A 72,089-nucleotide genomic window follows, 5' to 3' on the forward strand; every position below is an offset into this window, starting at 1 on the left:
GAGCGGGTCCATCTTGAAGCAGGCGACGCGGATCCATCCTCTTCTTCCGTTGTCTCCTGACTAATGACGGTTCCTTTAAGGGACGTCATCCAAGATGGCGTCCCTCGAATTCCGATTGGCTGATAGGATTCTATCAGCCAATCGGAATTAAGGTAGGAATTTTCTGATTGGCTGATGGAATCAGCCAATCAGAATCAAGTTCAATCCGATTGGCTGATCCAATCAGCCAATCAGATTGAGCTCGCATTCTATTGGCTGATCGGAACAGCCAATAGAATGCGAGCTCAATCTGATTGGCTGATTGGATCAGCCAATCGGATTGAACTTGATTCTGATTGGCTGATTCCATCAGCCAATCAGAAAATTCCTACCTTAATTCCGATTGGCTGATAGAATCCTATCAGCCAATCGGAATTCGAGGGACGCCATCTTGGATGACGTCCCTTAAAGGAACCGTCATTAGTCGGGAGACAACGGAAGAAGAGGATGGATCTGCGTCGCCTGCTTCAAGATGGACCCGCTCCGCACCTGATGGAAGAAGATCGAAGATGCCGCTTGGAGAAGATGTTTGCCGGTCCGGATGTCCTCTTCTTGCCGGATAGGAGGAAGACTTTGGAGCCTCTTCTGGACCTCTTCAGCACCGGATGATGGATCGCCAACCCCCGCTTGGGTTGGATGAAGATGTTGGAGCCAGGACGGATCGGTGAACCTGGTATGGTGAAGACAAGGTAGGAAGATCTTCAGGGGCTTAGTGTTAGGTTTATTTAAGGGGGGTTTGGGTTAGATTAGGGGTATGTGGGTGGTGGGTTGTAATGTTGGGGGGGGGTATTGTATTTATTCTTTTACAGGCAAAAGAGCTGAAATTCTTGGGGCATGCCCCGCAAAGGGCCCTGTTCAGGGCTGGTAAGGTAAAAGAGCTTGTAACTTTTTTAATTTAGAATAGGGTAGGGAATTTTTTATTTTGGGGGGCTTTGTTATTTTATTAGGGGGCTTAGAGTAGGTGTAATTAGTTTAAAATTGTTGTAATATTTTTCTTATGTTTGTAAATATTTTTTTATTTTTTGTAACTTAGTTCTTTTTTATTTTTTGTACTTTAGCTAGTTTCTTTAATTGTATTTATTTGTAGCAATTGTGTTTAATTAATTTATTGATAGTGTAGTGTTAGGTTAATTGTAGGTAATTGTAGGTAGTTTATTTAATTATTTTATTGATAGGGTAGTGTTAGGTTTAATTATATCTTAGGTTAGGATTTATTTTACAGGTAAATTTGTTATTATTTTAACTAGGTAACTATTAAATAGTTCTTAACTATTTAATAGCTATTGTACCTGGTTAAAATAATTACAAAGTTGCCTGTAAAATAAATATTAATCCTAAAATAGCTACAATGTAATTATAATTTATATTGTAGCTATATTAGGATTTATTTTACAGGTAAGTATTTAGCTTTAAATAGGAATCATTTATTTAATAAGAGTTAATTAATTTCGTTAGATGTAAATTATATTTAAGTTAGGGGGGTGTTAGTGTTAGGGTTAGACTTAGCGTTAGGGGTTAATACATTTATTAGAATAGCGGTGAGCTCCGCTCGGCAGATTAGGGGTTAATAATTGAAGGTAGGTGTCGGCGATGTTAGGGAGGGCAGATTAGGGGTTAATACTATTTATGATAGGGTTAGTGAGGCGGATTAGGGGTTAATAACTTTATTATAGTAGCGGTGCGGTCCGCTCGGCAGATTAGGGGTTAATAAGTGTAGGCAGGTGTCGGCGACGTTGAGGGGGGCAGATTAGGGGTTAATAAATATAATATAGGGGTCGGCGATGTTAGGGCAGCAGATTAGGGGTACATAGGGATAACGTAGGTTGCGGCGGTTTACGGAGCAGCAGATTAGGGGTTAAAAAAAATATGCAGGGGTCAGCGATAGCGGGGGCGGCAGATTAGGGGTTAATAAGTGTAAGGTTAGGGGTGTTTAGACTCGGGGTACATGTTAGAGTGTTAGGTGCAGACTTAGGAAGTGTTTCCCCATAGGAAACAATGGGGCTGCGTTAGGAGCTGAACGCTGCTTTTTTGCAGGTGTTAGGTTTTTTTCCAGCTCAAACAGTCCCATTGTTTCCTATGGGAGAATCGTGCACGAGCACGTTTTTGAGGCTGGCCGCGTCCGTAAGCAACTCTGGTATCGAGAGTTGCATTTGCGGTAAAAATGCTCTACGCTCCTTTTTTGGAGCCTAACGCAGCATTTGTTTGAACTCTCGATACCAGAGTTAATTTTATGGTGCGGCCAGAAAAAAGCCCGCGGAGCGTTAACAGCCCTTTTACCGCCAAACTCCAAATCTAGGCCAGTGTCTCTAGACCTCATGACATTGAATGTTTATTTATATGTACACATAGATATGCATTTCACAGTGCCGGTATGGGAATATATTTATAGGCACTGTTTATCAGCTAGTAAGGGTATTATATTATGCAATTTTTGTGCACTATGATTCTTTATGATTCTGAACAGGTAAATTAGTAGATATTTTTAGGGTATGTAACACTGTGGATATATGTGTAGATTATTAGGTGTATTTTCCTTTTTAGAGGTATATGTATCCTATTAATTAGTTTAGAATATATTCTATTCTAATGTGAAAGCTTTTCCGGCAATGATTACACATATTTTAGTACTGTCTCACTTGTTTATATTGGTTACAAAGGAGGGGGCGGGGAGGAGGCAGGGATTGGGATGGCCCTATACTGGCACTACACTGCAGAAAAAAAATAAAGGGAGAGGAAGGGAAGGGGTGCTACGCTACAGAAAAAAGGTGGAATGGGGGTCCCTAACTGACAATCACGGAAGGAGGGAGGTGGGGGACCACTATACTACAGAATTTTTTTTTTAAAATTAAACAAAAAAGTGTTTCAGACAACTGCCAGTACCTAATATTGCGGACACAGTTAGAGGGGGGAGGGTTAGAGAGCTGTTTTGGGAGGGATCAGGGAGGTTAGAGGATAAGGGGTTATCCTACCTTGCAGACAAAAAATTAAATATTGGCAGAGGAGGGGTGAGGGAGAGAAAAGAGCAGTTTGGGAAATATCAGGTAGGGATCAGGGGTTGAGAAGTGTCAGATGGGAGAGTAATCTCTACACTAAAGCTAAAATTAACCTTACAAGCTACCTAATTAACACCTTCACTGCCGGGAATAATAGAAGTGTGGTGCGCAGCTGCTATTAGCGGCCTTCTAATTACCAAAAAGCAATGGCAAAGCTATATATGTCTGCTATTTCTAAACAAAGGGGTGCCATGATGGCACAAGAAGCATGTAAATAATTTAATTGAGAAACCCAAAGTTTGTGAAAAGATTAAAAAACATTTTTATTTGATTGTATTTGGCAGTAAAATGGTTGCATGAAATATACCAAAATGGACCTATACCAATACCTTGGGTTGTTTTGACGGATAAATAAAAAATAAACAAGGCTCTATGTCTGTTTAAATGGAGTGATAGCAAAAATGCAAAATATTCTCTGGTATTTTGGGTAAGTTTTTCTCTGAAAGTACCGATAGTGAATGGGGATAAATGTTCAATTTTATCAGCTAAGCTATGCTTTATGAATTTTTATCTTGCAGCACAGTATAACTTTGAAGCACATTGTATCTGAGAATACTGGAGGCAGTTGGTGTGAGACTTCCGAAAGTGGACACATTACACCAATGGAAACTCAGGAGACGAATACGCCTAAATGTGGGCTGCATCTAAAAACTCCAAAACAGCCCAGCACAGGGTGGAAATGGCTCAGCAGAAATAAAATGCAAAAACACTTACTCAGAATTGCAAATGAGCAGTAGATTTTGTTATGGCAAATTCTAAAATCTCCTTCCATTTCTCTGCCTCATATATCACACAAAAGCTATTAGCCAATCACATATTTAAATATACTTATATACTGTTAATTCTTGCACATGCTTAGTAGGACAAAAACAACCTGCAGACTTTTTTTAAGATTTACACCTGCCCCTTGTCACATCCTCAGGTTGCTATTCACTCCCCATTATAATCAATTAAGCTGTGTCTATCACAATATTGCTCATTTCTCAGTGTTGTGAATGATATTAACATCACAAAAACAACTTCAAAACCTTACAGAACAAACAAATTAAAATAAAAACACTCTATAAATCAGTCTACTTTAACATATGCAAACAAAGAAAACTTGGGGGGCGGAGTTACCGCCAAAGCTGCAGGTCGCATTGTTCAAGAGCTCCTGACTTCAACCCCATAAAATGTGATTTATCCCTTATAAAACCACTCTATTCAGCTTGTAACTAAAAGATATCAGCATAGGAAGAAGCCGGAGATGTGGGGGTAAAGAATTGAGAGCTGTGTGCCTCATCCAGAGCTGAGTAACTGTGGCGGGGCTCCCTATCATATGCTGAAGCGCCATTTTGGGTGTGGATGTCCTGCTACCGTAATGGAGACCCAAGTGCTGTACTCCGACATCAGAGATTTATTTGAAGAATATGGGAGGAGGATGTGGGAAAGACTGTATGCCCTAACTGTCAAAATTCGAGCAGCGCGACTAAGAAGCGATATCGCTGCTGAGGAACAAGAAACAGCACCGGAGTCCCAGTGTGACACAGCACCTCTGGAACCCCAGCCATGCTCCCCATCGCTGGTGTGTGTGAGTGCGGGCCCTAAGCCGGAGCTCTGTTTTCCCTCTGTCACCGCAAATAGATTGCTAACACGTGTGGATACACAGTATGCCCACTTGTACATGGGGGACGGCTCTGTGATGCGCTGCGATGCCCACGCAGTGTCGCGCTCCTTTTTCTCTGGCATCAGCTCGGCGGACTTTCTACAGCAGGTCTGCTGGGAACATTACCAAGGCTTTCAGATGCACCGGACGGGCATTGGATAGACAGGGTAAGCAACCTCCACAAGCAGGAGCGTTAGAACAGTATTATTGGATCTGAGAGAGACGACACTGCTGCATTTCTTCTACCTGAGGCCCCCTCTTTGCTGTGGGTTCCTACCCACAGTATTCATGACGGCATATTGTCGGATCTTCTGAGGAGGACTGCCCCGTGCTTCCATATACCATCGAGCACATTTCCCTGCTACATATATAGCTTGCGCTTCTGCACACCGCATACTTTTATATTTGTGACTGCCGCCTTATGTAAACCAGTTTACTAGTACTGTACTGAGCAGGATTATTGTCTGGAACTCTGCATGCTTCTTTACATTAAGTTCCCTTAGCCTAATGCTCTGTGCTGGACATTTATCACCTATATAAGCCTTATGTTTAGCTTTGAAACATGGAATTGCTATTTGACTGCTCAGCCCTGGATCTGATTAGTTGTCACTAATGGAGGGTCAATCTATCAACCAGTGATTCATGTTTAGTTCTTGGAGTGACATGCCCTTTCTTTAGTCTAGACCCCACTTATCTACTCTAGTTATTTATATAGCATAAATAGGCATACGCTAGATTTTACATCCCTGACGTCCTCCTTACCAGAAGCTTTGTAGCCCCTGGCCATCTTTAAATCTTACTGAGAAAGATCCCTTAACACTACTGTAGCCCTCATTGGGCAGGGGATATTATTATTTTCTGGGGATGAGAAGACATAACCAGAATACATTAATGTATACATTTGGTTCAATGAAGGGATTTCCATCAATAGCTCCGGTTCCGCTCACTCCCCCCCCCCCCCACGTATGTGGAGCAAGGGATAAATACTTTACCCTTTATATACCTATTTGGCAGAGTTTGGTAGCCTCTGCCCTGTCCGTTGAGCCTTACCAAAGCATGTACTTAGACTGGTGTAATAATGGCTCTCCGGATCCTAACTATGATAGTTTTATTGTGTTTAACCTTTCGTGTTTTACTGTCCGCAACTCTTTATTTTTACACTCGGGCAATATATGTGGATCTACATGCACATCTATTGAGGTTTTAGAACTGACGCTGGGGAGTTGGAGGTCTGAAGAGACTTAGTTGTGGCAATTATATAAGCCTCCTATACATTCCAGAAAGTAGCCCCTGAGTAAGGCATGACTGGATTAATTGTTAAGGCGCTTTCTGCAGGAAAATAAATTAGGAATGCCGGTCAATTTGACCTAGTTATAAATTTGTAGTAGAGGGTAACCTGTAAGAGGGGTGATAACTCTCTCGCCAACAAGCCCTAACTAAACTTTCCACGATTTTATCTACGAATTATGACTAACAGTAGAATTAAGGATTATCCTTTGGGCTGACATGTTCATTTAGCCACCCCCAGGCGGCTCCTGACGCCTGCAAGCCACAGTAATGTGTTCAGTTCTACTCTTCTTTATGTTGATACCTAGATTATTCTATGAAGCGATTTCTACAGCCTTGTTTTAATGGAGTGTCCTTTGGGTTATGATTAGGATTTTCTTTAATATTAACTTAAGAATCTATGTCTTCTATCATGTTCTAATTTTCAGATCCCCTAGAGGGATCTCTATAATACGGAAGACACTAGCGAGTTTTAATATTAAATATGAGGTATTGATGAGGGGTAATGTTCTGACATAGAGAATTCTCTACTAAATGTTATGCCGCTATATGTGACTGCAAAATTGTATTACTGCTTGTGACACATTGCCCTTCATATTGCATATGTTGTATTTGTTTTCTTTACCTCAATAAAAATATATTAAAAAAAAACAAAAAAAAAAGAAAACTTGAAAATAATTAATGATAAAACAATACAGATGACACAACCTTGTCAGCTTTGCAATACTGAGACAAACCAAAAGATTTGCTTCACAGAGTCCTATGAATTCCACCTACTGTGCTGAGGTGTAGGTGAAAATCCAGACTATGTGCTAGATTACAAGTAGAGCTCAAAAATATTAGAGCTATTGAGCGCTAATACTGCTTAAATTCAATCAATAGTGCTCTTATTCTTGCGATCATATGACAAGTTATAAGTAAAAGGTTTTCACTCCAGCAAATGTTTCAGGCACACTAATATCTGGAAGTCATATAGCGTGGCTGCACTAATTCCCTCTTGAGTATACGTTTTCTTGTGTGAAGCAAAACCCTGTACTGGCTTTTGCTTGCGTGCTAACATAAAGGTGTGCAAAGGAAAGTGCGTTAAAAAATATTTGAAGGGGGGCGGAGTGAAGAGCTGAACTGGCAGGATGCACTTTAGGGAAGCTCCTGACCCACATTTGGAATATAAGTGCTTTTTGGGTGCTTTTAACAGTTATCTGTGACTCTACAGTGGATATAACTATAAAAGACCTCAAAGGAGAGTGAAGGCTGCTTTTCATGGTGTATTCCAGCCTATGCTGTTCAGCCAAACCAAATGTTCCGTGGAGTTTTAAGCTGCCGCATGTCCCCCCCCCCCGGACACCGGGTTACGGAGTAATCCTACTTGACTACACATATTACATGAAGATGGATACCGACTCAATCTGTGTTATGCTAGAAGACCATTATGCTGGTCTGAGAACCTTGATGGCGCAATCTTTTACAAGCTGTTTTGCTGCATGTGGCTATCAAGATGGAGTCTGGGAGACTCTTAATGATCGCTTGGGACTTAATAGGTGTATGAGCCTGGACGACAAGGCGGACTCAATGGCATTAGATCCAGACATAGCTTCCCTCCCTGTCACTGTTAGTGATGCAGTGTATGCCGCTGTGAGCCTAGATGTAAAGGTACAGGGAGCCGTTCCCTTGTGCGGCGGGGGGGGGGGGGGGGAGACAGCACAGATCCCCTTGCCTCGGGATGCAACTGACAGGGAGCATGCCTGCATAGAATTTGTGACTTTCAACAGAATCCCTACACAAGAAATTACCCTATGCCATGTGGGAGTGATTCATTGGGCTCTGCATCTACAGTGCTTTGTGCTTGGGGGCTCTATTTTCGCCGAATGTGGTGATCAGAAGACTACTACGGTAGAGAAGGAGATTGATCCTAATGGACCGTTAGTGCTCGGAAGAAAAGGTAGCGTCCTCCCAGCTCCCATGAGAGGGACACTTGACACAACTAAACTCCTGCTGCATCAGAGAGCCTTAAGTGAGCAGGTATTTTCCTCCTGCGGAGACATGCTGGCGCAGAGATCAGAGATGCTTGCGGTTGAAGGTGAGGGGCAATGTATGGCAGACTCCTGCACAATCACTAAAACTGGAGTGGGTTAATCACCTTGCTTCTAATGTGTTGTAAACTTAGCACTACAGCCCCTCTCTTACCAACAAATTATTGACTCGTGAGCTCCCTTCTAAGAGGACTGTAATTTGTCACCCACTCATGTCGGACTTTCGGGTCATTATTTTAGTTATTGGGACTAGCCCCGATGTCTAAGAATGTTTGTGATATGAGCCCTCTAGGTTATTGCATCTCATATGACCTGCATGCAGATTGTTATACTATTTTTCTTGCTGAAAATTAGCAGACAGTTTAAACTCCTATCTTGCATTTAGCACAGTAGATTGTTTCACTTCTTATGGATCATCTTATACTGTTACATAGGTTATTGTTAAAAGTACAAATGTGTTCCTGTTTGGACCTTTGGGGACTTATTTATTGATTTACTTCATTGACTGTTTTTATTTCTTGCTTCAAGAGTCCTTCATGCTTTATACATAGTACTTTTTTCAGTTTGTGTATTATTTCGGACCTGCGTGTCCGAATCTCTTGTTTGTATCTTTTGGAACAGGGGTCCTGCGTGCCCCCAATTGTCACTTTTCTTTTCAAACCAAATAAAAAAAAATAAAAAAAAAATATATATATATTTGAAATAGCATTATTCTTGACTTAAAAGATAGTTTATTATTATTATTATTATTATACTTTATTTATGAAGTGCCAACATATTCCACAGCGCTGTCCATGGGTACAATTGATTTAAATAAAACAATGATATAAAACTTGTAAGAGACAAGACAAAATTTTACAAACACATACAGGAGGAATTGAGGGCCCTATTCCCGTGGGAAGGAGGAGGTAGAGAAACAGGAGATGGGGACTGCAAGAGTGAGAAAGATGTTAATGCAGAGTTAGATGAGGGAAATGTTAGATAACTTAAATTAATTTATTACTGAGTTGGGTGGTAGGTTTCTCTGAACAAAAAAGTCTTCAGGGAGCATTTGAAGGAAGAAAGATTATGGCAAAATCTGAGAGCACGAGGAAGAGTGTTCCAGAGGGTAGGTGCTGCACGACAGAAGTCCTGCAGTCTAGCATGGTAGAGGTGATAGTCGAAGATGCAAGGAGCAGGTCATTGTTGGCTCTTAGTGGGCGGGCTGGAGTATACTTGTTGATTATTATTATTATTATCAGTTATTTGTAGAGCACCAACAGATTCCGCAGCGCTATAATTAGAGAGAATAGTTAGTGATTAGAAGTTGATAGGTAGTTGATTAGAGAGGATAGGTAGTGGGGAGCAACGTTGGTGAGAGCTATGTAAGGGTGAGAATTTAATTCTGCTGTGAATGGGGAGCCAATGAACGGACTCACAGAGAGGTGCAGTAGATACAGAGCGATGGAAAAGATAGATTAGACTTTTTGGATGAATTGAAGGGGGGGGAGGTGGGAAAGAGGAAGGCCAGTAAGAAGGTTATTGCAGTAGTCAAGTCGGGAAATAACAAGGGAGTGGATCATTTGCTTTGTGGTGTTAACGCTCATAAAAGGGCAAATCTTGTAAATATTGCATAGGTGGTTGCGGCAGGATGAAGAAAGCAATTGGATGTGGGCTAGATTTGAGTCAAGTGTAACTCCGAGGCAGCGGACTTGGGGCAATGGGGAGATTGTGATGCCTTTAACAGGGATAGAAAAGTCAGCATAGAGCTTGAGGGGGGATTAGAAGGAGCTCAGTCTTGGACATATTAATCTTTAGGTGGTGAGAGGCCATCCAGGAAGAAATACCAGATAAGCAGTCGCTGACATGAGAAAGGACAGAGGGAGAAAGAATAGGGGTGGAGAGGTAGATCTGGGTGTCATTAGCATAGTGGTGATATTTGAAGCCATAGCTGTTGAAAAGTTTACCCAGTGAAGAAGTATGAATGGAGAAGAGGACCCAGAACAGATCCTTGAGGTACTCCAACAGACAGAAGAATTGGAGAGGAGGAGTCACCAGCAAATAACACAGAAAAAGACCTGTGAGAAATATAAGAGTGAATCCATGAAAGAGCAGTGTCACAGAGGCCAAAATAACTATGGGTCTGTAGGAGGAAGGGGTGGTCAACTGTGTCGAAGGCAGCTGAGAGGTTAAGTAAGATAAGTATAGCGTTGTGGCCATTACTTTTAGTAGAAAGAAGATTGTTAGTAACCATGGTAAGGGCAGTCTCAGTTGAGTGTTTGGGGCGGAATCCAGATTGCAGGGGGTCAAGCAAGGAGTTGGTGTATAGGAAGTGGGTTAGGCGATTGTAAACTAGTTTTTCAAAGAGATTTGATGTTAGTGGAAGCAGTGATATGGGGCGGCAGCATTTGAGGAGAATTTGGGTCAAGGGAGGGTTTTTCGAGTATGGGAGTGACCTTCGCATGTTTGAAAGAAGATGGGAATGAACCGGAGAGAGAGAGAGAGAGAGAGAGAGAGAGAGAGAGAGGTTGAAGATGTGTGTAAGAGCAGGAGTGAGGGTGGAAGACAGGGAGGGTATTAGATGGGAAGGGATAGGATCAAATGGGCAGGTAGTGAGGTGTGAAGAAAATAGTAATGAAGAAACTTTATTCTCAGTGGCTGAATGGAAGATGCAGATGGGTGGCAGAGGGAGTAACTGTGCCTGTTGTTGGAAGATTGCAGGTTGGTGTTGGGATGTTGCTTTGTATAGTACGTGTTTCGTTTAAAAAGTAATCTGCCAGGTCTTGAGCACTAAAGACAAAAGTGGAGGTGGAGCTGGTGGGTAGATGAGAGAGTTAAAGGTGGAGAAGAGTCATTTAGAGTTTGAGGGAAAAGAAGATATGAGAAAAGAGAAGTTGGTTTGCTTGGCTAAGTGAAGGGCAGAAGTGTATGAATGAAGAATAAACTTAGAGTGGATGAAATCAGGTTCAGAGTGAGTTTTCCTCCAGAGTCCAGACACGCTCAGCAGTATGGGAGCATTTTTGCAAATATCGTGTTTGCTGAGAGTGTCAGGGCTGTAACTGACGGCATGATGTGTTGCGCAGTTGGGGAGGGGCAAGTGTGTCTAATGCAGAGGAGAAAGTTTTGTTATAGTGAGCTGTAGCGAGATCAGGGCAGGTTATAATGGTAGTGTGAGGGAGGAGATCTTGAATGATTTTTGAAAATCGGCGTGTAGCTTTGTACAGGTGTGGGGTCGGGATGGAAAAGTGGGTTAGCTGTTGCATTAATATTATAGGTGACCAGGTGATGGTCTAAGATACAATATAAAATAACATTGTGAAGGGGTGTTGGCCATGATCAGTCAAAAATTTTCAGGCTGATAGAATCTGCCAATTATCCTCAAATTTTGGCACCATCCTATATTTTAAACATTAGATACTGTGCTTAATCTCCCTGCACCCTTAAAGGGACAGTATACTGTAAAATATTTTTTCCCTTAATGTGTTTACAATTGCTTCTTTTACCAACTGCAGAGTAAAAAATGTATGAAAATTAGCTTTTAAGGCTTATTTGTGTATATTAAAGCTCTGATTTTGTGTTTTGAAGCCTCAACCTAATAAAATGGGTTGAGCTTGTAGGTATAATCAGATCTCATTACTGTATCACATTGTGCACATATACCTGCTTCTTTATCTTATATCTGTCCTTAAAACAATCACCAGTACTTTGAGAGAACAATGGAAAATCAGCATTTTATTACCTTATCTCTGCTATATCCCACTGGAAGTGTAATTTCTTCTGCTGGCTGCGTTTACAAAGCTTATCTATAGCTGGTACGCGCGGCCACAAACTTTCAGAATAGGTGGGGATACCAGATGCTAAATCAACAATTTCAAATGCCAATATAAGGGTAAAGGAGCTACTTGTAAACAATTTAATACACTCTAGCAGGTAAAGTGGATCATTGGGAATAAATTAAAGGGGAGAAAATTTTTGAGTAAACTGTCCCTTTAACACTCCCCCCCAGATTTCAGTACTGCACTGTTATTTAACTCACACTTAACAAAACATAACTCACTACTTGTAATATGAGCGATGTTTAGACCGGCTGCACTATTCATTGCAACTACAAGGTGCACTAAAGTGATATCAGCTTCGCTAAACATTCCCTGGTAATTTTGTTTTGCCATGGGCTTGTAATATACAATTGCATGCTGATTTTATCACCTTTTTTTTAATAGCGCAAAACTTTTAATCAGTGGCTATGCCTCTAGAATGCCCCAGAATGTCCATATTATATTCTATATAGATACTAATATATCTAATATAGATACTAATTTAAAATAAGAAAACAGGCATGCAAATATTTTACAATTACAAGCAATTACATAACACATTTTGCAAGTGTTGTAGTTGAAATTTACTTTTACACATTGATAGCAGTTCTCATTTGTTGTGTAAGATATCATGTATTGGTCAACTTATACAACTATAGATGTTAATGGTCATAAGGTTCATAAAGGAAACATTGTAAAAGTTAGGTGAAGCATTCCTTAAAGAATTTCAAACACAATTGCACCTCTATATCAAAGCCCCTCGGCAACCTCAAGTGTTTATTAATCTAGGCAAATGGCTGTATATTGCAATTTTGGTTTATGTCCCTTAGTTAAATATTTTATGGCAGAGAGTACAATGCTAGCTTTAAAACCCTTTAATAGATTCCGTTAAAAATTAACTTTGAAATGTTGGCTATTAGTGTTAGGTGCCAATATATTTGATTTATTTTAAATTCACATACATTCCTCTGCATGTTTCTGACAGTACCTATGTGATAAAGCTTGGAGAATCTGTAAGCTAGCAGCTATAAGAAATTGTAACAGTCATTTCCATATCTTTTTTAGAACAGGCTTAGTCTTGTTTTCCTTGCTTCCCCAAGAGTGCAATGGAGCCCTAATGAATGCAGCTTTCCACAGGGGAATAGGAATTGTAGAATAGCATTACCTGGCACTGTTTCCATCTGAAGAAAATTCAAATGAAATTGTTTAACTTATATTGCTTCTAATTTCATATACATTACTGTTTTACCGTACATTTAGATGTTCTGCCATGTACTTTAAGATAACCTCAGAAGCGTAACAATATCAATTTCAGTTTACGAGACATGCATAAATAAAGGGGTTTATGAACACACCAGGAGCTACGTCAACATTTCAAATATTATCAAGGAATATCATTGACCAGTCCTTTCAGTAATACACTTACAATACTAAATAAATATAAATGTTTAACAAATATATTTCCTATATATACTGTTTTTCATTATAGTATATGTGCCTCTCCTTGATAAATAATATAAAAATACCAATAGCAAAAAATGGTTCTTTCAAAATTATATTTGTCATTAAAGGGAAAGTCAAAATTAAACTTGCATGTGTCAGGCAGAGATTGTAATTATAAGGCACTTTAAAATTCACTGTTTTCGATTGTACTTTGTTCTCTTGGTTGGTGATTGGTGCCTGCACACATTTGTCTCTTGTGATTGGCTGACTAGATGTGTTCAGCTTGCTCCCAGTAGTGCAATGCTGTTCCTTCAGCAAAGGATTTCAAGAGAATGAAGCAAATTTGATAATAGAAGAAAATTGGAAAGTTTTTTAACATTGTGTGTGCTATCGGAAATCCTGAAAAAAAAAAACGGGTTTAATGTTCCTTTAATTAATTATTTGTGGACCATGTAGTCTTGTTCCAGGCTCTCCAATTGAGTTTTAATGAAACATGGATTCAAAATTAAAACTTTTATTGATTCAGATTCAAATATACTTCCATTTTCAAATTTGCCTCTATCTTTTGGTTGAATTTGTTGAAACTTAAAGGGATTCTAAACCCAATGCTTTTTCTTGTGTGATTCAGATAGAACATGCAATTTTAAGCAACTTTCTAATTTGGTCCTATTATCAATTTGTCTTTGTTCTCTTTCTTTATTTGAAAAGTAGGAATGTAAAGCTTAGGCGCCAGCCCATTTTTCGTTCAGCATCTGGGTAGTGCTTGATGATAGGTGGCTAAATGTATTTACAGACATATATAGACATATATATATATATATATACATATATATATATATATATATATAAGTGCATTGGAGCACTCTGCAGTTAAGTAGATGAAAACTTGTAAAAGCATATTTATGCAATATTCATATTTAATAAAGTGTTGTAGTGTGTATTTACTGTAAATATTTCACATTCCAATGTTCTTCACATAAGGGAATATGTTCTATGTATTTGTAAATACATATTCAATATTTATCTGTATATATCTATACCTATATAAAAACATCTATATGTATATATGTATTTATATAATATGTATTTATGAATAAACAAAACATATTCTTCTAGGCAAAGAACATTGAAATGTGAAATATTCAAATTGTCATGTCGGTTTATCGCACTTGAGTAGAGTGTTAGGTTTTTCCCCCACTTTTTTTGCTCCATTGACTTGTATGAGGAAATAGGTTATCGCGCGCACAATATCCTAAGTTCGGCTTTTTACGGGTGTCGGGTTAGCACACAAGTAATAACTGCTTACTTTCAACTTGAAATAAGAGCTCAACCCCACACGCAAAACAAACTTACTTCTAACACAGTTATCACTTGAGGGGGAGCATTAAATAATACTCCCTTGTAATCTAGTCCATTATGCTTATATATCCAAAGTGCCTATTTAGTATCCGATTATTCTATTCTTTCCAGCAAGCACTAATAACTTTTTTATGCAATAAAATGTGCTGCAAAGGTCTTAAAAAATTAATACCTTTAATAAAACATTGTATAGTATCTCACAATACATTTCTCAGTGTAATACAACTATTTCATCAAGTGAGTTAATTAAAACAGAGCAGCAAAATTGCATACTCATAACCATCCATTGCACATGTGAGAGCACTGACATCATTAATGATGTCTAATGAAATTTTCAGATTTGTAAGCATTCACTAGTATGGATACAAACAAGCTTGCATAACCATAGTTAACATAGCATAACCATAGTTACCCCTCTATATTGCTACAAATAATATTCTTCTTGGTATACAATTTAGTGCTGAATTTCAGAACCCAAATACTATAATATTATATGTATAACTATACACCAAATGTTGCTTCCTGCATGAATTAGTAATATCCCAAATATGAATTGCAAAATGACGGAGATGTGTTTCCATGTGCACATTAAGATAAAACATAACCATATTACCCTAGCACAAGCTTATACAAATAAACATGCAGATCTATCACAAGAGAACTTTGTTGACAGTAGGACCTCCAAAAACACAACCTGACTTGTTATTCAGCAAATCTTTCCATTTGCACACATGCTGATTAACCAAAAATATTGTCATTGCCAGCAATTGAAAACACATTCATTATTAAAGAAACAATTAAAAAGGCTTCCCTTCTGAACTGAAATGTCATATGATTGCCTCCTATGGTTGTATCCTAAATAGTTCTATGATCAATCATCACTTTTTGTCATGATCAGTGAGAAAATGTCTAAATGATCTATGCATGGGTTATCATGTTCAGTGTTATTAATGTATTCCCTAATTCACATTCTAGTTTCCCTGGAAGTTCAAAGTCACAACCATTAAGGTCCCTTCTTAACCTATCTTCTCCACTTAAAATATGTAAATGTTTAGAGATAATCTGAGAGAAAATAGCTCATTATGTAGCCCATTAACAAATCTGAACAAGTCAGAAAACTTGTTTTTCCCACAGAAACCTCTGGATATTTGTTTCCAAAGCAACAAAGGATTCTGGGTAAGATGTGCAAATGAGTTTCACTATGTCCCAACGTTTTGCTTCAGTCTGCTTTAAGGCGATAAGCAAGCGTGAGCACAGTAATTCAGATCATTTTTATTATATGTTTAGATAAAAAGGCAACTGGAAGACAATTTGCAATAATAAGAACCCCACTCAATCAGATACATTTTCAAAGATAGAAACTGTACCTTTGACACTAGGGGGGCGAATTATCAAGCTCTGTTGCTCCATAACTTGTCCATCTGCTCTGAGGCGGCGGACAGAAATCAACCCGATCGAATACGATCGGGTTGATTGACACCCCGTGCTAGCGGCAGGGTGCAGTATTGCACAAGCAGTTCTGGTAAACTGCTTGTGCAATGATAAATGCCGACAGCGTATGCTGTCTGCATTTATCGATGTGCAGCAGACATAATATGCTACATCGTATCATGTCCGCTTGCACTTTGATAAATATGCCCCTTTGTCTATATGCACATTTTAGTAAGATAACAGCGTTCTGAGCACGGGAGCGTGCAGTTAGAGTTTAACATGGGGCGCATGGTGAGGCTCTGATTGGCTAGAACAGATGCCACTCAAAGAAGGAACTTTGAAAATGTTAGAGAGAGACTGAATTAAAACTGATAATGTAGCAGGATTTAAAGTGAAATTATTCAGTGTGCTGATGTATTTATTAATAAAAAAGCATATCAATATGCTAGTTAGGATAAGACCATTACAAATATGTGGAGCAGTTTGGCTGAATTTACCATCACTTTAATGACAATATTCTCAAAGGCACTTTCTAGTCTATGATGCTCATTATTAGTCAGATTTGAATGCCCATCATTTCCAGTCTCTTGTGAAAGCAAAATAAGATTTTCCTCCATCTTGAGGAATCCCTAAAGAAAAGGACTCCCGGATTGTATGGGGTAAAAAACTGATTTAGGATGATAACCTCTATAGATATCCTTGGGTTATTGCTACCACCTGCCACTAAGCCTGCTTAGCTAAATATATCACACATATCAGATATAAAAAACAAGTTATGAACACGGCACTCAGAGGCCTCATGTTTGATTGCTATTTCATTTTCCACCTCACAAGGTACTTTGGTGCAAAATGTATTAATAGTAAAGTCACAAATAAATCTGTTTATATCAACTATTGTATAAAATATATAAACATTTTCTGAAAGGACAGAACCCAAAAGTAACTGTAATACATCTATTTCACCATATGTCAATGTTTCATAACATTAAGTAATAAAAAAATGTCTTCAAAAATTACTAAACAAACACATATAAAAAATTAAATCTAAAAAAAGCCTCCATATAAAACAGTCCACTGTACCATATGCATAAAAGAAAACTCGCAAACAGAGACATTCAAAAGCAAGATCAGATACTTCACAGGGGCAATACAGCCTTTATGAATGATGTATGCTTGAATGAGGTTAAAGTGAAGAAACACAAATACGCCTATAGAATCCTTTGCAGGCCCCATACCAGCACCACCATCCCCTCTGCAAGGTACCCAAAATGCATCTTGCTTTATCCACAAAGCTACCTAAACCTAAGAAAACCGACATGATTTCAAGTGTTTACAAACATTTACAATCGTGTTTCTAAAGTGTTGATGTTGCAATTATTTTTTTTTTCCATATTGCTAGCAGCTCACCTTTGATTCACAAGATATTATGTATTGGGCACAACCACTAGTGTTTATGGCAGGAACACCCACTATTGAAACCCTGGAAAAGACTTCAAAAAATATCAAACAAGGTCTCTTAAAAACAAGGTATTTAAGCAGTAAAATAAGCATCTATAAATTTAGCTCAATGTTTGTACATTTTTTTTTGACTATTTTATCAATTTTGACATCCATGTACCTTTAATGAATCTAAGCCAGTATTATCTAACGGAAAATCATATATGCCATTAAAGCAAAATTGTTGTGTTTTCTAAATAATAATCACAATATTGCCAGCAAAAAACATTTGTATCAGGTTTGAAAGGATTTGCAAAATATCTAGTGCATTACAAGAAAATAAAAATAATATATTAACCATATTTAAACATATATGGCAAATTGCTGCAGAAAAGGATACGTAGATATTAGATAGATGGAAAATCTGCATGTATTTTATGCAAATGATATTTGAATTTTTATATAAAATGCAGTAAGAACTCATCTGTGCATTCCTAAACACCATATTTAATAAAATTTGCAAGCGCTTGGGACCTCTTTGGCTCTTTGGTATATCTCCATACTCATTCTTTTTTTTTTAAGGCATATATTTTTATAATACATATGATAATATTAAAGTTGCAAACGGTGTTCTCATTTAACTCTATTCTTTGCATGAAGTATAAACTAATTAATAAGACAGAAACAGAGTGAAACATACTTTAGTTCAACAGGTGTAAATGTGAACACTAATTAAGGCTTAATTGATAATGAAATTTGCTGTGTGTTCTTTCTTGTTATCTTGGGATCTATATTCAATATAAACAAAAAGGTCAAAGAATATTTCTTAAATCAGACTCATGTGTAAGATTAAGAGATGTTTTATATCAATAAATTTACAGCATGATTTTATCTGTCAACTTTACTTGTACATTCTTAGACTGAGTTTAATATTGCTTCATAACCTCTGTAAAAAATCAATCTTTATAGACTTTTTAATAATTATCATAAATGTGCTGTCAACACAATCCAACATGATTATATATATATATATATAATATCCAATCTGGATCCCGCACTCACTTGTAAGAATCAATCACCGTGGTGCACTTAAAGGGCCATGATACCCAAATGTTGAAATACTTGTAAGTGATGCAGCATAGCTGTAAAAAGCTGACTAGAAAATATCACCTGAACATCTCTATGTAAAAAAGAAAGATATTTTATCTCAAAAGTTCCTCAGTAGCCACATACAAAAAAGGACTTCTAAGCAGCAAATTAGTCTGTCTGTCCCGGGACAGCAAAAGGAGCGAGCATTCGTGCACACTCATATTATTTCCCTATTCAGTTTTAAGAAGTTTATTATGAAATCTCATGAGAGTTAAGTCAAATCTCATGAGATCACAGTAAAAGATTTCATGACCTCAGCACTGCTGATTGGCTGCAGTTCATTTCATCATTTTTGTTTTACCTGCAGCTGGGAGCAGCTGAAGTATAACTTTATACACAGAACTTACTCTGCTGAGCTGTGGAAATTGTGAGTTAAAATATCTTCCTTTTTTACATAGAGATGTTCAGGTGATATTTTCCCGTCAGCTTTTTACAGCTATACTGCATCAGTTTCAAGTGATTTAGCATATGAGTATTATGTCCCTTTAAAGCCAGTCATATATAGTTTTCAAACGAGAGTGCCTTTTTCTTTGAAAACTATATATATATATATATATATATATATATATATATACTGTATATATATATATATATTTACAGTATATATATATATATATATATAGCACATGAACAACTATTGAAAACAAGTATTTCCAATGATTTTGTGCAGCATGTATAGTTGTATAGTTTAATAAATCATATGAAGAGTGTTTTCTTATAGATCTGAATGGCCTCAGATTAAAAAAAAAATGCCTAGAAAATGCATTGCAAGCACTTTGCCTTAAATGTATCTGTCAAAATTGTGATTAAAAACCAAAGGCCAAAAAAGTTGCAGCATAATTTTAGTGGAGTATTAAAAAGTACATTTGTCAAAGGGACAGTAAATATGTTAAAATATTTATTTATTTTGCAGGAAAATGTTTAAATTGAAAGTAAAGTAAAAATTAAACTAACATGCGGCTAGATTACAAGTTTTATGTTATGAGTGAAAAAGCCGCGTTAAGGCTCTTTTTCACTACCGCTGGTATTACGAGTCTTGCAGGTATTTCTGTACCGCAAACTTTTTTGTCTGTAACCCAACGTAACTACCACTGCTTTCCAAAAGTCCTTTTTCAATGCAACTTCCATAGCGCCGGTATTGCGAGTTTGCCTGGGAGGCCAAAAAGTGAGCGGTACAGCCAATACCGCCAAGATCCATAATGTAAACTGAAAGTCAGTAGTTATGAGTTTTATGCTACAACGCTGTAACATAAAACTCATAACTAAAGTGCTAAAAAGTACACTTACACCCATAAACTACCTATTAACCCCTAAACTGAGGCCCTCCCGCATCGCAAACACTATAATAAAATTATTAACCCCTAATCTGCCGCTCTGGACATCGCCACCACTATAATAAACATATTAACCCCTAAACCGCCGTAGTCCCGCATCGCAAACACTAATTAAATATTATTAACCCCTAATTTGCTGTCCCTAACATCGCCGCAACCTACATTACTGTTATTAACCCCTAATCTGCTGCCCCCAAAATCAAAATACAATGAACTAAATTACAAAAACAAACACTAAATTATACAAAATAAAAACAAATTATCAAATATTTAAACTAATTACACCTAATCTAATAGCCCTATTAAAATAAAAAGCCCATCCCAAAATAAAAATAAAAAAACCCTAGCCTAAACTAAACTACCAATAGCCCTTAAAAGGGCCTTTTGCGGGGCATTGCCCCAAAGAAATCAGGTCTTTAACCTGTAAAAAAAAACACAAACAACTCCCCAAGAGTAAAAACCACCACCCACACAACCAACCCCCCCAAATAAAAACCTATCTAAAAAACCTAAGCTCCCCATTGCCCTGAAAAGGGCATTTGGATGGGCATTGCACTTAAAAGGGCATTTAGCTCTTTTTCCGCCGAAACCCTAATCTAAAAATAAAACCCACCCAATGAACCCTTAAAAAAAACTAACACTAACCCCAGAAGTTCCACTTACAGTTTTTGAAGACCGGACATCCATCCTCAACGAAGTGGCAGAAGTCTTCATCCAAGCGGGCCGAAGTCTTCATCCAAGCCGGTAGAAGTCTTTATCCAGATGGCAATGCCCCACAAAAGACCCTTTTAAGAGCTATTGGCAGGGGCTATTGGCAGTTTAGTTTAGGCTAGGGTTTTTTTATTTTGGGGGGCTTTTTATTTTGATAGGGCTATTAGATCATTTGTTTTTTATTTTGTGTAATTTAGTGTTTTGTTTTTTTTGTAATTTAGTTAAACGTATTTAATTAATGTCATTTATTTAATTGTAGTGTAAGGTTAGTTGTTAGTGTAAGACAGGTTAGGTTTTATTTTACAGGTAAATTTGAATTTATTTTAGCTAGGTAGCTAGTAAATAGTTAATAACTATTTACTAAGCTATTCTACCTAGTTAAAATACATACAAACTTACCTGTGAAATAAAAATAAAACATAAGATAGCTACAATGTAATTATTAGTTGTATTTTAGCTAGCTTAGGGTTTATTTTATAGGTTTTTAGTTTTAAATATGAATTATTTAGTTATTAATAGTAGGTTTTATTTAGATTTATTTTAATTACATTAAAGTTAGTGGGTGTTAGGGTTAGGGTTAGGTTTAGGGGTTAATAACTTTAGTTTAGTGATGGCGACAATGGGGGCGGCAGATTAGGGGTCAATAAGTGTAGGTAGATGGCGGCGACATTTGGGGTGGCAGATTAGGGGTTAATAAGTGTAGGTAGGTGGCGGTGGTGTCGGGGGCGGCAGATTAGCGGTTAATAACTGTAATGTAGGTGGCGGCGACATTGGGGGCAGCAGATTAGAGGTTAATAAGTGTAATGTAGGTGTCGGCGATGTCGGGGGCGGCAGATTAGGGGTGTTTAGACTTGGGTTTATGTTAGGGTGTTAGGTGTAAACATAACTTTTCTTTCCCCATAAGAATCAATGGGGCTGCGTTACGGAGCTTTACGCTCCTTTATTGCAGGTGTTAGGCTTTTTTTCAGCCGGTTCTCCCCATTGATGTCTATGGGGAAATCGTGCACAAGCATGTAAAACCAGCTCAGCACGTAAAACTGCAGCGCTGGTATTGGAGTGCGTTATGGTGCTCAATTTTTCTCTACGCTCACTTATTTCCTGCTAACGCCGGGTTTATGTAAACCTGTAATAGAAGCGCTATAGGGAGGTGAGCGGTGACAATAGCTCGCAAGTTAGTACCGAGCAGCTCTTACCGCAAAACTTGTAATCTAGCCGATGGTCTAGATAGGCTATGCAATTTTAATAGAGTTTTCAATGTACTTTTATCAAATGTACTTCCTTCTGCAATTCTTTGTTTAGAAGCATACCTAAGTGTGCTCAGCAATGCCCTGCTGTCATCTAACTGGTGACCAGACACATTTGCCTCTTTGCATTGACTCACCAGATGTGTTCTGCTAGTCACCAGGGTTGATCACAATCTTGCTTTTGTTTTCGTCAGATCATTTTCTATCTTTGGACTTTATTACCAGTGTGTTTTTCAAGTAGTCATAACTACAAAAGGCCTTTGCAATTAATACTGCTGAAACCAAGATTATTACCTTCAGAAAACAACACCAGATCATTACCTGCCTCGTTAATCTAGCAGTTTCATAATTGATAAATGGAACGTGCACAATTTTAGGTATTATATCACAGGTGGAAGAGCCTGTGTGTTAATTGATCCCTTGTTAATAGTGTGTGGTGACGCTAATACATGACAAGTGTGTAATTAACCTATTATGCTCTTAATGCCTCTTTAAGGGGTTTGAACAGGGCCAGTGTCTGTTTAGTGGGCATATATGTTTGTTGCTGAGTTATTGATTTTGCTAATGTTTATTATTATTTTTTTTACTTAACTTTATCAAGCAGGACAATGTCATCCAGTATGGCAGAGGTAATTCCAGAGTGTTCTCTCCATGCCTAAAACAAATGCTACAGTACATTTAGCTGTATATGCTTTGATAAATATTTAGAATTTTGCTTGTGGTAAGAAAACCTGAACTGCCCCAGTATTGTGACATTTTTAACTGTTACAATAATGTAAAAACTGAAACCAATAAACAATCAAAATAGCTGATTGTGCAATGATAAAGCTAGAGCAGTGATTCTCAAACTTTTTCCAGCCACTGCCTCTTTGGTTCCTTAAAGGGACAGTCAAGTCCAAAAAAACCTTTCATGTTTCAAATAGGGCATTTAAACAACTTTCCAATTTACTTTTATCACCAATTTTGCCATGGAGACAGCTCTGATTGGCTTAAATGCAAATCTGTCAAAAGAACTGAAATAAGGGGGCAGTCTGCTGAGGCTTAGATACAAGGAAATTACAGAGGTAAAAGATGTATAATTATAACTGTGTTGGTTATGCAAAACTGGGGAATTGGTAATTAAGGGATTATCTATCTTTTAAAACAACAAAAATTCTGGTGTTGACTGTCCCTTTAAAGGGACAGTAAAGTCCAAATTAAATTTTCATGATTCAGATAAGCCATATAATTGTAAGAAACTTTCCAATTTACTTTTATCATTCTCTTGTTATTATTTGTTGAAAGCTAAACCTAAGTAGGCTCATATGCTAATTTCTAAGCCCTTGAAGGTCACCTATTATCTCAATGTATTATGAGAGTTTTACAAAGCTGCACCATAAAACTCATAACTAAACTGTCACAAAGTACACTAAAACCCATAAACTACCTATTAACCCCTAAACCAAGGCCCTCCCGCATCGCAAATAATAAAATAAAATTATTAACCCCTAATCTGCCGCTCCCGACATCGCCGCCACGTAAACATTTTTTAACCTCTATTCTGCCACTCCACAACATCATCGCCACTGTAATAAAATTATTAACCCCTAAATGCCCTCTCACATCAAAAACACTATTTAAATATAATTACCCCCTAATCTGCTGTCAGCCCACTCCGCCGCTATAATAAACCCCTAAACCTAACCCTAATGTAACCCTAACCCTAACACCCCCTAACTTAAATATAATTAAAATAAATCTAAATAAAACCTACTATTATTAACTAATTCCTATTTAAAACTAAATACTTACCTGTAAAATAAACCCTAAGCTAGCTACAATATAACTAATAGTTACGTTGTAGCTAGCTTAGGTTTTATTTTTATTTCACAGGTAAGTTTGTATTTATTTTAACTAGGTAGACAAGTTAGTAAATAGCCAATAGAATGCGAGCTCAATCTTATTGGCTGATTGCAACAGCCAATAGGATTTTTCCTGCTTAATTTCTATTGGCTGATAGAATTCTATCAGCCAATCGGAATGTAAGGGACGCCATCTTGGATGACGTCATTTAAAGGGAAACTTCATTCTTCAACAGCCATTGGAAGAAGAGGATGCTCCATGCCGGATGTCTTGAAGATGGACCCGCTCCCCGCCGGATGGATGAAGATAGAAGATGCCGTCGGGATGAAAACTTCTTCCCGCTTGGATGAAGACTTCTGCCGGCTTCGATGAGGACTTTTGCCCACTTGGATGAAGACTTCTGTCGCCTGGATGAGGATGGATGTCCGGTCTTTAAAAACTGTAAGTGGATCATCGTGGGTTAGTGTTAGGTTTTTTTAAGGGTTTATTGGGTGGGTTTTATTTTTAACTTAGGGTTTTGGGCAGTAAAAGCTAAATGCCTTTTTAAGGGCAATGCCCATCCAAATGCCCTTTTCAGGGCAATGGTTAGCTTAGGTTTATTTAGATAGGATTTTATTTGGAGGGTTTGGTTGTGTGGGTGGTGAGTTTTACTGTTGGGGGGTTGTTTGTATTTTTTTTACTGGTAAAAGAGCTGATTTTTTGGGGCAATGCCACGCAAAAGCCCCTTTTAAGGGCCATTGGCAGTTTAGTGTAGGCTAGGATTTTTTTTTTATTTTGGGGGGGGCTTTTTTATTTTGATAGGGCTATTAGATTAGGAGTAATTTGTTTTTATTTTTGATAATTTCTTTTTTTTATTTTGTGTAATTTAGTGTTTATTTTTTGTGTGATTTAGATAAATGTATTTTGTTAATTTAATTTATTTAATTTTATTGTAATGTTAGGTGTTAGTGTAACTCAAGTTAGGTTTTATTTTACAGGTAAATTTGTATTTATTTTAACTAGGTAGCTAGTAAATAGTTAATAACTATTTACTAACTAGTCTACCTAGTTAAAATAAATACAAACTTAGCTGTGAAATAAAAATAAAACCTAATGGCCAGATTACGCGTGTTGCGTTATGGAGGGGTTCGGTGCTAACTTGCACGTTATTATCACCGCTCACTTACCTACAGCGCTGCTATTACAGGTTTTTATAAACACGGCCATAAAAGACAAGAAGTGAGTGTAGAGCACAACTGGGCTCCATACCGCACTCCAATACCAGCGCTGCTTAAGTCAGCAGTGAGCTGGTTGTACATGCTCGTGCACAATTTCCCCATAGACATCAATGGGGAGAGCCGGCTGAAAAAAAGGCTAACACCTGCAAAAAAGCAGCTTAAAGCTCCGTAACGAAGCTCCATTGATTCTTATGGGGAAACACATTTTATGTTTACACCTAACACCATAACATAAACCCTGAGTCTAAACACCCCTAATCTTACATTTATTAACCCCTAATCTGCCACCCCGCCTACATTATATTTATTAACCCCTAATCTGCCGCTCCGGACATCGCCACCACTATAATAAACATATTAACCCCTAAACTGCCGCCCTCTCGCCTCGCAAACACTAGTTAAATATTATTAACCCCTAATCTGCTGTTCCTAACATCACCGCCACCTACCTACATTTATTAACCGCTAATCTGCTGCCCCCAACGTCGCCGCCACTATACTAAAGTTATTAACCCCTAAACCTAAGTCTAACCCTAACCCTAACTTAAATATAATTAAAATAAATCTAAATAAAACCTACTATTATTAACTAAATAATTCCTATTTAAAACTAAATACTTACCTGTAAAATAAACCCTAAGCTAGCTACAATAACTAATAGTTACATTGTATCTAGCTTAGGGTTTATTTTTATTTTACAGGCAAGTTTGTATTTATTTTAACTAGGTAGAATATTTACTAAATAGTTATTAACTATTTACTAACTACCTAGCTAAAATAAATAAAAATTTACCTGTAAAATAAAACCTAACCTTAGTTACACTAGCACATAACCTTACAGTACAATTAAATAAATTACCTAAATTAAATACAATTAACTAAATTAAATAAAATTACCTAAATTACAAAAAAACAAACACTAAATTACACAAAATAAAAAACAAATTACAAGATATTTAAACTAATTACACAAAATCGAATTGCCCTATCAAAATAAAAAAGCCCTCTAAAATAAAAAAAAACCCTAGTCTAAACTAAACTACCAATAGCCCTTAAAAGGGCCTTTTGTGGGGCATTGCCCCAAAGAAATCAGCTCTTTTACCTGAAAAAAAAAATACAAACACCCCCCCAACAGTAAAACCCACCACCCACACAACCAACCCCCCAAATAAAACCCTAACTAAAATACCTAAGCTCCCCAATGCCCTGAAAAGGGCATTTGTATGGGCATTGCCCTTAAAAGGGCATTTAGCTCTATTGCAGCCCAAAGCCCTAACCTAAAAATAAAACCCACCCAATAAACCCTTAAAAAAACCTAACACTAACCCCTGAAGATCCACTTACAGTTTTGAAGAGCCGACATCCATCCTCAACAAAGCCGGGAGAAGTCCTCATTGAAGCAGCAAGAAGTCCTCAATGAAGCCGAGAGAAGTCGTCATAGAAGCCGGGAGAAGTGGTCCTCCAGACAGGCAGAAGTCTCCATTCAGACGGCATCTTCTATCTTCATCCATCCGGCGCAGAGCGGCCCCATCTTCAAAAAATCTGATGCGGAGCATCCTCTTCTTCCGACGACTACCCGACGAATGAAGGTTCCTTTTATGTGATGTCATCCAAGATGGCTTCCCTTAGATTCCGATTGGCTGATAGAATTCTATCAGCCAATCAGAATTAAGGTTGAAAAAACCCTATTGGCTGATGCAATCAGTCAATAGGATTGACCTTCAATCCTATTGGCTGATCCAATCAACCAATAGGATTGAGCTCACATTCTATTGGTTGATTGGAACAGGGCTGCTTTGGGCTGCAATAGAGCTAAATGCCATTTTAAGGGCAATGCCCATTACAAATGCCCTTTTCAGGGCAATGGGGAGCTTAGGTAGGTTTTTTTTTAGTTAGGGTTTTATTTGGGGGGTTGGTTGTGTGGGTGGTGGGCTGTTGGGGGGTGGTTACTGTTGGGGGGATGTTTGTATTTTTTTTACAGGTAAAATAGCTGATTTCTTTGGGGCAATGCCCCGCAAAAGGCCCTTTTAAGGGCTATTGGTAGTTTAGTTTAGGCTAGGGTTTTTTTATTTTGAGGGGCTTTTTTTTTTTTTTGATAGGGCTAATAGATAAGGTGTAATTAGTTTAAATATCTTGTAATTTGTTTTTTATTTTGTGTAATTTAGTGGGATTTTTTTTGTAATTTAGGTAATTGTATTTAATTTATTTAATTGTATTTAATTTAGGTAAATTATTTAATTGTACTGTAAGGTTAGGTGTTAGTGTAAGACCGGTTAGGTTTTATTTTACAGGTAAATTTGTATTTATTTTAGCTAGGTAGTTAGTAAATAGTTAATAACTATTTAGTAAATATTCTACCTAGTTAAAATAAATACAAACTTGTAAAATAAAAATAAACCCTAAGCTAGCTACAATGTAACTATTAGTTATATTGTAGCAAGCTTAGGGTTTATTTTATAGGTAAGTATTTAGTTTTAAATAGGAATTATTTAGTTATTAAAAGTAGGTTTTATTTAGATTTATTTTAATTATATTTAATTTATTGGGTGTTAGGGTTAGACTTAGGTTTAGGGGTTAATAACTTTAGCATAGTGGCAGCGACGATGGGGGCGGCAGATTAGGGATTAATAAATGTAGGTAGGTGGCAGCGATGCTAGGGGCGTCAGATTAAGGGTTAATAATATTTGCTAGTGTTTGCGAGGCAGGAGTGCAACGGTTTAGGGGTTAATATGTTTATTATAGTGGCGGCAATGTCAGGAGCGGCAGATTAGGGGTTAATAATTGTATTTTAGTGTTTGCGATGCAGGAGGGCCTCGGTTTAGGGGTTAATAGGTAGTTTATGGGTGTTAGTGTACTTTTTAGCACTTTAGTTATGAGTTTTATGCTATAGCTTTGTAGTGTAAAATTCATAACTACTGACTTTAGAATGCGTTACGAATCTTGCGGGATAGGCTGTACCGCTCACTTTTTGGCCTAAAAAAAAAAAGCTTGTAATACCAGCGCTATGGAAGTCCCATTGAAAAAAGACTTTACGAAAATTGCATAAGTTAATTTGCGGTACGGACAAAAAAGTGTGCGGGACAGCTGTACATACAAGACTCGTAATAGCAGCGGTAGTAAAAAAGCAGCGTTATGAGCCTTAACGCTGCTTTTTTACTCAAACCGCAAAACTCGTAATCTAGCCGTAAGATAGCTACAATGTAACTATTAGTTATATTGTAGCTAGCTTAGGGTTTATTTTACAGGTAAGTAAGTATTTAGTTTTAAATAAGAATTATTTAGTTATTAATAGTAGGTTTTATTTAGATTTATTTTAATTATATTAAAGTTAGGGGGTGTTAGGGTTACATTAGGGGTTAATATATTTATTTAGTGTTAGTGATGTGGGAGGTCAGAGGTTTAGGGGTTAATAACTTTAGTATAGTGGCGGCGGCGACATTGGGGGCGGCAGATTAGGGGTTAATAAATTTATGTAGGTGGCAGCAACATTGGGGACGGCAGATTAGTGGTTAATAAATTTATGTAGGTGGCGGCAACATTGGGAGTGGCAGATTAGGGGTTAATAAGTGTAATGTAGGTGTCGGCAATGTTGAGGGCAGCAGATTAGGGGTGTTTAGACTCAGGGTTTATGTTAGGGTGTTAGGTTTAAACATACATTTTTTCTCCCATAGATATCAATGGGGATGCGTTACGGAGCTTTACACTCCGCGATTGCAGGTGTTAGGCTTTTTTTTAGCCGGCTTTCCCCATTGATGTCTATGGGGAAATTGTGCACAAGCACGTCAAAACACTGCTTGTATTTGAGTGAGGTATGGAGCTCAACGCAACCATATCACCCGCACAAGCCGCTTTTTTTGTAAACCTATAATAGCAGCGCTATGAAAGGTGAGCGGTGAAAATAACTTGCAAGTTATTAGCGAACAAGACATAACGCAAAACTCGTAATCTGGCTGAGTGTTAGTTATGCAAAACTGGAGAATGGGTAATAAAGGGATTATCTATCTTATTAAACAATAACATTTTTGGTGTTGACTGTCTCTTTAAACTCACCATGATCAAATTAATCACATTTAGAAAGGCCCACTATGGTATTCCCAGCGCCCCTCTTACACTTCTCATGACCCCTCTGTAATCCCTCCGACTGATGCTGCAGTTTTGTTGACAGTCGTAATATTTAAATTTTGTTTATGTTATTACCTAGTAGTCCTCTTTTGAAAGAACTACACTTGACATTATACTTTTTTTTTGGTTTTTACATTACTACAGTAATGCAATACTAATATTTAGAAATATTACAGGGCAAACTTTGATATTTAATAACATAATATTTTAGCCCATTTGATGGCTAAATGTAACCACCAATCAGCAAGTGCTACCTAGGTGCTGAACCAAAAATATGCCGGCTTCTAGGCTTACATTCATGCTTTTTAAATAAAGATACCAAGAGAATGAAAAAAAATGATAATAGGAGTAAATTAGAAAGTTGCTTAAAATTGCATGCTCTATCTGTATCATGAAAGACAAAAATTGGGTTTCATATCCCTTACAATACTAGTACAATTTAGCCATACTGATTGCTTAAAGGGGTAGGAAAGTCAAAATTAAACTTTCATGATTCAGATACAGCAAACCATTTTTAAATTAATTTCTATTATCAAATGTAATTAGTTTTCTTGTGTATCTGTTGAAAATATTATGTACATATCTTCAGCAGCAGCTATGCACAATTGGGAGCTAGCTGTTGATTGGTGCCTTGAGATATTTGTCTTTTGTCACTGTCTCACTGATGTTTTAAGAACATTGCTGCTCTGGAACAAACTTTAATTATGCTTTTAATTCATTTGCAGAGGTTAAACACATGGTTATATGCAAGCAATAGTGCAATAATAAAATTGCTGTAAACATATTAGCTCATTTTCAGTTATAGCCCTTTACTGCAGGTTAAATCATCAAGCTTATCAACTCCCTTGTTCTCAAGCACATAATTGGCATAGGAAGAATACTGTTACAGCAAGTACCAAAATTAGAAAGCAATGGTTAAATTATTAACCTTTCAGTATCTGTATAAGCAATATGTTTAACCTGCTAACTGCTGTCTTGGAGCTGCTAGAATGAAGAACAATATATGCAGATATGATCAAACTTTTTTTTTTTAATGTCTTCCTCTTGGTAAAACACTATTGAGGCAATAATTCATTTTTGTTGCAGTGATTGCTGCCAGTAGGTTAATTGACCCAGAAGTGCCCCAGTAAATCTGGATATTTTTTGTATGTTCTCTTAATTCCAGTCCCAGCACATGAAGAATCCGATTTCTTAAGTCCCTGCAAAGCAAAGTCTCAGTATATACATGGGGACAATTACACATGTTTTAAATTTTGAAACACTATTCAAGTGCCATGCTTCAAAACCCCTTCTCTCCTATCCTCCCTGGCATTATATATTTCATCTTGTGACTTCCCCTTACCTGACACACACCTGTCTAAATACTGCTAACCTTCAGTGTAAAAGAAGACTACACAAAAGACATACTGTAGGCAAAGAGACTGGTAATGACAATGTAATAAACTCAGAATCACAGCGACCTCTGTGGTAGGAGTACACTAGATAAACAAACATAATTTTCTGCAAGAGGGACATACAGATATGAACTCTAAGCCTAGAGACCCTAAAAAGGTAAATGATGTGGGGTACAATGAAAATTATGAATTTTCAATGATCTTTCCAGAAACGTTAAAGGAACAAGACAGTACAAAATAAACTTTAATGGTTCAGATGTGGCATGCAATTTTCAAATTACTTCTGTTATCAAATGTATTTCATTCTCTTAGTATCCTTTTGCTGAAATGCAAACCTAGATATGTTCAGGAACAGAAATGCATTGCTGGGATCTAGCTGGTAACTGGTGGCTTTACACAAATGCTTCTTGTCATTGGCTCACCAGATGTGTTCATCTAGTTTTCAGTAGTGTATTGCTGCTCTGAAGGCTGATTTATCTATGTGTTTAATAATAAAACAGAGGATATGAAAATAATAATAAATAGTGTAGTGTATCTCCACTAAACAACCATACTATACCAATAAAACCCAGAAAAAATGGCAGATATAGAACCTAAATAAAAACACAGTTAGTGTGGTTGCACCTATGTTGTTGAAACCAAAGTCTGAAAGTGGATAACACTAGCATCAATGCTTAAATACTTTAGTTTAACTGAACTTAAAAAATGATATACAGTAGTAAAATAATATGAATAAAAAAAATCAGGATAATGAAAAATAAAATTTTTACTAGTTAAAAAATATGTTATGCATCTAAATTAATGAATAATCATAATATGTTACACATACAATTACACTCATATGTTACTGGCCAGTCATAAACATAAAATACTGATGAGCTTTAATGGTCTAATAGGAGACCAAGTGTATATCTAATCGGTATCTATTGATGGTTAAAAGTAATGATGCTTTAGGAAATATATTTGATGCTTAAAAAAAAAAAAAAAAAAAAATTAATTCATTGGTTAAAAAGATGGAATTTTTTTTTGAAAGGGATACCTTAAAGTATCAATAAAAGTATCACAGTTTGAGACTTTGAATAAAAGATATAAAATATAGTAAAAAAATAGTCCGTTAGTTAATTTGTAGATATATCCGTTGTTTCAGATATGGTATTATGTGTTTGAATGTTGTATAACGAATTATGAGAATGTCCTTAAATTGAATATCCTATATTTAAAGATTTGCTAGCCAATACCGGTAAATGCCTTTTAAGTTGTGAGCATTTGTTAAGAGATCTTATGGCTAAACCGGGGAGAGGAGATCTTACTATGATCAGTTTTCACTTTTCAAACGTCCTCCTTGCGGCTCCTCCGATCCTGACTTAGCCCAGTGTCCCTTAGAACGCTACCGGACAGTCTCCTTGTAGCTCCTCCGATCTTAACTTAGCCCAGCATCCCTTAGAACGCTACCGAACAAAGTAATCAGCTGGCAGTGGGCAATAGAGATACGGCTATTGAAATCAACAGACCGGTAAGGAATGGAAATTGATTCCCCGAGGTCAGAGTGGACTTCCGGTAGCGTTCTAAGTAAATTTTAAATTTTATTCTGAATCATGAAAGAAAAAATTTGGGTTTTATGTCCCTTTTTAAGCTGAATGTAGTTATAGTTTATTATTATTAATCATAACAAAAAAACCTGTTTAATAAAGATACCTAAATGGAAACCTATCTTATATCTAGATATAGATTCCCACATGAGGAACAAATTAAATTTCTTTGTTATCTTAGAGAGATGTTTATTAAGGAGTGACACAACTCTTCACAACTTTGTAAATTGTATGTATATGTCAGCATGGGAACTGGAGAATTAGTTGAATGATTCAAGGCAACTGAGTCAATAACACCAAATCAATTTGTAGGATTTCTTTTTAATCTGTTTTGGTATTAAATTGCTGAAAAACTTGTGTATTTTTCTCTTTTTCCAGTTAATAATGTGCATCTTACAAAAGACAGTACAATGCTGAATGCTAAGTAATAAAATACAGCTATAAGAATGATCTTGTTTATGTCTTTTAACAAGCGATGCATGAATAAGATGTCCTAACTTTCAAGCAGATTACTATGACACAAGTAAAATAGTGAAGCCAGCACAGTAGAGTGAGTATATTACATATTTTGCCAGCTGATGAAAAGTGAGTGTAGCATACTAAATAAATGTCATTGTATAATTTGTATAATTTACTAGCATAGACACAAATCATCTAATATAAATATAAGAACACAGAGCTTAGATTGCCTGCAAATGGCACATATGTACAAATTAAAAGCATCTGCATCAGATATGTTTGCCATAGATTCTCCATTTGTCTGAATGCAATAAAACTGCCTTTCAGAAATACAAATTGTGTAATTGTGCAGAGTCCTTACACTGACATTGAGACTTTTTACTGCTCTACAACATAAATCTTGCTTGGTGCTAATTTACTCTTTATGCACCAAATAATACAAAAGAGAGACACACTCAGCTTCTAGTATTATTCATATAAATAAATCTTAGTTTCCCTGTCTTAGCACACTACAACTAATACACCACTGTTTTGTTACACTAGAATTTGGGATGTTGTTGTATGTTTCAGAACCTTGATTAACATAACCTTAAATTGACACTAAACCCATTTTTTTTCTTTCATGATTCAGATAGAGCATGCAATTTTAAGAAACTTTCTAATGTACTCCTATTATCAATTTTTCTCTTGCCATCTTTATTTAAAATTTAGGAATGTGATGCATAGTAGCCGGCCCACTTTTGGTTGAGAACCTGAGTTATGCTTGCTTATTGGAGGGTATATGTAAGCATCCAATAATCAAGCACTATCCATGGTGCTGAACCTAAAATGGGCTGGCTGCTAAGATTTACATTCCTGCTTTTAAAATAAAGATAGCAAGAGAACGAAGAAAAATTGATAATAGGAGTAAATTAGAAAGTTTCTTAAAATCTCATGCTCTATCTGATTCATGAAAGAAAAAAAAAATTGGGTTCAGTGTTCCTTTAAGGAATTACCATTACTCACTTTTCTCATTTGTAACTGATTTAAAATTCCTGCATTTTCAAATAAGATGACAAGAGAATGAAGAAAAATTGATAATAGGAGTAAATTAGAATGTTGCTTAAAATTGCATGCTCTGTCTGAATCATGAAAGAAAAGTGGTTTCAGTATACATGATAATACAATTCAATAGCACTTAGTTTGAACATCAAATGAGTAGTAGATTTTTTTTCTGAAAAATTTCAGTTATGTCTTTTTCACTCCTCCTGTATCATGTGACAGCCATTACAAGCGGAATGCCGTTGGATATTCTGGCTAAATACTCTAACACCTCAGGGTCTTAATGAACAAGATGGCTACAATTCATTTTTATGATATCTCCTTACTCATACATAGTAAACTTTTGGGAAGAATAAATCTATTTCTCACTCTGATATCATTTAACATGCTCTTATCCACACTGGTAATTTATCCTATGTCATAAGAACTTCTTACCAGCACTAAGTAATAAATAACAACTTATAGTGAATACCTGTGGATTTTCTAATTTAATAAGCACTAATATATATATATATATATATATGGCTGTTAACCTCCTGAAATATATATAATTCCAAACAGTGTAATAACAACATACACCTAAACAGACGTAATCTATAGAGCCTATTAATATATATTCTTTTAGACAACTTATCTGACGTATTGACAAGGCATGTTCTCTTAATTATATCTGTGTCCAAATAGAAACCATATTATTCCTGTCTTCATACATAGAATAATAAATGTGATATATTAGTTATATGCCATAAATATGTCTAGTGATATTAAGAACACACAACATAATAGACCTGTCAGGTGGATATTTAAATATCGTATCTATTATGTGAATAAACCAATCATCACTATCAATAAAACTGCAGGTTCAGTGATAATCAGACTTTTTAGTTTTTGCCATACAATAGTAATATGAAAACAAAGCTTCCTAATTGTATATAACCTTATAAGTATTGATGTCCTAACAAGCTAAACTGTTTCTTAAAAATATAAAAAATATTAATTATTTGCATCTACTAATTTAAGATATCTGGTCACATACAGTGTGTCCTTACTCTGGCTTATCTGACTAATATTAGAGGTCTCTATTTAAATGATACAAGAAACACCCGATATAAGTATAGATTTTATTACTATATGAAGGCGTATTAGGGACCAATAATGAACAAGATACTACCGATGCATGCCCATTAATAGATTCGACAGTATCGTTGATATCCTGGTCTTGTAAAAAAATAAGTATTTGTTTACTATTTTTCAGCGGATCGCCGTTGCGGCCCCGCCCCCTGCGTTCGTCATCAAAATATGTCACGTAACAGACGCTAATCCAATCGGATAAGGCTATACGGCATTGGCTATTCATAGGGGTGTGCACAAATCCTCACCCCTGATTGATGTAATTCGATAATTAAGCAGTAAGGCTTGCTTGAGTCGGGTAAGCCTTTGAGAAAGCCATTAGTTTGGCGAAATGCGCATCAGGCGCTCGTTCTGAAAGCTTAAGACTTGCCTTGTGTGTTTGTTACATTTATAATTTGGAATTATATTAGAATGGTTGTGTATTACAATATATTTGATATACGAACTCTCACTCGTTATTATTGATCTCCAGCTGGGACTCTGCACTAGCAATAGATAATTTTGTTTTGAGGTCAATCCTCTTTGTAGATTAGTTTCCTTGTGCAATCCGCGAGCATTTTTGGGTGCTTCCCTGCCAGATAAACCCATACTTATATGTAACACACACTATATGGTAATTACCTGGGCATGTTTGCTTTTTGTGGTTTAATAACAATTTTAATTGCTTTTATATACACATTGGTAGTGTTATCATTTTTTATTCCATTCATTATTAAAAGTTAAGTTTTACCTTTATCCGACTCCAATCGAGCCACACTGTTGGTCCATACAGTTTATATATATTATCCAGTACTATCTGAGTGCTCTGTTATATCCATGTTTCTCTTCTTTTTTTGATCATGTGACAGCCATCAGCCATTCACAAATGCATATACATATATTCTGTGAATTCTTGCACATGCTCAGTAGGAGCCGTGACTCAAAAAGTGTAAATATAAAAAGACTGTCCACATTTTGTTAATAAAAGTAAATTTGGAAGATGTTTAAAATTACATGCTTTATCTGTCCCTCTCTTCATCGGTCAATCTGCAAGTCTATTTCTGCACTGCAACACTTGTGGGGCATGCAGAAATAGCACAATCTTGCCAATTTTAGCAAGATCATGGCAGAGAGAGGCCCAGGACAGCAGCGGCGTACAGAGTACCGTGCTGCTCCTTAAGAGCTTAATGGCCAGTGCCATACAGGATATAGTGCTGGTCCTTAAGGGGTTAAAGTAAAAAATGTAATGTAGCACTATGTAAACATGCTATACACACACAAAGAGCCAAAGGGATTTTTTTCACGTTGTGTCTTTGGAATAAAAACATATATAACAGAAAAATCCACTTTTGGATATTTTCTGTAGGGGCACCTCATTAGGTTTTAAAAGCCATCTATAAGGAAACATGTTTTGAAGGAAGAAAATACAAAGTGAACAGAAACTTATGAAAGCTGCAGTCGGAATTACAAAATGTTCCGTCACAACAATAAATTCCTATTTATAAATTATAGTGATTATGCTTCCAAAGTATGTTAAACATTATACACACAGTGGGAAGAGAAGTGTATAAATTATACCCTAGTGCCCATAGATTCTGTGTTTAGTGCAAAATATGACAACACAAACTCTGAGGATAAATTAATTTTAGCTCCACATTTTCTTTAGTGGTACATCTAAAAATAATAATATACATTTATAAGCAGCAGATAGTCCAATAAATATATTTTTGTAATATTGCAATAAAATATTATCAAGTAGCTTTCATTACAAGTAGAGATGTGCAAATTAGCCTCAATATAGAGTCATATTTTTTATTTTTGACATACAGTCTCAAACAAAACATTAACCACCTTGCAGAAAAAAAATAGGACGATATTTCCTACATAATATATGTATATGTAGTCTTTTCTACTTTTAGTTCAGTGGTGGAGGGCTTAAAGGGATAGAAAGGTCATAATTTAAATGTGCATACATTAATTTCAATTTGAAAGTTATTAATGTTTTCCTATGGCATATGCACATACCCTGTAAAGGACTGTGCAGCAGTGTTCAAGCTCAGAGAGCTGGCAATGATGTGTATTGCTTCTGTGAAGATGTCATTTGTGTCATAGAAGTCATCACTGACTCTCTAAGAAGGTGAATAATTTAAATACTGGTGCATGGGCTCTCACAGGATAAACAGTTTAACTTATACTGAATCATATTTGTTAATGGAAGTATATTGCAAAATGCACCTATGCACATTTACATTTTGACCTTTCTATTCCTTTAAAGCATGAGTGCCCAAAATTGAAACTCTGAAAAAATACTGGCACACTGATTCTGGGCTACCCACTATACTGCACTTTTTCATTTGGCTGCTTGCATGGGAAGCTTCAACTTCTAGCATGCTGCAGCCTAGAGAGCACATCACAATGTACTTGCACCCAGAGAAAATTAAAGTTGCAGCACAATTTTTGAGGCACCAGCTCTTAATGAGCATGTGCGAGGGTTCACAGTGTATAAATATATGAGTCTGTAATTGGCTGATGGCTGTCACATGATACAAAGGGCAGGGAAATGGAAGCAATTTTTTAAATTTCTTAGAAAACAATCTAATGATAATTTGAAATTTAAAATAATTGGTTTTGCATTGTCTTTCCATTATAAATTTGTGGATTATGCAATTATATTGTATTTAATGGTCCTTTAACTTGCTCATAAAAGAAGGACCGGTGCTTCCATAAGGCAGACAGGTATATTTGCACTGCAGCAGTGCATACAGTTTTGTTTTTTTAAACTTAAGAACAAAATGTATTGAGATCATTGAATAAATTTGAGATCTCATGCTCTTTTCTATTAAACAATAAACATGTATTATCTAAATCTTCTAACCTTTTAGTAAATGATTTAGGTGAACTATTGAAGTATGTAAATAGTTGACATGCAGAATTATGAGTAATCTATAATTCTGATATTTGGCATAATACGTTTAAACAAACAGCTGTCTTCCATCTCGACAAAATATATAGAGCAAAATTTCAAATTTGTAACTAGATGGCATTTAACTCCTGTGGGGATCCAAAAAATGTAGGAAGCCTAAAGATCTAAAGATGATGCACAAGAAAGCCCACAAACAGTTTGCTGAAGACAAGCAGACTAAGGACATGGATTATTGGAACCATGTCCTGTGGTCCAATGAGACCAAGATAAACTTATTTGTTTCAGATAGTGTCCAGCGTGTGTGGTGGCAACCAGGTAAGGAGTACAAAGACAAATGTGTCTTGCCCACAGTCAAGCATGGTGGTGGGACAGTCATGGTCTGGGCCTGCATGAGTACTGCCGGCACCGGGGAGCTACAGTTCATTGAGGGAACCATGAACACCAACATGTACTGTGACATACTGAAGCAGATCATGATCCCCTCCCTTCAGAGACTGGGCTACAGGGCAGTATTCCAACATGATAATGACCCCAAACACACCTCCAAGATGACCACTGCCTTGCTAAAGAAGCTGAGGGTAAAGGTGATGGACTGGCCAAGCATGTCTCCAGACCTAAACTCTATTGAGCATCTGTGGGTCTTTCTAAAAGGGACGGTGGGGGAATGCAAGGTCTCTAACATCCACCAGCTCCGTGATGTTGTCATGGAGGAGTGGAAGAGGACTCCAGTGGTAACCTGTGAAGCTCTGGTGAACTCCATGCCCAAGAAGGTTAAGGAAGTGCTGGAAAATAATGGTGGCCACACAAAATATTGACACTTCAGGCCTAATTTGGACTTCCACTTAGGGCAGTACTCACTTTTGTTGCCAATCGTTTAGACATTAATGGCTGTGTGTTGAGTTATTTTGAGAGGACAGCAAATTGACACTGTTATACAGGGTGTACACTCACTACTTTACATTGTAGCAAAGTTTAATTTCTTCAGTGTTGTCACATGAAAAGATATAATAAAATATTTACAAAAATGTGAGGGCTGTACTCACTTTTGTGGGATACTGTATATATATATATATATATATATATATATACTGACAAATCTGTGTTAAAAACACAGAGAAAAACTGTGCACACTATATATAATACAAATACACAGAAAAAAAAGAACAATGTAAAATTATATTAAATGCAACAAAATTGTGCTCATAGAACAATAAAGTCTTATCTGTGTTTAAATGTCTTTTGTTCCTTAAAAAAACTTCTTTATCTTCTTAATCCCTTTTAGATGCAAGGAGAAACAGCAGTTTATAGGTTAATCCTCCAGTACCAGGATGGGAGGTCAAAAACATTAATGTGTAATCTGAAAAAATAAGCGCACAGAGAATCTCCTCATAGTGTAATATTGTTTAATACAAAATCGGCATAAAACAATCATGCAATCCCCCTTTCAGGGTGGGTACTAACAAAAAGAAACCTCAATCACTATGAGGTAAGATTTAGCCATGGATGGTAAATGATCCACGTTGTAGGTCTATAAGGCTGTGAATCAGTCCCTCAGTACAGGAGTATGAACAGTACGCTGGAGTAGCGGTTAAAATATATCAAATTCACTAGTGAAATTCACCAGTGGTATGTGGTTAAAGTGGCAGCAAATAAACACTCTGACAAAGCGGACACTTCCGTGAAACGCATTAGGCTCACGCCCACCTTTTGCCACCATGCAAGACGCTGAGCATTTTATAGTTGGTTACAGAGTGTTTATTTGTTGCCATTTTTTATGTCACATTTTCGGCATTTGAACACTTTAGCCACATATCACTGGTGAATTTCACTAGCGAATTTGATATATTTTAACCGCTATTCCAGCGTACTGTTCATACTCCTGTACTAAGGGACTGATTCACAGCCTTACAGACCTACGGAGCAGATCATTTACCATCCACGCCTAAATCTTACCTCATAGTGATTGAGGTTTCTTTTTGTTAGTACCCACCCTGAAAGGGGTATTGCATGCTTGTTTTATGCCGATTTTGTATTAAAAAATATTACACTATGAGGAGATTCTCTTTGGCCTTTTTTTCAGATTATATATATATATATATATATATATATATATATATATTTATTTACCATATTGCCGGTTTAAACAGGGACACATATGGAAAATACATATGTCAGGGCTCATTTTATTGATATATTCGCTTTATTGCAATGGTCTGTAACTGAACCTGTATATATATATATAGATGTGCGCACATATGTGTTTATGTATATATATATATATATATATATATATACATACTGTATATATATATATATATATATATATATATAATATTTAATCATAAAATATTTAATCATAAAAAGCAGTTTGTGTAAAATATGAATTTTGTGCATCACATTTCTCAATTTAGATCTTAACGCCGTCTAGTTAGTGCACATGAGAACTTAGGATTCTTAGGGCGCATTATTTCAATAATAAATATAAAATATTAATACAAATTAATATAAATGATTAAAAATTAATAAATGTACTGTAAAATATATTTGTATTCTTTGGATTTAATGGTAAAATGTAAATTTAGATGTTTATTGACTTTATGGGGACATTAAACACTAAGGGCTAGATTACAAGTGGCACGCTTGGGGTGTTAGAAAAAAAAGGCACTGAAAAGTGCCTTTACATTGCATATTTATTTCTATATGATTTATAATTTCATATTACCATCTCAAAGTGTTTAATGTTGCTTTAAAGAGTAGTAAGATACTTTCTCTGTATTGCATCTAGGTTAAAACATATTAAAATAAATTACAGGGTTTTTGTTTGATTTTTTTGTTTGTAAAATGAATGTTCTTGTACAGAGAGAAAAAAACAACTTTTTTTTAATGCTTTTGAGTCATATTGCTGTCCACCATTTAAGCTGTGTGAGTACTGATTTTCAGCCAGTAAGTATTCAGTTCTTAAAGTGATGGTAAACCAAGGCATATAAAAAACACTAGGACTTACCATCACTAAAAACTAACATTTGTTTCTCTCATCGTTTTGTAAAAAAACGATGTTAAACTCACCCTATCTGTAAGAAAAGAAGATCGCTAACACAGCGCCTCCAGCCGCCAATGCACAGTGCATTCTTCAATATGGTGACATTTCCACCTCTAGACCAATAGCGTTGCGTGTCAACTGACTTCCTAGCACGGCTATTATACCTTGCGATATACAATATCCCTTTTAACCATCTGAAAAACTTGTTATTAATATTAAAAATAAAAAAATAAAAAGTGTATATATGAGTGTAATAGTTTACACTATGGGGGAAGGGGAAATCATCCACGATCTTGCGCACTGTTGAGCGTGAGGATGTGATCGCAACAGAGCAATATTTGTACTCCAAAAATGTAATCTCATTCTCAGTAGCGCGTACGGAAATAGCAAAACTGAGCAGAGATTACAGGTTTGCGGAAGCTCAAATATGCGCTCAACTTGTAATGTAGCTCAGTGTATGAAATACGTTATCTATCAATAACTGAAATGTGTAGTAAAATGTTAGTTTAAGCAGTAAACAATTTGAAACTGAAAAAGGTAGAAAACTTACAGACCTCTATGTATGACCAATAAAATATATTCCTTACACTGAAAAAAATGCAAGATTTAGAAAATCAATAATCTTGTCTTCTATTTATTCTAAAAGGAGCAAGTGGTGTTCACAAATACATTGCATCACTGTTTAGCTAAATAGCAATAGCTAAACATGTAATAAATTGTATTCAATATATAATTGCAATTTTCTCCAGTTTTCTAAATTAAAGGGACAGCAAATAAAAATGAAGGATTCATGAATAGGGACAAACGCCCATTTTTATACAACTTTCCAATTTACTTCCATAATCACATTTGCTTCATTCTTTTGGCATCTTTTTTGAAACACATATCTAGGCAAGCTCAGGAGCATTGATTGTACTGCTGGGAGCTAGGTTTAAATGGTGGCGGGATATAGAGTATGCCTCTTGGATTTACTCACCACGTGTTCAGCTAGCTCCCAGGGGTGCATTTTTATAATAGAAGTAAATTGGAAAGTTCTTTAAAATTGCATGCTCTATCTGAATCATGAATGTTTATTTTTAACTTTACCGTCCCTTTAAAACTATCCAGAATTATGCATTCCAAATCCCTGTTCTTCAGTAAGTGAACTGCAGTGGTACAAGTGAAGCTAAGATTATGAGCACAATTCCCCCTGTGTTGTACTGATAAAAACTGAAATAAAATAAGACCAATTTTGAGTTCAGCAATAATTCCTGATCATACTTGAAGCACGATTAAAGAACATTTTGTTCTCTTTGAAAATGTAAGTGCTAGATGGAAAGACTAGTTACCTAAGATGACATTTTAACTCAACAAACATTTCATCTTATTTCTCAACATTCACCGTATCTGTGTATTTAATTAATATAACCCTGGAGTTGAAACAGAACATCATATCTCTTTTATCAATAGTGATGTCAGCCAATAAGCGAGACTCACTAAACAATTTCAGCATCCTCGAAGATGTTTACAAATGGCAAAATATATTTTGCTACACAATGTGTACATCCTGAAAATGTACATTTATGTGTTAACTTGCAAAAAAGCAAAGAAGAGACAGCACCACTTTTAACTATTGCAATTCTGGCATGGACAGGGATTGCCACTTCCCATCCATAAAATTCAATAAATACGTCTAGCTAACACTAAATTTCATAAAATTTACCTTTATTTATCCATCTGGTAACAATGCATATGGAGTTTTATTGGGGAAAAGCAAGCGGGGATACTTGCCTAGATGTGCAAATTTCCTATGCAAAAATATTTTATTGATTTACTTTTGAGACATGGAGGATTTTAATCTTAAAATTTTATCTCCACCATAATTTTAATGAATTTATTTATATATGTTTATATATATATATATATATATATATATATATATATATATAGTATTTGGTATTTTGACTTGCGCTGTGTGAGTAGCAAATGTTTATTTTGCTTTAAAGAGTGGTGGGCAAGCCCTTACGCGTTTTTGTGAACTACGTTCACTTCACTCTGATGAAGTGAACGTAGTTCACGAAATGCGTAAGGGAACGCACACCACTGACGTCATTTCCAGTCCGGCGAGACCATTGTTCAGCATACAGCCAGAAACGGACCCTGTCACAGACAGGTTTTTCAATTCACAGTCATCTGAATTATTGAAGAGTTTCCAGACTTCACAAACTACCTAGACACAAAAGTGTTTTTATAGGTAACAGCAACATCCTATTCAATTAATCCTGGACTTCCTATTTTCCGGACAGTTTGGTAAACAGGACATTTACCATTGCAAACTGACTCTCAATAGCATACTTCCTTTTGGGATTGTTTAAAGGGAGGACTTTATACACAAATATCACTATCCTCTGTGTTATGTTTTTTAGACATTATTTATGAAAGAAGTTTTTAACAGCTACTCAGGTTGTCCCAAATATTATTTGGCCTCGCAGAATATGAGCACCTTTTTTATTACACATGAGGATTGTTAACCCTTACTACCTCGTTGTATAGGTTACCCCCTATACAATAAAATTATACCATACTCCACAGAGGAGAAGTCTACAAATAAGAATTAAAGGGCATGACACCCACATTTTTTCTTTCATGATTTAGAAAGAGAATGCATTTTTAAACATCTTTCTAATTTACTTCTATTATCTAATTTGTTTTATTCTCTTGATATTCTTTGCTGAAAAGCATATCTAGATATGCTCAGTAGCTGCTGATTGGTTGCTGCACATAGAAGCCTCATGTGATTGGCTCACCCATGTGCATTGCTTTTTCTTCAACTAAGGATATCTAAAAAAATGAAGCAAAATAAATTATAGAAGTGAATTGTAATGTGGTTTAAATTTGTATGTTCTATCTGAATCATGAAAGAAAGATTTTGGGTTTAGTGGCCCTTTAAATATTGTACCATACTCCATAGAGGAGAAGTCTATTTATAAGGAGTATACTGCACTCAACAGGGAAGAAGCACACCTCCCTCTACAAAAGGGAGGCTCACCACATCTAGCAGATGGAAAGGTATACCTTACTTCACAGAGAAGAAGCCCCTCATTTCCTTTAGGTACAGGAAGGAGGAAGCACCATACTACAAGGGAAAACTCAACTGATAAAACAGCTTTAACACAGATAGGGATTATATCCCCCCTACGTTTCCTACATACTTCACATGTTTGAGGTCTTAAAAGGTGAGCAATATTTTTTTACTTTTATTTCATATAACACACCAGTGTTTTCATACTGCACCATAATTTGTTTCTTTGTTTTTGTTCTCTACCTTCTATGAGCGCTGATTTCTGAACCCCATACTTCACACACACACATATACAGGGAGTGCAGAATTATTAGGCAAATGAGTATTTTGACCACATCATCCTCTTTATGCATGTTGTCTTACTCCAAGCTGTATAGGCTCAAAAGCCTACTACCAATTAAGCATATTAGGTGATGTGCATCTCTGTAATGAGAAGGGGTGTGGTCTAATGACATCAACACCCTATATCAGGTGTGCATAATTATTAGGCAACTTCCTTTCCTTTGGCAAAATGGGTCAAAAGAAGGACTTGACAGGCTCAGAAAAGTCAAAAATAGTGAGATATCTTGCAGAGGGATGCAGCACTCTTAAAATTGCAAAGCTTCTGAAGCGTGATCATCGAACAATCAAGCGTTTCATTCAAAATAGTCAACAGGGTCGCAAGAAGCGTGTGGAAAAACCAAGGCGCAAAATAACTGCCCATGAACTGAGAAAAGTCAAGCGTGCAGCTGCCAAGATGCCACTTGCCACCAGTTTGGCCATATTTCAGAGCTGCAACATCACTGGAGTGCCCAAAAGCACAAGGTGTGCAATACTCAGAGACATAGCCAAGGTAAGAAAGGCTGAAAGACGACCACCACTGAACAAGACACACAAGCTGAAACGTCAAGACTTGGCCAAGAAATATCTCAAGACTGATTTTTCTAAGGTTTTATGGACTGATGAAATGAGAGTGAGTCTTGATGGGCCAGATGGATGGGCCTGTGGCTGGATTGGTAAAGGGCAGAGAGCTCCAGTCCGACTCAGACGCCAGCAAGGTGGAGGTGGAGTACTGGTTTGGGCTGGTATCATCAAAGATGAGCTTGTGGGGCCTTTTCGGGTTGAGGATGGAGTCAAGCTCAACTCCCAGTCCTACTGCCAGTTTCTGGAAGACACCTTATTCAAGCAGTGGTACAGGAAGAAGTCTGCATCCTTCAAGAAAAACATGATTTTCATGCAGGACAATGCTCCATCACACCCGTCCAAGTACTCCACAGTGTGGCTGGCAAGAAAGGGTATAAAAGAAGAAAATCTAATGACATGGCCTCCTTGTTCACCTGATCTGAACCCCATTGAGAACCTGTGGTCCATCATCAAATGTGAGATTTACAAGGAGGGAAAACAGTACACCTCTCTGAACAGTGTCTGTGAGGCTGTGGTTGCTGCTGCACGCAATGTTGATGGTGAACAGATCAAAACACTGACAGAATCCATGGAGGCTTTTGAGTGTCCTTGCAAAGAAAGGTGGCTATATTGGCCACTGATTTGTTTTTGTTTTGTTTTTGAATGTCAGAAATGTATATTTGGGAATGTTGAGATGTTATATTGGTTTCACTGGTAAAAATAAATAATTAAAATGGGTATATATTTGTTTTTTGTTAAGTTGCCTAATAATTATGCACAGTAATAGTCCCCCTAAAATAGCTATAACTAAAAACAAACTAAAAACTACTTCCAAAACTATTCAGCTTTGATATTAATGAGTTTTTTGGGTTCATTGAGAACATGGTTGTCGTTCAATAATAAAATTAATCCTCAAAAATACAACTTGCCTAATAATTCTGCACTCCCTGTATATATATATATATATATATATATATATATATATATATATATATATATATGTGAAATATAAAGGAAGGATCAGCGCTCAGTTGTTCCACCAAACGGTAGGTAAGATTTTTACTGAGAAAGTGTAAATAGATTTCTGCACCTAACTGTGAGGTATATACAGGTGAGATGTATATGTTCCCTGTAAGCTTGATGGGTGTAGGTATTGAGCTGCTTGAACAAGTACGATTCAGTGTAGCCCTAACACTGACAGAAAAAATAAAATACAAGCGAAATATCGAAAGAAGTTCAGCGCTACAAACACGTAGGATATGAATACAAAGTTACTATGTCAAATTTACTGAATGTCTCTCAGATGTGATAGACAATTGTCTATCACATCTGAGACACATTCAGTAAATTTGACATAGTAACTTTGTATTCATATCCTACGTGTTTGTAGCGCTGAACTTCTTTCGATATTTCGCTTGTATTTTATATATATATATATATATATATATATATATATAATATATATATATATATATACATACATATACATATATATATATATATATATATATATACACATACATACATATATATATATATATATATAAATACATATATATACATATATATATATATATATATATATATATACTGTATATATACATACATACATACACATTGTATATATATATATATATATATATATATATATATATATATATATATATATATATATATATATATACATACACATACATACATACATAGACATCTTTAGAAATGTGTATGTATGTATCTCAATGTTAAAGCTTTTTACCGGCTTTTTTTTTGCTAACACCTGAGAACTCATATCTTTGAGCGCGCTACTCATAATCTCGCCCATAATAAATCATTGAAACACATTAAGGGGAAAACTATTTTACAGTGTGCTGTCCCTTATTAAGTGCACCTCAATTTTTCTTGGGGAAAATAGATAGATGGATAGATAGATAGATATAACAATAGAGCTAAAAAATAGACTAGCAGATATTAAACAGACTTTCTGGAAATAAATTGCCATAGTTCTTTTTAATCTGACCCTGTTGGTTGTGGAAGTGTTTTCCTAGAAGACTGTGCAGTTGAAAAGGTTCCTAGACAATAAGCAGTTTGTTACTATATATATTGGTGTGTTTATCATTCTTACAAGCACTTATGGGTCTAATGGATAAAATATAACAACTTGTCAATAATAAATATTAAATTCCACATGAAGTTTTGACATAATAATTCTGCCTTTAATAAATATGCACATTTGATAGACAAATCTTGCCCTGAAACATAATATTGATTTTAACATGTAATATCAATAAATTATTATATTTTATTAACATGACCCATGAGTGCTTGTAATAACAACTTGCTGATCCTTTTATACAATGCAGCTGGGCATTTCAAGATGATTTACTGGGCTATTGAATTGAGTGCTTCCTTTAACTTTAATATTGATATTCTGTTGTTCAGTTGTGAATAATTAGTTGTGTATTATGAAACAGAGATGAAACTTACAAGCAGGACATTCGGATGTAAATAAAATTAGATATGCTCTGAGAACAGGCTTTAGTTTAAAAGCATTTTTAAAATTATGTTTTTTTGTGGGTTTTTTTTAGGAATCCTGATTTATTTTTTAAAATAGAATGTACCTTGATTTTTATATATTTACAGCAATAATAAGAAGACTTATAACATTGGAAAGGTTAGGCGATTACCTTTCCAACGGTTGGTCTTGGTGGTCTGTAGCTGCTTAGATGCCTGAGATACAGGCTTCTAAGCAGCATGCCCCCTTTCCCTATACTTTCTATTGCACATTATTAATAAAGATGCGCGGTGACGTCATCATCACCACATTTTCAAATATGCCACATATTATCTGATTGTATTTTACATTATATGCAGGTATTGAATATTAAAGGGAAACTAAAACCACATTTTTTGTTCCCCGGTTCAAATAGAGCCTGCAATTTTAAACAAATTTCTTATTTACTTCTATTATCAATTTTTATTTGTTCTGAAATCTAAGCTAAGGAGGTTCAGCACCTGGGTTACACTTGCTGATTGGTGGCTAAATGTAGCCACCAAGCAGCAAGTGATATCCAGGGTTCTGAACCAAAAATGGTCCGACTCACTATCTTAGATCCCTTCTTTTTCAAATAAAGATAACAAGAGAATGAAGAAAATTGATATAAAAATTGTGGGTTTAGTATCCCTTTAAGCCTTTGATTATGATGAGTAAATGAACGACCTTTGTCTACACAACAAATTCTTATTTTGCCTGTTTGTCTTACATCTGCTGCTTATGTTTGTATATCTCCCTAACACACAATATAGCATCAAGGAGGAACGATACAGTTACATTCATTAAATTGTATCAATCCCTAACTCAGTACTTACTAATTCACTAATAAGGGTTAGATTTTGAAATGGACAATATGAATTCCAAACATAAAAATGACCAAATATTTTTTTTTCTTGTCTGTGCATGTGAGTGTGCATCTTAACTGCTCTTGATTTGCAAAACAGCGCCAGCAAATGATAATATAGGATTTTAAGACATTTCATTTGAATGCATAACTTTTGCAAAGCAATGGTTAACATCTAATATATACCGGTACATATAAGCAATATCCCTTAATGTCCCTTTAAAGTAATATATTATATGCACAGAAAGATGGTGTGCTCTTATATATAATAGCTAACATTAAATCTGTTGTGGTAATTTATCTTACCTTTCAGTTTTCAATACCTTAATTAGTATACTGGAACAATAAATGGTGTATAACATCTTAGAATTTTATTTAAAAAAGAAAGAAAAAGAAACACCAGAGAACGAAGGATAAATCATTAGTTTGGGGGGGGGGGGTTAAATACAAAAAAATAATTTATTATGAATACTGTCTTGAGTGGAGAAAATCAATCTCTCTTTGCCTACAAAGCTATAATATTATGTTTTATAAAACATAGAAAACTTTCTGATGTTTTGAAATATCTACAACAAAATAAAGACAGCACAGCAAAGTTGGAATACAAATTGACATGAAAAATAACATAAAATCCAAGCCAGGGAAATGAATTGCATTTAAACTGCTTGAACAATGTTAAATAAAAAAAAAATGTTAAATGTTCTATAAAATAGTCTGAAATTGAATGTTTCAATAATTAGAACAATACAAAATGTAAAATAAATATAATGCAAATATAACAAAGTTTTATGGTTATCTTGAAATAGTTTATATATACTACAGAAAGGTGGTTTGTGCACATAACAACAAAAAATAACATTTAACCCTCTTAGGTTCCAGTGAACTACTCATATTTTTTTTTCTCAACCAAGACAGTTACAAGAGTTCTAATTGCTAAATTCAGTTTCAAATACCATTATATAAATGCCCATGATTGCCATAAACTGATACAAACATTTTTGGATACTTAAATGGACATTTTCTGTCATTCATATAAAAAAGGGTACATAAACATACTTTGTTTGTTTTTTTTCCTAATGCTCATTGGCTGATAGATACTTTCTGCTTAGGCTTATTGGCTAATAGGCATTTCCTGTTTCTACTCATGTTTAAATGGTGCTTTTTCATGCTGATGAAGGAAAACCGATGAGTACAGATGTTTTATGTTACCATCAGTCTACACAGTTTATAACTGCATTGGAAACCATTCTTAAAGGGACATGAAACCCACAATTTTTATTTCATTATTCAGATAGAGAATGCAATTTTAAACAACTTTTCATTTTACTTCTATTATTTAATTTGCTTCCTTCTTTTGTTATTCTTTTCTAAAAAGTTTATCTATGAAAGCTCAGGAGCAGCAGAAAACCTAGGTTCTAGCTGCTGACTGGTGGCTGCATATATATATATACCGATTGTCATTGGCTCACCCATGTGTTAATTTAGAAACCAGTAGTGCATTGCTGATCCTTCAACAAATGATATAAAGAGCATAAAACAAATTATATAATAGAAGTAAATTAGAAAGTTGTTTAAAATTATATTCTCTATCTGAATCATTAAAGAAAATGTTTGGGTTTCATGTCCCTTTAAGAAAGCTAACCCTCAAAAAGCCTTCTCCAGCCTGTGCAAGTTATGCAAGATGTCTAGTTTCTCCAGTTTTACTATTATTCTGTGAAGCCCTTTCACTATTGAAAGATGTCACGCTGCACCGCTCTAGCCGTTGCTAGGGGCGCAGCGTCTCCTTCCCTGCTCGTTGTCATGGGAAGTGTCGGCTCCGGTGGAGCGAATCTGCGCATATTTAAATGCCCAAAGATCGATCTGTCACTGCCCAAGTATAGGTGTTACTTTGTGTTCTCCTGGGTGTGACAGATCGTTCTTTCTTGTGCCTGATAACTGTTGCTGAACCTGCCTGTCTGACTGCTCTACCTGCCTTATCCCTTAAACTGCTGGATTGATCTCTGTTGCCAAACCCTGCCTGCCTGACCATTCTAGTGGTGTGCCCTTGGACTGATTTAGTGTTGCCAAACCCTGCCTGCCTGACCATTCTAGTGGTTTATCCTTGGACTGCTTTGCTGTTGTCATACCTTGCCTGCCTGACCATTCTAGTGATTCAACCTTGGACTGCTTTGCTGTTGCCACTGGGGACTGTCCTGCCTGTGGTGAGTGCCACCTACCTCATCTCACTAACTTTCTCTGCTCTGGGATATTCTCTATCATTCTGGCTCGACGCCGGGATAACAAGACTACTGGCCGAGTTTAGTCTGATAGAGGAGTTTCTTACGAGTGTTACAGAAGATGCATGTGACCTTTTAAGAGGTAGCTGTGTAGAATATCATAGAAATTTAGAAGGTTGTAAAGGCTGCAGATGGTTACTAATAAATCTGCCTCAGAGTTTATTCTTCTGAGGACTTCCACTTGGCTTTGTGAAATTGGAGACTGTGAAGTAAGAATAGACAATAATTGTATCCCTGTGGAAGGCATATTTCTTCCTAAAACACATTCTGCTTTCTAAATGTGGGTTAAATATGTGGATACTCAATTCAATTATGTTGAAATTATATTTTTTAGAGAACATCAAGTCATAATAATTCTGTGCAGATTCTTAGTAGATAGATAAATTAAAGGGACATTGAACCCAACAAAACTTTTATGATTCAGATAGAGCATACAATTTTAAACAACATTCCATCTTACTTCTACTATCTAAGTTGCTTTGTTCTCTTGATATATGCTGTTGAAAAGCATATCTAGGTAGGTTTAGGAACTAGGAGATAGCTGTTTATTGGTACATAAAAACAAACAATTTAGAGGACCAAAATCAACATGGTTTTACTTCAGGGAGATCATGTCAAACTAATCTAATTGAATTATTTGATTACGTAACAATGGTATTAGACCAGGGTGTAGCAGTTGATCTAGGTTTCACCAAAGCATTTGACACAGTCCCACACACAAAAAAAAAACTAATTCACAAACTGTATCACCTTGGTCTAGACTCAAAAATTGTGAAATAGGTAGATTACTGGCTTGAGGGTAGAAAACAGAGTGTCTTAGTAAATGGAGTACATTTAGCAGAGGAGGCTTTTTTTACAGAATGGGTGATTGATTCATGGAATAAACCTCCACAAGAGGTGATAATGACAAACACTGTGGGAGATTTTAAGAATGCCTGAGATAAGCATAAGGCTATTCGACAAACAAGATAAGATAAGGCTCTTATCTGCCATCAAAATCTATGTTTCTATGTTTCTATTAGCCTCTTTAAAGGGGCAAAACATATAATTAAAGTCAGCTCCAGACCAGCACTACTGGGAGTTGAACACATAAGTTAAACCAATGACAAAAAATGTGTGTAGCCACCAATCATCAGCTAGCTCACAGCATTCCTACTCTTATTGTAAGGTAAGTGTCTCTCCTTCACATAAAGAATATTAGTGGACTCCTCTTAATAGGATACACAATTTCTAAGGAAACAAATCCTTTAATGCATTCCCTGATGAGGCATCTTATAGAATCCCACCAGACAAGAGAGCTTTAGAGAAGGGCCCATAGTCCTTTTTCAACTAGTTGTTGTACTGAAAATTGAACTATTGAAGATCAGAGTATTAAAACATAAAGGGAAACTAAAAAAAAGTTATACTTCATGATTCAGACAGAGGGGCTGATTTATTAAGGGCCAAGATTTATCAAGGCCCTTGACGCCCCTGTTTCCGCGCGAGCCTTCAGGCTTGCCGGAAACAGCAGTTATGAAGCAGCGGTCTTAAGACCGCTGTTCCATTACTGGTCCACTGCTTCTGAGGATGCGGTCTGCAATCTGCACAATCGTGTACGATCGGGTTGATTGACACCCCCTGCTAGCGGTCGATTGGCCGCGAATCTGCAGGGGGCAGCATGGCACAAGCAGTTCACCAGAACTGCTTGTGCAATGTTAAATACCTTCAGCGTATGATGTCAGCATTCAGCGATGTCTGTCAGACATGATACGCTATAGCGTATCATGTCAGACAGACAATGATAAATCGTCCCCATTGCATGTGATTTTAAACAACTTTACCTCTATTAGAATTTTTCCTTCATTCTCCTGGTATATTTTGTTGAAAAGCAGGAACATATGCTTCGGGGAAGGACGATTTCGGGAGCACTATATGGCAGCAGTTTTGCAAAAATCCTATCCATTTACAAGAGCACTAGATGGCAGCACTATGTTCTGTCATGCAGTGCTCCAAATTCCTACCTAGGTATCTTTTCAACACAGAATAGCAAGGGAACAATACAAATTTGATAATAGAAGTAAATTGGAAACTTTTGTGATTCATATCCCTTTAAATATAATTTGAGTCTGTAAAATAAAAAAACATGAACGCTTTTATTTTAAACCTTTCCAGAGATCCACAATGCCCAGTAGTAGTCAAATATAACTGTCCCAAAAGATTAGCTACAGGTAAATGAATTTCAAAGAGCTGTGCCAAAAACCTTACAAACAAAAATCTATAAGTATATCATAAAAATGATACATTTTTCAAATAAGGATAAAGCAATCAAAGTTAACTATCTGCCTTACTTTAGATTGTAAACTGTTGAAAATAAAATCAGTATAAGCAGTAAAGACAACAATATGAGGTTGAAATTACTTTATATGGTCAATATACCACTAAAAGACAGTACTAGTATCCCAAATTGGTTTAACACAACAGTTTTATTTCTTAGTCATTACTAACTTTATCACATAACCCAATATTTTATGTGGCATAAATAATTATTGATGTTATACCCAGTTTGATACCAGAATATCTAATTATACATTCTAAAAATATTTATTGACATGTTGAACAAAAATGGTTACCGTAAAAAAATTAAAAGCTACATACAGAGGAACTGATTAGAATACACTAAGGTGTGTGGTCAATTTCAGTGATTTGTAAGTGACTTAGGGGACGATTTATCATAGTGCAAGCGGACATGATCCGCTGTAGCGTATCATGTCCGCTGCACATGAATAAATGCAGCCAGCAATTATTTCTGGTGAAATGTTTGTGCAATGCTGCCTCCTGCACATTCACAGCCAATGGCTGCTATCAGGGGGTGTCAATCAACCCGATCGTATCCAATCAGGCCGAATGCTGTCGATCGCCTCAGAGATGGCGGACAAGTTAAGGAGCAGCGGTATTAAGACAGCGCTGCTTCTTAACTCCTGTTTCCGGTGAGTCTAAAGGCTCACACGGAAACAGATGCATAAATGGCTTGATAAATTGGCCCCATGGACTTAAGTGCATGTAATGATAGCTATTTCCTTTAGACCCTGCCAGTCATTTTGAAGTATAACCACACAAAAAAAGTATTTGCTAGAATTTGTGAAACTACTCGCACACAGTACACCACTAAAGTCAATGTTTTCATTTTAGATTAAAATTGTCTGTGTATTTTTGACACTTCAAAAATAAACAATAGTTTTAAAGCCAAAAATGTAGTTAAATAATAATAATTAAAGTAAGGGAAAACCTTACATTTGTACAGAATAGATATGTGAATTTGTATATTTAGTTACGACCCAAATGCAGAAGAAGGTAGCCGCTGCAGCGTTCAGTTCTTTACGGAGACAGATGTATTCTTGTGAAAGTGCAACACACTAATATCTGGGCAAATACAAATCTTAGTGTGTAGCAATTTTACAAGAATAAATCTGTTTTCAAAAAGAACCAAACGCTGCAAGCGGCCACCTTCTTCCACATTCAGATACTAAATATATAAATCCACATGATTAGGACAGAAATACAATTTCAGGTTAACAAAATACTATTGTCTGCTTTATTTGCTAGGGCCACAGTCATAACTAGCCTAAACAAAAAAAAACTTATATAAAATCTTTCTAGAATAATAGGGAAATGAAATGTAAAAAATGTAGCCCACTCGTCTTCTTCAAAGAACGCCGGCTGCGCTAATAGGAGGTTTATCGGGGCGGCTATCAGGGCCTGCACTAAAGGACCTTCATCTTTAGTGCAGGTCCTGGGAGATGCAGTGCTAAGCCTACTGTTAGAATGACCAGGGATCTATGGAGAAGAGGACCAGGTTAGCACAGCCCTCCAGTGCGCAAAACCTAAGTATTAAGTAAAGTAAGTAAAATTAAGTCAAGTAATATAAAGAAAACAAATAAATACTGATGTTTTTTTAACAGTATTTTTTTTGTTTTCTTTAAATTTCGATGGTGCATTTATTCAGATATTTGTTTAGTTAAAACAAATGCACATCTCTACAATACAATAAAAAGTAAATGCAGTTTTTTAGTAGGAAAAAAAATAATAATACTTTGTTTAGATGTGCAGGTATGTTATGCAATGATCTATTTTGTATTTAGAGAATAAAATATAGAAAAAGAAAGCAATAAAACTACTGTGTTTTTATAACATATTACCAATATTTGTACTTCTGGTTTTGAAACCACAGGGTGGGAAGATTCTCAATATAAATAATGCCCTCTGCTTTTGTATGGTGACTTTACTCCCTTTTTAGATGATGTCATCATTAGACTTTGTTTCTTAACAATATAAGATTTTTTAAACAAAGGATAAATGATAATGCTGCTTCACTCACTCCCAACATGACCTCACCTTTCTATAGTCTATACAGTTTTATGCCTATGAAGGTGACCAATAATCTAAAATCCACTCATTTAACATACTCTTCGATTTCTTCTCAGCTATCAATAGCTTTGACCACATTTTGTATCAGCAATCTGTCCACTGCTTTGACTTCTATTGTTCTTTATGCTTTTCTACCATCTATATAAATACTTTAGGGTCTCATTAGTTCACCTTTTGTTTTATTGTTCTGTGGATCTATTGCAATCCATTAGAAGAGCTATGTGTGTTTTTGCAGGGATCCAAAATTACTTTAAAATATTAAATATAAATATGATCTTATAAAAAAGGTAATTCATGTTTGAACATCTATGTAAGACATTATATATTGATGATAATGACCAAATTATTTCCAGATTTCTTATTGCTGTCTACGTAAAAAAAAATAACCCTGCACTAACCCACTTACATTGGACTATTTTTTACAGCATGCAAGAAGTAAATTTAAGAACACCTCAGAATATAAATACCATACATTGTATGTAAGAAAGCACTGTTATTTGTAGTGCTGTCAATAGCTGCTCTTCCCTATCAAGCGCTAGTTTCTATTTACTAGCTGAACTATTTTCCAAAGCAACATTTTGAGTTATCTTGCCTCTAGAGCTAACCTGTTTACATAGCATTTATTGAATCAGCTTGTTCCTAGGTGCACTAATTCTACTTTTTGATATTCCCTGGATTCTCCATTGTGGATTTGGTATCTCTCTTGCCTGCCTGGATTCAGATCTCTACATAAAATAATGTGAATCCTCCAGCTGTTGTATAAAAAGAAATTTATTGTTTCCACATAGGGTCCAAACAAAAAACCGCAATGTTTCTTGCTCAATACATGCCCTTATTCAATACTCAATAATATTATTTATAAGGGTAAGTATTGAGCCCAAAACATTACTGTTTTTTGTTGTACCCTACTGTATGTGGAAGCAATAAAGGTCTTTTTATACAGCAGCTGGAGAATTCACATTATTCTATGCTGAGGTTTCTGGGCCAAGTCAGCCTCTTTTGTATACTGCAGCTCTGAAGTACTATTCCCTAGTGAATACTTTCTGGATTCAGACCTCTGGCTGCCCTTGACTACTGCTCGAAAATGTGATACCTGTCTTGCCCGTCTGGATTCAGAACACCGCCTGCTCTCAACTACTCTACTTCTTGAAGATTTGATATTTCACTTTCCCACCTGGTTTTAGACCTCTACGTATCCCAGACTACTCTACTCAAAGATTTGATACCTCTCTTACCTGCCTGGATTTAGACCACCACCTGCTCCTGACTAATGCTTGAAGATTTGATACTTGCCCACCCCTGAATTCAGCCTCTGAGTCCTTTCCTGGAAAGACATTTACTATTGGCCTGACATTGGATCATAGATATCATTACATTATAAAATAATGTGCTTGAAACAATGTATGAAATACCTGTTTGTAATGTTTGTGCAGGTCTGTAGATATAGGAAGTTGTTTGGTACTATAGGAAGTGCTATACTTTTTGTGTAATTGACTACATTTTGAAAAAAAAAAATTACCCACATATAATTCCCATGTTACTAAATCACTCTTTCATTACTACAAATAAGATTAAACTCCATTCAATGTTTGACCAAAATCACCAAGCCAATTAAATTATTTCAACTCCTTTACTACAAACATGTATTGATGACATTGACACCTTTGATAGATAACATTGATGATAAATACTGTTTCATTCTGAATTCCTTCATATGATGTAAAAAATGCATTAACATATTAAGGAAGACATTTTCCACATTATATCAAATTACACAGAAACAGTTCTCAACAAAATATTGGCAAAATTGCATATCACAGATCAATAGATTTCTAAGACCTATTTAAAGTGAAAGTAAATCCTAGTGTTTTACAAACGCTAGAATTTACTATTGAAACAAATAAAGGGCACTTTCATTCATGAAGTATAAGATACTTCATGTAGAAAGCTCCTTTATTTGGTTCAATTTTTGGCTAAGAGGTGACATTTTCACCTCTTAGCCAATAGCCGTGCGGTAAATCTGGCTTGGCACCAGTGGATGCTCCTCTATAGGAGCACTTGAGCACGCGAACACCCTGACCCCTAATGAACAAAAAAAAAAAGAGCGAGAAATAAACGAATAAAAAATAAAATTTTAAACCTTTTTTGCTTATTAAATAAAAAAATCCTCCAGGCTCCACTGCAGTTTTGACTAAAAAACATTACAATTATTTTTAAATCTTTAGGCTGAAAGTGGAATTGGCTTTTGCCTAATACTTCTATCTATTGCACATGCTGTGCAGTGCGATAGATAGAAGTATAGGCAAAAGCACTTTCCACTTTCAGCCTGCATTGCTTGCAGCGCCACCTACAGGCCAGCCCATAGCCTTCCTAACCGCACAGCTCTTAGTGTGTGTGGGAGGAGGCAGGGGCGTAAGTACTGCAGTCTGGGGGGTCGCCATTGCGACCGGGCCCATAGTTGCAGAACTTGCAGTAGAGACCGGGTCAGGAGAACTATATGGCTGCAGTCCTAGGGGTCGCTTTTCCCTCCCGGTAAATTCAGAGCCTCCTTCAGGTGCTTGGACAAGAAGAACTGGAACCAAAATGGCGTCCAACATGGACAGGGAGGTGGTCCTGCCAGACTAACTATCAGGTGAGGGGCCCCGTCCTGCAGGGAGGCAGCCGGATGGGAAGGGACCTGTTGCTGTTGCCGGAGACTAGTAGGGGGCTCCAGCTCCCTCTCTTGGGGGGTTGAACTTGTTTGGCTCCTCTCCGGACAGCTGCTAATTGTTGACGTTCTGTCACTCAGAGTGTTTCTTTTCAGATACACCAGTAAAAACTCAGCTGCTGCTAAAATGTTTTCAGTTGTGATCTAGCACTTTGTCTGTAAACTGAAAGATTAAGGTGACTGGGGGGCTTCGGCTGGGTGAGGGAGACTTGTGGGTGGAGACAAGACCAACATGATTATTGATGAGATGTCATGTATGCCATATTGTATATATATATATATATATATATATATATATATATATATGTATATATATATATATATATATGTGTACAGGGAGTGCAGAATTATTAGGCAAATTAGTATTTTGACCACATCATCCTCTTTATGCATGTTGTCTTACTCCAAGCTGTATAGGCTCGAAAGCCTACTACCAATTAAGCATATTAGGTGATGTGCATCTCTGTAATGAGAAGGGGTGTGGTCTAATGACATCAACACCCTATATCAGGTGTGCATAATTATTAGGCAACTTCCTTTCCTTTGGCAAAATGGGTCAAAAAAAGGACTTGACAGGCTCAGAAAAGTCAAAAATAGTGAGATATCTTGCAGAGGGATGCAGCACTCTTAAAATTGCAAAGCTTCTGAAGCGTGATCATCGAACAATCAAGCGTTTCATTCAAAATAGTCAACAGGGTCGCAAGAAGCGTGTGGAAAAACCAAGGCGCAAAATAACTGCCCATGAACTGAGAAAAGTCAAGCGTGCAGCTGCCAAGATGCCACTTGCCACCAGTTTGCCCATATTTCAGAGCTGCAACATCACTGGAGTGCCCAAAAGCACAAGGTGTGCAATACTCAGAGACATGGCCAAGGTAAGAAAGGCTGAAAGACGACCACCACTGAACAAGACACACAAGCTGAAACGTCAAGACTGGGCCAAGAAATATCTCAAGACTGATTTTTCTAAGGTTTTATGGACTGATGAAATGAGAGTGAGTCTTGATGGGCCAGATGGATGGGCCCGTGGCTGGATTGGTAAAGGGCAGAGAGCTCCAGTCCGACTCAGACGCCAGCAAGGTGGAGGTGGAGTACTGGTTTGGGCTGGTATCATCAAAGATGAGCTTGTGGGGCCTTTTCGGGTTGAGGATGGAGTCAAGCTCAACTCCCAGTCCTACTGCCAGTTTCTGGAAGACACCTTCTTCAAGCAGTGGTACAGGAAGAAGTCTGCATCCTTCAAGAAAAACATGATTTTCATGCAGGACAATGCTCCATCACACGCGTCCAAGTACTCCACAGCGTGGCTGGCAAGAAAGGGTATAAAAGAAGAAATTCTAATGACATGGCCTCCTTGTTCACCTGATCTGAACCCCATTGAGAACCTGTGGTCCATCATCAAATGTGAGATTTACAAGGAGGGAAAACAGTACACCTCTCTGAACAGTGTCTGGGAGGCTGTGGTTGCTGCTTCACGCAATGTTGATGGTGAACAGATCAAAACACTGACAGAATCCATGGATGGCAGGCTTTTGAGTGTCCTTGCAAAGAAAGGTGGCTATATTGGTCACTGATTTGTTTTTGTTTTGTTTTTGAATGTCAGAAATGTATATTTGTGAATGTTGAGATGTTATATTGGTTTCACTGGTAAAAATAAATAATTGAAATTGGTATATATTTGTTTTTTGTTAAGTTGCCTAATAATTATGCACAGTAAAAGTCACCTGCACACACAGATATCCCCCTAAAATAGCTATAACTAAAAACAAACTAAAAACTACTTCCAAAACTATTCAGCTTTGATATTAATGAGTTTTTTGGGTTCATTGAGAACATGGTTGTTGTTCAATAATAAAATTAATCCTCAAAAATACAACTTGCCTAATAATTCTGCACTCCCTGTATATATATATATATATATATATATATATATATATATATATATATATATATATATGTGTGTGTATGTGTATATATATATATACACAATAATAAATAAAAATGTGTGGTAGTGCACAATTAGACTCTCAAATTCCAACACTCATAAACTGTGCTGGCTGTCCCAAATAATATACAATACAATGAGAGAGAAGGATTGAGTGAAATTTATCAATCAATCAAAGAGGGACACAGGCCGCACTTAGTTAACCAGAGTTTTATTTACTATGTAATTCTGAACAACCGTAAATCAGAACGTCTACCCTCCACCCTATTCCTATAAAACGGAATACACACCAATTAAAAATACACAGGTATTAGAACAGGCTGGCCAGCTATTCATTGAAATATTTCTCACAAACTTTCATGCACCATATTTATAGTATCACATATACACATAATATCTAAACTGCAAATGTAACTTGGGAGACAAGTGAATAGGGAACTTTGTGATCAAAAAAAGTCAGTCGGTTATTACGGGGCCCCAAAGTTGCAGCTGTTATTAACAAGTAATAGTTCAGTTTCCAAGCTCTTAGTGTATAAACACGCTCTGGATCTGGACACAATTTCTTTACTTTTGCACAATGTAACAGCTTGATTGCAAGATTTATGCTTGTGATTTCTTTTTATGGACAAACTTGTGAGTGATATACATGCAGTGTCTTTCTGAAGAATAACGCACAATGTACCCTGGCGGGACAGACACGGCTGTCAGCCGCAAGACTTTAAAGCCAATATAAAGGACTATTTATTCAGTACCTGTTATAGCAGTTTAGGCAGTGAAAGAGTCTTTGTTACTGCAGTAGGGCTGCTTCACTTGCTTACCGCCATGTACCCTTCAGCGTTTCAGCGTTCCTCAGTAAAATTCAAATACCGCTGGCTCTGTTCTCAGCTGCTCACAGCTGTTCACCTGTCGTGCTTTGCTCAATCATGACGCGTTTCTCCCCTCCCACATAGGGCTGAGTGTCGGGGCCTCATCAAATGTGTATCTTGGGGGGGGTGTCTCAGGCTTTATATTGCCATTGGTTACCAGTACCTCCCCCTCTCTTTCACAGCACTTTTTTACCTACACAGCTTCAAAACAAAACCGTGTCTTCCAATCGGTGTCAAACCGCCCAAAAAGGAACTGATCATTAATATTTACAATATGTACACAGAGATAGATTTGGCTGATGCAGGCTAAGAATTAGATTGCAACATATTAAGGATTCTTACAATTTTATAGTGACAAATTTATAGGTGCACCTCCACAGCTAGATCCATTGCTTTTTACCTACATTTACTAGTTTTAACATTTACTACAGAATAATGCAGGCCTTAATGTTCACCAATAGAAAGTTTTTTTTAACTTAAAAAGAATATAATGGCTATACAACTATATTTAAAACTAGTAAATGTAGGTAAAAAGCAATGGATCTAGCTGTGGAGGTGCACCTATAAATTTGTCACTATAAAATTGTAAGAATCCATAATATGTTGCAATCTAATTCTTAGCCTGCATCAGCCAAATCTATCTCTATGTACATATTGTAAATATTAATGATCAGTTCCTTTCTGCGCGGTTTGACACCGATTGGAAGACACGGTTTTGTTTTGAAGCTGTGTAGGTAAAATAGTGCTGTGAAAGAGAGGGGGAGGTACTGGTAACCAATGGCAATATAAAGCCTGAGACACCCCCCCCCCCCCAAGATACACATCTGATGAGGCCCCGACACTCAGCCCTATGTGGGAGGGCAGAAACGCGTCATGATTGAGCAAAGCACGACAGGTGAACAGCTGTGAGCAGCTGAGAACAGAGCCAGCGGTATTTGAATTTTACTGAGGAACGCTGAAACACTGAAGGGTACATGGCGGTAAGCAAGTGAAGCAGCCCTACTGCAGTAACAAAGACTCTTTCACTGCCTAAACTGCTATAACAGGTACTGAATAAATAGTCCTTTATATTGGCTTTAAAGTCTTGCGGCTGACAGCCGGGTCTGTCCCAACAGGGTACATTGTGCGTTAATCTTCAGAAAGACACTGCATGTATATCACTCACAAGTTTGTCCATAAAAAGAAATCACAAGCATAAATCTTGCAATCAAGCTGTTACATTGTGCAAAAGTAAAGAAATTGTGTCCAGATCCAGAGCGTGTTTATACACTAAGAGCTTGGAAACTGAACTATTACTTGTTAATAACAGCTGCAACTTTGGGGCCCCGTAATAACCGACTAACTTTTTTTGATCACAAAGTTCCCTATTCACTTGTCTCCCAAGTTACATTTGCAGTTTAGATATTATGTGTATATGTGATACTATATATATGGTGCATGAAAGTTTGTGAGAAATATTTCAATGAATAGCTGGCCAGCCTGTTCTAATACCTGTGTATTTTTAATTGGTGTGTATTCCGTTTTATAGGAATAGGGTGGAGGGTAGACGTTCTGATTTACGGTTGCTCAGAATTACATAGTAAATAAAACTCTGGTTAACTAAGTGCGGCCTGTGTCCCTCTTTGATTGATTGATAAATTTCACTCAATCCTTCTCTCTCATTGTATTGTATATATACACACACACACACACACACACATATATATATATATATATATACACTCATATATATATATATATATATATATATATACACACACGCACATATATATATGTGTGTATATATATATATATATATAGGTGTGTATATATATATTTATATATATATATATATAAATATAAATATATATATATATATATATATATATATATATATATATATATATATATGTATGTGTATGTCCTTATACTGCCCCAGTGACAGGACTCTTGTACCAAGTATATATAAAATGGGCGGAGCCATCAGAGGGGCAGGGCTAGTGCTCCCCCATCTTCAAAAGTCACCAGCCGCCACTGCTTGGTGCCCATGGGAGCCAGATTTACCGCACGGCTATTGGTTAAGAGGTGAAAACATCACTTCTTAGCCAAAAACATTTTTAGCCGTGCGCTGCTGTAGGAGCTAAGAGCGGCGATCGGTTGAATCAAATAAAGGAGATTTCTACATGAAGTTTCTTATACTTCATGAATGAAAGTGCCCTTTATTTGTTTCAATAGTAAATCCTAGCGCTAGGATTTACTTTCACTTTAAGCAAATTTTTCACTGTGTAATTTTCCGATGATTTGGTAGGGAAAAAAAAAGATACACTGGTGTATATAGCACATTCATAGAAATATGTGATGTTGAACCCAATTAGAATCAAAAGTGCCATTAAATGCATTAAAACACTTTCATAAAACACCAAGGGAAAATATATGAAGAGGCATATTTTCGATAAATAATTAAATAGCAACATATGGTTTAAAATGTTTCTCTTGTAAATGTTTCAATTTAAATAAATTAAGAAATAAAAAAAAGAATTTGAAAATGATGATCAAAGGAAAAAGAAGTATGCACAAAAACGGTGTTAGGGTGGCATCAAATAAAGCTTTCCAAATAAAGGGAGGGGGGGGGGGACTGAAACTCAGTTTTCATTAGCTTGATTAACAATAACAAAATAATGTTTTCTGGATCCTAAAAATCCTCAATTCTGTATAAATGGAATGATACAGAATTTGCTTTTCAGCCCAATTCTAAAGATTTGCATTTTCACGCTGCCTGAAATCACTAAAACAAAATCAAAACATTTTAATATTTCATGGTTCTGATAGAGCATGCAATGTTAAACAATTTTCCAAATTTTTTCTATTTTCTTAGTTTTCTTGTTATCCTTTGTTGATAAGCAGAACAGCATGTTCAGGAGTGTGCACGTGTCTGCAGTACTATATGGCAGCATTTTGTAAACAATTTTATACATTAGCAAGAGCACTAGATGGCAGCACTATTTCCTTTCATGTAGAGCTGCAGGTATGTGCACGCTACCTATCTACATATATCTTCAACAAAGAATAAGAAGTGAACAAAGCACATTTGATAATAGAAGTAAAATAGAAACCTATTGAACATTGCAATCTCTATCGGAATCATGAAATAAAAATTGTGGATTTCATGTACCTTTAAGATTTTTTTTGGCTTCTATTATCACATTTAATTAATTATCCTGGTATCCTTTGTTGAAAAGCATACCTAGGTAAGCTCAGGATCACTATAGGGAGCTAGCTCACCAGATGTGTTCAGCTAGCTTTCAGTAGTACATTGCAGTTCTGGAGCTGAGTTTAACTATTTTTTAACCCCTTTGCTATGTATTTTTAGACCATATAGACATAGATTCTAAACATGCATTCTAAAGCCTTAGTTTCACAGCAAATGCATATTTTGTTATATATTTGTCTTCCTAGTTTTTAGTCATCTACATTGCTATATCTCAGCATATCATTCTGTAATTTATATTAATTTTAAACCCCATTTCTGTTTTTACCTGATTAAGGCAGAACATGTGATTCAAATCAATATTCTAATTTACTTCTATTATATAATTTGCTTTGTTCTTTTGGTATTCTTAGTTGGAAAGTATACCTAGGTAGGCTCAGGAGCAGCAATGCATTACTGGGAGCTAGCTGCTGATTGATGCCTGCAATTTAATGCCTTATGGCATTGGTTTACCAGAAGTTTTCCACTAGCGCACAGAAATGCATAGATGTTCCTTCAACAAAGGATACCAAAAGAATGAAGCAAATATGATAATATAAGTAAATTGGAAAGTAGTTTAAAATCACATGCTCTAGCTGAATAATGAAAGAACATTTTTGAGTTTCATGTCCCTTTAAAGGTACATTGTAGTCAATTTTTCTCTTTGCTTCATCTAAGAGAAAACATTTGAAAATAAATTCCAGCTTGGAGTGAAATTATAGTGCAGACTTCACCAAGGCAGACAGTTAGTTGCCTTAGAAAAAGGGGGCAACCTGGATAGAGATGAGACCTGACTCCCATATAAAGTACTGATGCTTTCTAGGATTGTGAATCTCAATGGGGAGAATGAGGTTGACAGGGAAGCACCTGGCACGGATATACATTCTTAATTTGTAGTAAATACAAATTAAACTAAAATGTTTTACTACAGTTTAACTTACAGTTGCTTCTAGTTTAGTATACAGTACTTTTCTGTCGGTTATATAAGTGTATTGTGAATTTTAAGCAACCTTTACCAGCATAAAGTTGGTGATATAAAGTAGAGCTTGATTATGTGAAGGTCTCTGGGTTTGTTAGCTTCTTTAAAGGGACACTGAACCCAATTTTTTTTCTTTTGTAATTCAGAAAGAGCATGCAATTTTAAGCAACTTTCTAATTTACTCCTATTATCAATTTTTCTTCGTTCTCTTGCTATCATTATTTGAAAAAGAAGGCATCTAAGCTTTTTTTTGGTTTCAGTACTCTGGACAGCACTTTTTTATTGGTGGATGAATTTATCCACCAATCAGCAAGGACAACCCAGGTTGTTCACCAAAAATGGGCCGGCATATAAACTTACATTCTTACATTTCAAAGAAAATTTGATAATAGGAGTAAATTAGAAATTTGCTTAAAATTTCATGCTCAATCTGAATCACGAAATAAAATTTTTGGGTACAGTGTCCCTTTAAGAAATCTCAGCAATGCTTTCTAGCCCCTGCTTGAAATAGTAATCAAACTATAAAGTGTGAAAATCATACATATAATATAAAATTCAAAGAGTATTGTTTTCCTTATTGCAAAATAAGTTTATCTTTCTTTGCTATTAGGCTGAACTGGGGTGTTCCACAGATGTTTCTGAAAATTCCTTGTAAATCTCAGAATATTCGCTAAACATCTCGCCTCTACAGTTCCTGCTGTTTTATCTTGCAAATTGAAAGGTGGCTAGAATGTGTCAAAGTACACGCAACTTTATTAACCTAATAGAAAAACACATGCAAATGAAAATAGAGGTGATTGTAAGATACCATATACTAAAAACAAGGTAATCTGGTTTATATTGGCTGTGGGATTTCACTTATATAGTGCACCCCCTGCTCTCTGTAACTTCTTACTACCCTTTAAAGTTTTCCCTTCCAAAGAAATCCATTATTTTCTATGGGAGACTTCTTGTGCCTTGTAAGAAAAAATATATTTTTTTATGAAAAAATGTTGTCAAGGTTTTTCATGTCCCACTGCAAAATTTTAGATTCAGGCCCTTAGTCAGATATACAGTGAGAATGCAATGATGGCTGTGAGAGGACTGCAGACACAACCTAAGAACTCCCTTGTCCTTCCTACTCTCTGAAATTGTATCAGTTATTTTACATAGAAAAAAGTATAAAGCAATTTTAAAAGATCAACAGAAATATACAGGCTATAATATATAATAATTAAGGGATACTAAATTTAAAATTAAACTTTCATGATTGGATAAAACATGCTGTTTTTCGAAACTTTCCTATTTACTTAGAGGGCCATTATACACTCATTTTTTCTTTGCATAAATGTTTTGTAGATGATCTATTTATAAAGCCCATAAAGTTTTTTTTTTTTTTTTAAATGTATAATTTTGCTTATTTTTAAATAACATTGCTCTGATTTTCAGACTCCTAACCAAGCCCCAAAGTTGTATTTGAATACAGTCAGCTACCTTCTCCAGCTTGCTCCTGTGTAAAGGGTCTTTTCATATGCAAAAGAAGGGAGAGGAGGGGAGTGTCTTATTTGCCACTTGCAGTGGGCTTTCCAACTGCCTTTTCAACAGAGCTAAACTGAAAGCTTCTAAGTAAGTTTTTAAACCATTTTATACTGGATTTTTATATCATTATCTGTGCATCTTATTCTTTATAATAGTGTCTATTACATGCAGTTATATGAAAATGAGAGTATACTGTCCCTTTAAATTATCAAATTATGCTCATACTTTTTATTTGTATGCACTCTTTCTGAGATACTAGCTCCTTCTGAGCATGTGCAAGGGTACACAGTGTATACTTATATGAGTCTGTGATTTGCTGATGGCTGTCACATAATGCCAGGGGCCAGCAAATTAATAGAAATTTAGAAATTTGTTACAAATTAAAGTGCTGTTTCATTGTCTTTTTATTATGCATTTGATGATGACTTTGCAGTTCTACTGTATTTAAGGGTCCTTTAAAGCTACACAGAAATATTACAAACACAATCATACGCCTAGATTTAGAGTTTTGTCGGTAAAGACCCGCGTAACTAACGCAGCTTTTTTCCCAACGCACCCTTAAGACAACGCTGGTATTGAGAGTTGTCTGAGGGGCTGCGTTAGGCTCCAAAAAGGGTGCGTTGAGCCGAATTTACCACCACTTCAACCCTCAATACCAGTGTTGCTTACGGTAGCGGTAAGCTGGCAAAACGTGCTTGTGCACGATTCCCCCATAGGAAACAATGGGGCAGTTTGGGATAAAAAAAAAAAAACACCTGCAAAAAAGCAGTGTTAAGCTCCCAACGCAGCCCCATTGTTTCCTATGGAGAAACACTCTCTAAGTCTGCACCTAACACCCTAACATGAACCCCGAGTCTAAACACCCCTAACTTTACCCTTATTAAACCCTAATCTGCCGACCCCGCTATCGCTGACACCTGCATTATATTATAAACCCCTAATCTGCCGCTCCGTACACCGCCGCAACCTACATCCGCCGCAACCTACATTATCCCTATGAACCCCTAATCTGCTGCCCCTAACATCGCCGACACCTACATAATATTTATTAACCCCTAATCCGCCCCCCCAATGTCGCCGCTACCTAACTACACTTATTAACCCCTAATTTGCTGACCGGACCTCGCCGCCACTATAATAAATGTATTAACCCCTAAACCGCCGCACTCCCGCCTCACAAACACTATAATAAATTGTATTAACCCCTAATCTGCCCTCCCTAATATCGCTGCCACCTAACATAAAGTATTAACCCCTAATCTGCCGACCGGACCTCGCCGCTACTATAATAAATGTATTAACCCCTAAAGCTAAGTCTAACCCTAACACCCCCCTAAATTAAATATAATTTTAATCTAACGAAATAATTTAAATCTTATTAACTAAAGTATTCCTATTTAAAACTAAATACTTACCTGTAAAATAAACCCTAATATAGCTACAATATATCGAATAATTATATTGTAGATATTTTAGGATTTATATTTATTTTACAGGCAACTTTGTATTTATTTTAACTAGGTACAATAGCTATTAAATAGTTATTTACTATTTAATAGCTACCTAGTTAAAATAATTACAAAATTACCTGTAAAATAAATCCTAACCTAAGTTACAATTAAACCTAACACTATACTATCAATAAATTAATTAAATAAATTACTTACAATTACATACAATTAAATAAACTAAACTAAATTACAAAAAAAAAACAAACATTAAATTACAAAAAAATAAAAAAAGATTACAAGAATATTAGGCTAATTACACCTACTCTAAGCCCCCTAATAAAATAAAAAAGCCCCCCAAAATAATAAAGGTCCCTACCCTATTCTAAATTAAAAAGTAACCAGCTCTTTTACCAGCCCTTAAAAGGGCTTTTTGCAGGGCATGCCCCAAAGTAATCAGCTCTTTTGCCTGTAAAAAAAATACAACCCCCCCAACATTAAAACCCACCACCCACATACCCCTACTCTAACCCAAACCCCCCTTAAATAAACCTAACACTACCCCCCTGAAGATCTCCCTACCTTGAGTCGTGTTCACCCAGCCGGGCCGAACTCTTCATCCGATGGGGCAGAAGAGGACATCCAGACCAGCAGAAGGCTTCATCCTATCCGGGCAGAAGAGGACATCCGGACCGGCAGACATCTTCATCCAAGCGGCATCTTCTATCTTCATCCATCCGGAGTGGAGCGGAGCCATCTTCTTCCAGCCGACGCGGATCCATCCTCTTCAACCGACGCCTACTCGCCAAATGAAGGTTCCTTTAAATGACGTCATCCAAGATGGCGTCCCTTGAATTCCGATTGGCTGATAGGATTCTATCAGCCAATCAGAATTAAGGTAGGAAAAATCTGATTGGCTGATTGAATCAGTAAATCAGATTCAAGTTCAATCTGATTGGCTGATCCAAACAGCCAATCAGATTGAGCTCACATTCTATTGGCTGTTCCTATCAGCCAATAGAATGCTAGCTCAATCTGATTGGCTGATTTAATCAGCCAATCAGATTTTTCCTACCTTAATTCCGATTGGCTGATAGAATCCTATCAGCCAATCGGAATTCGAGGGACGCCCTCTTGGATGACGTCATTTAAAGGAACCTTCATTCGGCGAGTAGGCGTCGGTCTAAAGTAATATACGTTTATATGTGTGTATATACTGTATGTATTTAAACATGTATGTGTATTACTGTACTTTTACTGTACATATTTAACATTCCAGTTTTCTTCAATTACCGGATAATGTCCTTTTTATTGTAAATACATATTTAATATCTATAACTATTTATCTATAGGAATAGATATGCAGGTATAGATATATAAAGATATTTGTAGAGATATGTTTACAATAAGAAGTACATTATCCTGTAAGTGAATAACATTTGCAGGCAAGTAGCTGAAACCATGAAATATCCTTTCCATGCAATATTAATATTTAATAATGTGTTTAACTGTATATGTAGTGTAAATATTTCACATTCCAATGTTCTTCACATAGGGAAAAATGCTCTAAGTATTTTTAAATAGATATTCCTATACATATCTGTATATATCTATACCTATATATAATTTTATATATATATATATATATATATATATATATATATATATATATATATATATATACTGTATATATATGTGTGTGTGTTTAAGAATAAATCGAACATATTCTTCTATGTATGTGAAGAACATTGGAATGTGAAATAATCATATTTCATGTTGAGGTAAGTGCACTTGGTTAAATGCGATCAGGTTAGCAAAAGCATAATAAGGGTGTTCGTTTTTTTTCCAGTGTTCCTGCTCAATTGAAGTCTATGGGGGAACATGTTATGGTATATAAAATATACGAATGTCCAATTTTAGTGTGGATCGGGATAACACTCATGCACAAACATTTTACTTTCAACTCGTAATACAATCATAACCTGACGCACTCAAAAAGCCTCCATCCACTGCTGTTTAAGCTCAAGCGAGAGCGCTAAATAGCACTCCATTTGTGATCTATCCCTATAGCTTACCTGTTAGCAGTCCACACTAACAGGTAAAACCTACTAACTATACACCTGCACAATGCTTTCCATGTCTTCTCTGCTATTTCTGTCTGCCATTTTCCTAAAAATCACTGCACTTCCCTGTAGCAACAATAACCCCCACACTATCCTTATCTCACCCTCACTTCTCTCATCCCCTATGCTGTCCTCACATGAACTACTTTGTCTCCTTAGAAATACTTCCTCATCTAACTCTCCTGTGTCTTATCATACCCGCTCCTACAAGTACCCCTCTCACCTTATGTCACTCACACTCCTATTACTGCTTGCTGCTGGTGACATCTCTCCTAACCCTGGCCCTGCAGCAATCACTACACTTTTACACTCTTACTCCAGTCCCCCACTGCAAAAACTCTAGGTCACACAATCCTAACAATCTCATCTCTATTAACCCACAGTGCTTATCCCCTCTCTTTTCTTGTGCTCTTTGGAATGCTCGCTCTGTCTGGAACAAACTTACAACTGTTCATGACCTGTTTGTTTCTAACACCTTCAATCTTCTAGCAATTACTGAAACCTGGTTATCATCTTCTGACACTGCTTCCATTGCTGCTCTCACGCATGGTGGTCTCCACTTTAGCCACACACCTAGGCCAGGTGAGAGACATGGTGGCGGTGTTGGAATCTTACTCTCCCCCTCCTGCTCCTTTCAGCACCTGCAGCCTCATCCATCTCTCTCCTTTTCCTCCTTTTAAGTTCACTGCATCTGACTATTCTCCCCCCTCTCCCTCAGGGTGGCAGTTATCTATCACCCCCCTAGACCAACCTCCCAATTCCTTGATAACTTTGCTGCCTGGCTTTCTGACTTTCTCTCTACAAATACACCTGCTTTAATCCTGGGGGACTTCAACATCCCGATTGATAACCCATCTGCCCCTGCTGCCTCTAAGCTTCTCTCACTCACAAACTCCTTTGGTCTCTCACAATCCACCCTATTCCCTACTCACCGCGATGGACAATCTATTGATCTAGTATTCTCCTACCTCTGCTCTCTCTCTGATGCCACCTGTCACCCATTTCCCACCTCAGACCACCATCTGCTCACCTTTAAGCTTAACATACAGGCTAAACCTACTTCTCCCCCTCGCCCCCGCACCTGTAGAAATCTGTACACTGTGGATCCTCTACAACTCTCCAACCTTATTCAAAAACACCTCCCCCACACTTCCACAATATCCTGCCATGACCTTGCTACAACCCACTATAACAATACTCTCTCCTCTGCACTGGACACTTTCGCTCCTCCCCAAATACGCAAAACCCCACGTCGTCAGCTCCAACCCTGGCACTCTAAGCAAACACGCTACCTGCTAAAATGCTCCCGTGCTGCTGAATATGCCTGGAGGAAATCCCGCTCTGAATCAGATTTCCTCCACCATAAGTTCACTCTTTATTCTTACTCCTCTGCCAAGCAAACCTACGTCTCTTCTCTTATGCTATGGCTTCAACTACCACCTCTATGCTGATGATACTCAGATCTACCTATCCACCCCTTCACTCTCTCCTTCTGTCCTTTCTCACATCAGTGTCTGCTTATCTGGCATTTCTTCTTGGATAGCCTCTCACCACCTAAAAATCAATATGTCCAAGACTGAGCTCCTTCTAATCCCCCCTCTAATTCTACCCTGGTTACTAACTTTTCAATCACTGTTGGTGACACCACTATCTCCCCATCACCCCAAGTCTGCTGCCTAGGAGTTACACTTGACTCAAATCTGTCCTTCATACCCCAAATACAATTGCTCTCTTCCTCCTGTCGCAACCACCTACGCAATATCTCCAAAATGTGTCCGTTTCTGAGTGCTGAAACTACTAAACAGCTAATCCACTACCTGGTAATCTCCCAACTTGACTATTGTAATAACCTACTAACTGGCCTCCCTCTCTCCCACCAATCCCATCTTCAATCCATCCTAAATGCCTCTGCTAGGCTAATTCACCTCTCCCGATGCTCTGTATCTGCTGCACCTCTCTGCGAGTCCCTTCACTGGCTACCCATCCACAGTAGAATTAAATTCAAAATTCTCATCCTGACCTACAAAGCCCTTGCCAACGCAGCCCCCCCCCTACCTGTCCTAACTCATCAACAAATATACTCCAGCCTGCCCCCTAAGATCCAACAATGACCTGCTCCTTGCATCTTCTACCATCGCCTCCTCCCATGCTAGGCTACAGGACTTCTATCGTGCGGCACCAACCATCTGGAATACACTTCCTAGAGCTGTCAGACTCTCCCCTAACCTTTCCTCCTTTAAACACTCCCTAAAGACCTTTCTGTTCATGGAAGCCTATCTCCAAATCAGTAACAAATTAATTCTACTTGCCTAATTGCTGCCCCCATCTAACTCTACACTAACATCATTCTCACCTTTGCAGTCCCCACCTCCTGTTTCTCACCCTCCTACCCATCTAGAGTGTAAGTTCCCACAGGAACAGGGCCCTCAATTCCCCCTATATTTGTTTGTTAAACTTTGTCTGGTGTCTTTTATATTGTATTGTACTGTACTTTTATCTTTGTACCCATGGACAGCGCTGCAGAATTTGTTGGCGCTTTATAAATAAATAATAATAATATTTGGTTCTCAGA

Source organism: Bombina bombina, chromosome 5 (assembly GCF_027579735.1).
Source record: "Bombina bombina isolate aBomBom1 chromosome 5, aBomBom1.pri, whole genome shotgun sequence".
NCBI lineage: Eukaryota > Metazoa > Chordata > Amphibia > Anura > Bombinatoridae > Bombina > Bombina bombina.